General features: G+C 44.0%; 1 protein-coding gene across 1 annotated transcript; it reads right to left on the reverse strand.

The window, feature by feature from the left end:
• Positions 1-4772: 4772 nt before the first annotated feature.
• CUEDC2 (CUE domain containing 2) lies at positions 4773-53752 on the reverse strand. The gene is made up of 9 exons (XM_040436667.1): positions 53646-53752; positions 27337-27428; positions 22307-22450; positions 18593-18654; positions 15644-15753; positions 11946-12113; positions 10430-10482; positions 9385-9445; positions 4773-5538 (listed from the first exon to the last, which is right to left on the reverse strand). The coding sequence occupies exons 2-9, from the start codon at positions 27408-27410 to the stop codon at positions 5392-5394; spliced, it is 819 nt and encodes a 272-aa protein (XP_040292601.1). The 5' UTR covers positions 27411-27428; positions 53646-53752; the 3' UTR covers positions 4773-5391.
• Between the last annotated feature and the right edge of the window lie 18337 nt (positions 53753-72089).

The raw sequence follows: 72089 nt of genomic DNA on the forward strand, positions 1-72089 counted from the left end.
TCTGCTGTTAATGCACCTGCTGCATCCCATTTTTGGGGGCAAGATATTTACAATATTGTCTGCCATACAGCACATTAGTTTGATGTCCTGGGTACCAGTTCTCAGTGTGGTTCATTAGCTCAGCCTCTTGTGCTTAATCCGTGCTGTAAAAATAGGCACATGTTTACAGAACGGTCTATGAGTTTCCAAGTGGAAGCAATCCCTCCCTGGTCTATAGTTGTACTTCGAGGCCTTGTATGATGGAGAAGAGGCAGTAACAACTAGTGACCTAAACTGGATTTATATGGACAAGCAATAGTTACCGCTACTCCCAGCACATTTACACAAATAAAATGCCAATAAAGGCCCAGTGCAGAGAAATATAGAGAATAGATAACTACTATGATGTTATTCAAACAATTATGTAAACTAAACACAAAAATACTCAATAAATACATGAAAGGAAAACACTCCCTGATGCATGGAAAATGGTTTAAAGGGGTTTTATAGATAGTCCATCAATATCTGCTCATCCGGGTCTGTCACCCTGCCGATTAGCTATTTTGCAGCAGAACCCGTGCTAGAACTACAGCTCAACCCACTGTGTGTAGTGGACAAAGCTAGTTACTGCAGCACAACACCCACTGTAATGAATGGAGCACCACAGCAGTCACCCTCCAATATACATGCAGGGTGTCAAACCTCCGCTAATCAGATACTAATGGCCTATCTAGAGGATAGCAGGGGTGCTATAAGGTGAAGAAAAGGGTATTTTTCTTTTAAATATTCAAGGAATTATGCACTCAATCACTTGATGTCCACAAGTACTGTAAAAAAAGGCAATTAGGAATCTGAGGATCTGAATACAAATGACAAAAATGCAAAAACTAGCTACAGTATACAACGGAGGGGAACGCTCAAATGCAATTACAGATCCATGCATTTCCTTCAAACATTTTATTTTTTTAATGAAAAATCCCCTCTTTTCTATAAAATACTGATGGAACTGAGATCAAGCACTCAGGGCAAGGGAGAATACAAGGCAAGTGCCTTGGTAATCATGCAGTGAATGTAACTAAGCATGCACATTCCCACCAGGATGTACAAAGACATTATCAAACTACCAAATACATCTTAGCATTCCTTGAAGGAAACAGTAAATTCCAAGATAAAATATACATGTTACAGTATGGCACTCAAGCATTAGCATATTAGGTAGCGTGCCATTAAAGCAGACACGTCACAAGTCCAGTATCTAGTAAAACAATGCAAGAAGCACAATAAAAATAGTCTTAAAAATAAGTAATAAAAAAAACAATATAACACAAGGGAAATAGGCAGCAATCTATGAACCCATGAAAATCAAATAATAATGGATTTCTATGTAAATAATACTATTTTGCAAAGCTTTACAGTATAAGGCTTCATGCACATGACTGTAGCTTTCATCTGTGTGCCGTCCGTGTTTTTTGTGGCTGGCACATGGACCCATTCTTTTCTATGGGGCCCATGTACACATCTGTAATTTTTTTTATGGCTCCCTGTGGCCATTCCACACATTATAAAACATGTCTTATTCTTGTCTGTATTGCAGAAGAGAATAATCATTTCTATTGATGGGAGTGAGAAAAATATGGAATGCACACGGAAAGTATCTGTATTTTGCGGATTGAAATACGGACACAGTATTGTGCCTGAAGTCTAAGAATAAAAGTGTTATTATAGGCCAAAATATCCAACTTTCATTTCCTAATTGGATTTAGTGCTATTTGAAATCCATTATATTTAATTATAAATGTACCTCATTCAAAGGGGTTTTCTAATTTACGTAAAAAAACAAACAAAAAAACCCCAATTACTATATAAAGAAAAATCATGTTCTATTCCCCCATCAATTTCAAGATCTGTATGCAGTTCTGTTTGCAGTCACTGAATGAAAACAATTTTGTTTACATTCAGGGGCTAAAATGAATACGAAGTCAGCAGGGTCGTAATGATCGCGGTCGCAGAAGGTGCGACCGCAACCGGGCCCGGCGGGGGGGGGGGGGGGGGCTCGCTGCACTCATGTGTAATGGGAGCGCTCTGATGGGGCCAGGCATGAAGTACAGTGAGAATGCTGGGCCCCGTGAGAGTGCTCTTTAAACATGAGGGGGCGCAGAGGCAACACACTCAGCCGGCCCGGCAGTTCTTGTCACTGCTGGGCTGTTTGTTTTCAGAGTGATGGAGGGAGACCTCTCCGCTCCCTGCTTCACTGCTCTTCAGAGCTCAGGCGCTACCCCTGCAGGCCGCACATCGCGCTGCTGGCTGTGGGAGGAGCACTGAAGGCCAGGGAATCGTCCTCCAGCACAGCCAGAAGCGCGATGTGAGTGTGGGAGCGCATCATCAGGGAAGAGGGTAAGTATGTGTGTTTTTTTTCTTCTTCTATAAAGCTGCAAAAAGGGGGCAACAACTAGAGTGAGGGGGCACAAAAGCGCATAACCACTGTGAGGGGCACATATCTGGGTATACCTAATGTGAGGGGGCACATATCTGGCATAACCACTGTGAGGGGCACATATCTGGGCATAACTACTGTAAGAGGCCACATATCTGGCATAACTACTGTGAGGAGTTACATATCGGGCTATAACCAGTGTGAGGGGCACATATCTGCCTATAACTACTGTGAGGGGGCACATATATGTGGGCATAACCACTGTGAGGTGGCACATATCTGGCATAACTTCTGTGAGGGGGCACATATCTGGGCATAACTACAGTGAGAGAAAAAAAGACGTAGTTAGGTCTCAAGGACCAATTTTCAGTGCAACTACAAAAGTAAGCATAACTACTGTGACAGGAACAAAGGTGGGCATAACTGCCGTGAGGGGCCACAAGGAGGATATAACTATTTTGAAGGGACCACAAGGTGGGCTTAATTACTGTGAGGGGCCACAAGGAGGGCATTAGTACTGTGAGGGGCCACAAGGTGGGCATTAGTACTGTGAGGGGCCACAATGTGGGCATTAGTACTGTGTAGTAGCATTTAGGGGAAATGTCGTAGATTACCCTGCTATACATTGGCATGGCTCAGTTTTACAGGCCAGCACAGCGTCCCCTGCTGGTGATTTCACAGGGGCAGTCACTATCCCTTCCTTATGTGATTATTTTTTATTTTTTTCTATCACCACAGGGACCTTGTTCTGGATCCAGTGGACATCACGCCGACGCCAGCGACACCCTGGATGAGGTAGGATCAGATTTTATTTGACTGGGTGAGTGTAGCCATGCATTGGGCTTAGGGCTCTTTAACACGAGCGGATCCTGTGCGGGTAATCCACTGCGTGAAAGCGAGCCAAGCCCCGTTCCGGACAGCAGAGACACGGAGCATTAAATGATTGATAATGCTCCGTGCCTCTCTGTAAACTTTTTACTACAAAATCACGGTGACAACTTTATCTCACTGTGATTTTGTAGTAAAAAGATCCCAGAGAGGCATGGAGCTGTATCAATCATGTTAATGCACCATGTTTCTGCTGCCCGGAACGGGGCTTGGCTCTCTTTCATGCAGCGGATTACCCGCAGTCGTGTGAAAGAGCCCTTGGTGTAAAGAAAATCTTCCACCTCTTAGTAAAAATGGGAAGTGAAGGGGGGGGGGGGGGGACGCCGGACCCCAATCCAAAGTTTGCACTGGGGCTAATAACACATAAGTCAGATACAATTGGATCCAGTCTAGGTAATGCTACACACATCTCTCTGTGCTCTATGAGCAGTTTGGCTCACAGAGCATTGCCTAGACTGATGGATCAAATATATGGTGAACCTGAATTTTCAGAAATTTCATCCACGCACTATAGAAAACTCTGAAGTGTAAATTAATCTGCTGTGTGGTTTTTAAACCTGCGGCATATCAATCTTATGCTCCCTTTTCCACTGCAGATTTTACGCTCTGCAATGCATGGAGTGAAATCGGCAACAAATTCGCACCTAAGGGCCCGTTCACACAGCGGAATTTGCTGTCAGGATTTTGGCTCGGACACAACTTGGGTGGTGCCTAGCGTGGTATCTGCCTTCCATTGTTTTAAACGGGTGGGCTGGCAGTTTAAAGGCGCGACCTTGCCAAAAAGGGACATGTCCCTTCTCGGCGCAGTGTGCGGACAGCAGCTGCTTGGAACAATGTTATACATGGTGGATTTTGAAAGTGTCAAAATCTGCCATGTGAATGTACCCTTACTCATGCAGATTTTACTGTGGTTTTGTTGTGTGGACATACCCTTAAGTGTCAGTGCAGTCTGTAGCAGCCAGCCAATCAGATCCAGTCTTTTAAGGGGTTGTTCCAAGAATTTAATTTATTCCCTATTCACTGGATAGAGTAGTGACTGATCGGCGAGGGCTTGGCTGCTGGGACCCACTTTGATCACAACACCACAGCAGTCCGCCACACCCCCTCTGGAATGGAGCAGTGGTCAAGCATGTACGCTGCTTCATTCATCCTCTATGGAGCTACCAGATATACAGTACAGCGCTTGGCTATCACTGGCAGTCCAATATAGATGAATGGAGTGGCAGTACATATGCTTGACCACCTCTTCATTCATATAGCAAGACAAAGGAGTTGAACTCCCACAAATCATACACTAAGGGATAAGGTTAACTCTTGGGACAAATCCTTTAAAGGGGTTTTCTGAGACTTTAATACTGATGACCTATCCTCTGGATAGGTCGTCAGTATCTGATCAGTGGAAGTTCGGGACCCCCTCCGATCAGCTGTTTGAGAAGGCTTTCGCAGTAGTGTTGCGGCCTTCTCTCAACTTTTCCTAGGCCAGTGATGACACGTTCATTGGTCACGTGGCCTAGAAGTGATTGGGGCTGAGCGAGATACCAAGCACAGCCGCTATACAATGTCCATTGCTGTGCTTGGTAAGCACGGAGAATGCCGCTGTGCTCACAAGAAGGCCGGTGCCTTCTCAAACTGATTAGTGGGGGTCCCAAGGGTCAGACCCCCACCGATTAGATACTAATAACCTATCCTGAGGACAGGTCATAGATATTAAAGTTTTGGAAAACCCTTTTAATTTCAAAAGCCAATCTGGAATCTGATTGCTCTTGGCAACTTTGAGGGCGGAGAGCTTTACAAAGACAATATTTGTTCCTGAGAACCAACATAGCACTATATGTGATGCACCATTAACAGTTTCAGATCTTGTGGCTATGGATGAACTAAATGACCTGAGATGCCATTATGTGAGATTTCCATGTAAAGGTTAGGACTCTCCCACATGACATCATATATTGCTTATTAATGGTGAATAAACCAGTGATAAATCCTGAAAGTTCTCTTCTCTGTTGCAGAGTGTATTGGTATCTACCCATCGTGGTGGACACATGCTCCAGACTAAACAGAAGCTGGGAAGGTCCTACTGCTTTTATGCTTCAGTGAAACTTGTACTTTCTGGCAGGCTTGAGATTTATGTAGGTTTTCTTCATGTCCTCACTCTCAGGTTTCTTCATATCTTTGTATCTCTCCCCCTTTGTGCTGACCACTTGATTGTCAATGTATCTAATCAGTTTCTTAGGGGCCTGAAAATACACAGATAAAATGAAAGCTGTGGGGACTAATTATGCATTTTATATGCTAAAAACCTCCTTGGAAAACTATTTTTACAGGACTTCTGCCCACATTAAATTAGACATTGTATAACCTATATTTATTAAAGAGCATATCCATAATTATGACAATTGAAATAACTAGCTATCAAAAGCCAAGGACACCACATAAAGTGCATATGAAAATAGATGGAACTGGGGTGAACTAATAGTCAGAGCCTGTATGAACTATACTGAAGGCATCGCTTACAACAGTCACTGCTATAAGTAATGGATAGAGACACCTTCCAAAATAATGCAAACTAGACCTAAAGTCGTTGAGACTGCTCCGGCCATACAGACGCACTAAATCTACATGTAACTGGCATGTTGCTGCTTTCTCCAATAGACCTGGTGCTATATCTGTACAATATTCTAAAAAAATATTCTACTTGGGGACCTTTCACCGATTCTTACCCTATGAACTAAGTATACAGACATGTGGAGCGGCGCCCGGGGATCTCACTGCACTTACTATTATCCCCGGGCGCCGCTCCGTTCTCCTGCTATGCCCTCCGGTATCTCCGTTCCCTAAGTTATGGTAGGCGAAGTCTGCCCTAGCGCTGGCCAATCGCATTGCAGAGCTCACAGCCTGGGAGAAAATAACCTCCCAGGCTGTGAGCTTTGCGCTGCGATTGGCCAGCGCTAGGGCAGACTCCGCCTACCATAACTTAGGGACTGGTATCTCCGCCTACTATAACTTAGTGAGCGGAGATACCGGAGGGCATAGCAGGAGAACGGAGCGGCGCCCGGGGATAATAGTAAGTGCAGTGAGATCCCCGGGCGCCGCTCTACATATCTGTATAGTTAGTTCATAGGGTAAGAATCGGTGAAAGGTCCTCTTTAACCCAGCATATTTGACAATACAGCATATTTCAAGCCTTATCTTTGACATCTGCCCATCCACATATCAATATGGATGCTGTCTTAAGATTAGAATACCCCTTTTAAATGGGTTTTCCAATAAACAACAATTATTGCCTATTCACAGGATAGGTGATAAACTTGAAACCGAACTCTGCTTCGGTTCCAACTACTACCTCGGAACAGAAGCAGTTCAGTTTCAAGTTTTCAAGTGGTTTTCCACTTTAAAAATCGACTTCCGAAGTTATTCAACCAAGTCACACGCAACTTCGCAAATAACTAACTTCGGCTCATCGAAGTCCATACATTTTAATACTGTACGAAAATGGATCTCCGTACAGTATTAATCCGAAGTTTTGAACTAAGCGACTTCGGATGTAGCATCCGAAGCTTGCTTCGCTCAACACTAGTGATAAATATATGATCACTGGGGGTTAGACTACTGGGACCGCCACAGTTTACAAGGGGTTACCAATCCCTTATGTGCATGGAGAGGTATTGTGCATGTGTTATGTGCAATGCTCCAATCACTGTCTATGGAAGTGCAGAGTACAGTGCTCAGATGTCAGTCCACTGATCCTGAATGCATCAGTGGTCATGCATGTGCCCTACAGCTCCACTCCCACAGGGGCTAGGGGACCCTGTTCTTGCGATTGGTGGGGGTCCCAGTGGTGAGACCCTAAGCAATCATACATTTGACACCTATCCACAGGATAGGTGAAAAATTATGTTCATGGGTAGACCTCTAAACAAAAATGTTGACAGGACAGGCTGAGGACAGCAGGAAAAACATACCGAATTTTCCGGCGTATAAGACGACTTTCTAACACTAGAAATTCTTTTCAAAAGTCAGGGGTCGTCCTATACGCCGGGTATACTCAGCTCCGATGGTATATTCTAACCCCCAGGAGTTCCCATGGTGACAGGGACGCTTGCCTGCGGGTTAGAATATACAGGGACCCGCGGCTCAGAGGAGTATACATTTATTAACTGTAATCTTTAACTTTAAATCAGCGCTCATCTCTTTACTAGGGTACCTTACTCTCAGCTCCGGTAACAAGCAGTGCGGGCGGCGCTCACTCACTAGGCGGCGCAGGCGTGTGACGTCAGTGAGTGAGCGCCGCCCGCACTGCCTGTTATCGGAGCTGAGAGTAAGGTACCCTAGTAAAGAGATGAGCGCTGATTTAAAGTTAAAGTTACGGATTACAGTTAATAAATGTATACTCCTCTGAGCGGCGGGGAGGGGGATCTGTGGATGGCACATGGGGAGGGGGATCTGTGGATGGCACATGGGGAGGGGGATCTGTGGATGGCACATGGGGAGGGGGATCTGTGGATGGCACATGGGGAGGGGGATCTGTGGATGGCACATGGGGAGGGGGATCTGTGGATGGCACATGGGGAGGGGGATCTGTGGATGGCACAGGGGGGGGGGGATCTGTGGATGGCACATGGGGAGGGGGATCTGTGGATGGCACATGGGGAGGGGGATCTGTGGATGGCACATGGGGAGGGGGATCTGTGGATGGCACATGGGGAGGGGGATCTGTGGATGGCACATGGGGAGGGGGATCTGTGGATGGCACATGGGGAGGGGGATCTGTGGATGGCACATGGGGAGGGGGATCTGTGGATGGCACATGGGGAGGGGGATCTGTGGATGGCACATGGGGAGGGGGATCTGTGGATGGCACATGGGGAGGGGGATCTGTGGATGGCACATGGGGAGGAGGATCTGTGGATGGCACATGGGGAGAGGGATCTGTGGATGGCACATGGGGAGAGGGATCTGTGGATGGCACATGGGGAGAGGGATCTGTGGATGGCACATGGGGAGGGGGATCTGTGGATGGCACATGGGGAGGGGGATCTGTGGATGGCACATGGGGAGGGGGATCTGTGGATGGCACATGGGGAGGGGGATCTGTGGATGGCACATGGGGAGGGGGGGGATCTGTGGATGGCACTGTTATGGGGAGGGGGATCTGTGGATGGCACTGTTAAGGGGGGGATCTGTGGATGGTACTGTTATTAGGAGGGGGATCTGTGGATGGTACTGTTATTGGGAGGGGGATCTGTGGATGGTACTGTTATTGGGAGGGGGATCTGTGGATGGCACTGTTATGGGGAGGGGATCTGTGGATGGCACTGTTTAGGGGGGATCTGTGGATGACACTGTCATGGAGTGGATCTGTGAATGACACATTTAGCATAAGATGCTATATAGTGTCATCCACTGATCTCCCTCCCCATAACAGTGCCATCCACAGATCCCCCTCCTCATAACAGTGTCATCCACCGATCCCCCTCATAACAGTGCCATCCACAGATCCCAGTCAGTTCCCTGGACTGGAGAAGATCGTCTTGAGGACAGGGAGGGCTGGGCATTCAGGGGTAGTCTTATACGGCGAGTATAGCCCAAACCCTATATTTTTAATGGAAAAGTTGGGGGTCGTCTTATACGCCCAGTCGTCTTATACGCCGGAATATACGGTACCTTTTTGGTGGAGAACTTACCAGGAGTAGTGTGAATATGAACATTTATTCTGCCAAGCACTGATCCCACAAGTACACTGGAGCTCTCTGCAATGACCTGCTTCACAGCCCCTGCCCTCTGCTCTGAGTGACAACTGTCATGGTCTCCTGGTTGGATGATAGAGCTGTCACTCAGAGAGGAGGTTCTATGAAACAGCTTGCAGAAGCAGTTTCTGGCAGAATAAGTTCAAATTCACACTATAAAAGCTCCACAAAAGGAATGTTTGTCCTGCTCCCCCCAGCCTACCTACTGCCGTCAACAGTTTTGCAGGGCACAAACTACTGGGATTCCCTGTAATGTTGGATTAAAGAAAACAAAATGATAGTGCTACATTCTGTATTCACATTTTATTTTGAGCTGTAATGTGCTGTTGTTCTTACCTCTTTAGGCATCAAAGGCCTGTGTGTTTTTTTGTCGTCGTCGTTGTCAACCAACATGTATCTGAAGACCATAGAAGAATCAGAAATAACAAATGCACAACATTATGAGTAGGCCTACCACAACATGTATCACTACCTGTGTTCTCCAAAGAGTTTGACTATCATAATAGTCAATCAAAGAACTAATACTGCTAGTTTGAGCTTAATGGGACAGATGAAACGTTCTTTAAACAGCACCAAAAGAAAAAAATATTACGTTCTGTATTAACAGGTTAAAGGGCATCTGTCAGCAGATTTGTACCTAAGAAACTGGCTGACCTGTTACATGTGCACTTGGCAGCTGAAGGCACCTGTGTTAGTCCCATGTTTATATGTGCCGACATTGCTGAGAAAAATGATTTTTTAATATATTCCAATGAGCCTCAAGGAGCAATGGGGGTGTTGCCTCTACTCCTAGAGGCTCAGCTCTCTCTTCTATTGCCGCACCCTCTGCACTTTGATTGACAGGCAGGTATGATCACGTTTATACTACCTGGCCCTGTCAATCAAAGTGAAGAGGGCATGGCAGTTGCAGAGAGAGGTAAGCACTAAGGTATAATGGGCAACGCCGCAGTTGCTCCTTGGGGCTCATTTGCATATATTAAAATATTTTTTTTTCAATAACACAGGCACATATGAACATGGGACCAACACAGATGTCTTCAGCTGCGAAGTGCACATGTAACAGGTCATCAAAGGTACAAATCTGCTGACAGATGCCCTTTAATTTAGATCAGCTAGCTGAGAACTCCCACATGGCTGTAGCTTTCACCATCAATTTTTACAATGATTGATCAAGGAACATGGGAACAGTATTAACTATTGAATATATTGTGGTTATAACAGCGGTTCTATAGCCATCTCCTTGAGGAGAAACTGACAGGCTTCTTCTCATTTCCCTTTGCTTCATAAACCATTATGAGGTGTTGTTACTAGTTATACTATTACTACCTACGGATGATAATGTGGATTAATAAAAGTGAATTATCTGCTGCAAAGTACTTACTTCTGTAAAATGAATTCTTTCATGTCTTCTTTTTGGGGATTCTTTAGAAATATCGGACAAACAGAAATAAAGTTATTAAGAATAACTCTACAGATAACATTTTGTGACGACAAAGTGGTTTTCAAGTGACTTTCGTTATGAGAATATTAAAAGTGCTGCTGTACACATACATATTAGATGATGGTCAGGCTCAGCCGACAATACTCTAATGTGTATGGCAACTTTTTAGAAGTTTGGATGCATTTTCTGCTTTTCATGACCCCTGACCACATTCAATGGTGCTTTGGTATGGGTACTAGGGTAACCAGTGCTTTGTTCTGAAAGCACCAAACGCTCCTTAGGACCAGTTCACATGTCTGGTGCTTTTAGTACAAAAACCACCAGAGGGTTAGGCTTCCACATTATCCAAGAGATGCTCTATACAATTAATACCTTGGGACTGTGGAGGTTATGGAGGCAAGGGAAACTCAATGTCATGTTCCTGGAACCAATTTATTACTATACACAGGGGAAGACTGCCCATAGACCCCAAAGGGAAATTTCCTGGTGTGCCGATGCTGAGCGGGCTGACCGAGTCCTGCTCAAACTACCGACCAGGTACATAGCGATCTGATACTCTCAGCATTAATTAATGCTAGGAATTTCAGGTACTCATGCATCTGGCCAGCAACTGCAGGTGCCCTCCTGTATTCAACTGTATCGCCAGGAGAGGCAAGGGTGTGTTTTGTGCTAGACTATGGTGCTGCTGGTGCAATATAAATCTGGATTCATCTGAACAAGCACTCTCTTGTCCACTGGAGTCTTGTCTTCTGTTTCCCTTAGACCAGGGATGCCCAACCTGCGGCCCGCCAGCTGTTGCCAAACTACAACTTCCATCATTCTCTGCTGTAGGCTGATAGCTGTAGGCTGTCCAGGCATGCTGGGAGTTGTAGTTTGGCAACGGCTGGAGGGCCGCAGGTTGAGCATCACTACCTTAGACAGCAATGCCACTCGAAACGGTCATCTGTGGTTTTATCCCATTCATGCTATGGAACAAGTTGTGCATTCAGACACATTAGTTTGGGCAACAGCAATGTATTCGTCTGAAATTTGCTTGACTATGCGCAGCCTACCTGTCAGACAAGTCTTTCACTGGGTGTTTTTCCTCAAGGACGCCATTCTCTGTATGCTCTTGTCACACAAGAAAACCCCACAAGATTGGGAGATTTTGAAATACTGGCCCCATACATGTCTCGTTCGAAGTCGCTCTCATTGCTGAATTTTCCCTTTCTAATGTGGATTCACACTCAAATTGATCCACGGAAAACATGTTCACTTGATTTAGGCTGAACTCCGAGGTCATGCCTAATTCCCATACAGAAAAGCTGTAATCATGAAAGGGCAGATGACCCTTATAGCATGGCCAGTCGGTGTAGATCATCTGTTTAGACAAATGTTTTAACATCCTAACAAAGGGATGTAAATTGGGAGTAGATTATAATATTGCACCGTGTCCTGAAAAGTCCTCGTCACTCACCTGTGGTTCTGATGTATCCTCAAAAGTCACCTCTTTCTCCACTATTATCTGCACGGCATCTTCTAGGTTTCCTTTAGCCATAGACAACACTTTCTCAGCTTGACGCACTGTACATGCTGGGAACATCTCCAGTAGCAGATCTACATTCATTTTTGCATTGCCTTTTTCCTGAAAAGTAAATGTAAAACTAAGAGTCCATTCACACATCCGTAGTGTATTGCGGATCCGCAATAAACCCGGCCGGCACCCCCATAGAACTGCCTATTCTTGACCGCAATTGCGGACAACAATAGAACATGTTCTATTTTTTCCGGCCCCATAGAGAATGAATCGGTCCGGATTCGTTCCGCAACGTTGCGGAACGGATCCGGACCCATTCTACGGACGTGTGAATGGACCCTAAGAACGAGTTCATGTACTTGCTTATAGAAAATTTGTGACTGAATAACTCACAGTAGTCCATTCCACCGTAAAGAGTAACACCAATGGGACTGTATTGCAAGACTGTTATACACATACACACAGTTTGATCTGCAGGTAGTATGTTATAGCACAGGAGGAGCTGAGCAGATTGATAGGTATACAGTAAATTTCTTGATAGAAATCTCCAGTCATTCTTGGCTAGGAGTCTTATCACCTCTGGCTAATAGACGGGTGTAGGAGAACGGGGTCTTATTGCAGAGTTGGCCATGTTGTCCTAGTCATCTTTTATCTCTACCTCGAAGAACTTAGTGAGAAGTAACTTCTCCATAAGAGTATACATTCTAATGTGCTGTGTTTCTAGTAGAGAAAATAATTCTTTGGTAATCAATTTCAGGACATGTCTTCAACTAGAAGTAGCCAAGTGGTCATGCTGATCTACTCAAAAACAAGAGAGCACTGGATACTTGTAAGGCCTCTTTCACACGGGCGAGTATTCCGCGCGGATGCCATGCGCGAGTTGAACGCATTGCACCCGCACTGAATCCTGACCCCTACACTTCTATGGGGCTGTGCACACGAGCAGTGATTTTCACGCATCACTTGTGCGTTGCGTGAAAATCACAGCATGCTCCTCTTTGTGCGTTTTTCACGTAACGCAGGCCCCATAGAAATGAATGGGGTTGCGTGAAAATCGCAGGCATCCGCAAGCAAGTGCGGATTCGGTGCGATTTTCACGCACAGTTGCTAGGTGACGATCGGGATGGGGACCCGATCATTATTATTTCCCCTTATAACATGGTTATAAAGGGAAAATAATAGCATTCTGAATACAGAATGCATAGTAAAATAGGGCTGGAGGGGTTAAAATTTTTTTTTACTCACCTTAATCCACTTGTTCGCGCAGCCAGCATCTCTTCTGTCTTCATCTGTGAGCAATAGGACCTTTGATGACGTCACTACGCTCATCACATGATCCATCACCATGGTGATGGACCATGTGATGGGCCATGTGATGAACGCAGTGACGTCATCAAAGGTCCTATTGCTCTCTCTGCTATCTGCTCTCTCTGCTACTGCCACACCCTCTGCACTTTGATTGACAGGCCCAGGCAGGTATGATCACGTTTATACTGCCTGGCCCTGTCAATAAAAGTGCAGAGGGCATGGTAGTTGCAGAGAGAGGTAAGCACTAGGGTATAATGGCAACGCCCCAGTTGCTCCTTGGGGCTCATTTGCATATATTAAAATATATTTTTTTTTCAATAACACAGGCACATATGAACATGGGGCCAACACAGATGTCTTCAGCTGCCAAGTGCACATACAACAGGTCAGCCAGTTTCTTAGGTACAAATCTGCTGACAGATGCCCTTTAATTTAGATCAGCTAGCTGAGAACTCCCACATGGCTGTAGCTTTCACCATCAATTTTTACAATGATTGATCAAGGAACCTGGGAACAGTATTAACTATTGAATATATTGTGGTTATAACAGCGGTTCTATAGCCATCTCCTTGAGGAGAAACTGACAGGCTTCTTCTCATTTCCCTTTGCTTCATAAACCATTATGAGGTGTTGTTACTAGTTATACTATTACTACCTACGGATGATAATGTGGATTGATAAAAGTGGATTATCTAATCGGGTCCAAAATTTAGTGCATCTTATAATTTGAAGACTGCCTTCAACGCTCCCCCTACAGTCTCTACCCGGGTATCGCAGCCTGCTGCTATTGTCACAATGCATGCAAGAAGATGCATCTGCCCTGAGCCCCCGCTTGCATGATACCTCAGGCTGAGGGCATCGCTGGTTCCATGGCGCTGCTGCAGGGCTGATCCTGTGTGTGCTGCTGGATCCCGTGCAGGCAGGGCAGCTCTGAAAGGTCGACCATTAGGACTGGTGATGGAGGCTCACATTGTCAAGTGGGTTGTAATCAGCTGCGTCAATATTCAGCAGCAGCAGAGGTATTTGTGCTAGTATTGAAAAACTTCCCCTGAAACAGTATCATCCACAGATCCCCCAAAACAGTGCGTCACCCGCAGATCAACCACAACAGTGCGTCACCCGCAGATCAACCACAACAGTGCGTCACCCGCAGATCGACCGCAACAGTGCGTCACCCGCAGATCAACCACAACAGTGCGTCACCCGCAGATCAACCGCAACAGTGCGTCACCCGCAGATCAACCACAACAGTGCGTCACCCGCAGATCGACCGCAACAGTGCGTCACCCGCAGATCAACCGCAACAGTGCGTCACCCGCAGATCAACCGCAACAGTGCGTCACCCGCAGATCAACCGCAACAGTGCGTCACCCGCAGATCAACCGCAACAGTGCGTCACCCGCAGATCAACCGCAACAGTGCGGCACCCGCAGATCAACCGCAACAGTGCGTCACCCGCAGATCAACCGCAACAGTGCGTCACCCGCAGATCAACCGCAACAGTGCGTCTCCCGCAGATCAACCGCAACAGTGCGTCTCCCGCAGATCAACCGCAACAGTGCGTCACCCGCAGATCAACCGCAACAGTGCGTCACCCGCAGATCAACCGCAACAGTGCGTCACCCGCAGATCAACCGCAACAGTGCGTCACCCGCAGATCAACCACAACAGTGCGTCACCCGCAGATCAACCGCAACAGTGCGTCACCCGCAGATCAACCGCAACAGTGCGTCACCCGCAGATCAACCACAACAGTGCGTCACCCGCAGATCAACCACAACAGTGCGTCACCCGCAGATCAACCACAACAGTGCGTCACCCGCAGATCAACCACAACAGTGCGTCACCCGCAGATCAACCACAACAGTGCGTCACCCGCAGATCAACCAATTTCATTGTGTCATCCACAGATCCCCCATAATAAGTGCGTTATTCTGTTACTTCATTAAATATTTTAGCACACCATTTGGTTCAAAATATTTTTTTTCTTATTTTCCTCCTCTAAAACCTAGGTGCATCTTATAGTCCTGTGCGTCTTATGGTGTAGAAAATATGGTAAGTTCCTTCCCAAGAAGAATTGTCTCAACAGTCTACTTCAGTTGCGGACAGAGTCCAGCAAAGAGGGGCCTGAATGTGCCTCTCCCCTCTTTTTGAATATCAAATATTAAAACCAATTTCTAAAATAGACAACCCTTTTCAATTTGACAGTACTGCAGTATTAAAGGGTCTGTAAAGTCTGAACGAGCTGTGTCCTGCGGCAGTTCCCCCAGCAGCTAGCTACGGTAGTCGCCGACACTGAATAACATTAGTATGAATGCAGCTTAGCTCACCTGGGCCTCTGCTCCTTCAGATGCTACATGTAATCTGCTTTCTCTGGGTTCAATGCCATCAGAATCTCTTGCTAGCAGTGAAGTCTCAGATGTTTCAGGAGAATCGTTTTCTTCAAGAAAAAGCACATTTTGAAACTGGAGAAGTAATTTCAGATCTCAATATAAACCCTGAAGAGCTAAGTGAAGACTAAGGGGGTCATTTATTAAGACGCTGGCCTTAATAACCCCTATATCTAGCGGTGGATCCACATCCAGCACCAGTCTAAATGTAAGACAGCTTCCTTGCTGGTCATCTAGTCTACCTAGATTTTGTCTTATAATACGCCTGTGAATATCCCAGCTATACTTACACCTTCATTTTCTGCACATTGGGGCAGATTTATTAATGTATTTACACTAGGTTTGGTGGCATTGAGAATACATTGAAAATACACTGATAAATATGACACCCAATAGTAGACAGACCGGTGAACCATTCATACAGTCCGTGAATAATAAGAAATCTCTCCAACATCTCTCCCAGTTCTTCCTGTCAATAAAAGACAGCATAAAACGTATCGTTCATCCTCCTGTTTTCCATCCAGATTTTTGTCATTTTGTCTTATTTTTGTGCTATGGAGATGACAATTGGGCGGTCATCAAAATTAGTGCAAAGAAAGAGTGTTGGAGCTGCCTTTTACCAACCAATTCAATTTCAGATCTCATTTTCAAAGGTCCTTTGGAAAACGAAAGGGAAACGGTTTCACTTTCTACAGGGAGTGCAGAATTATTAGGCAAGTTGTATTTTTGAGGATTAATTTTATTATTGAACAACCACCATGTTCTCAATGAACCCAAAAAACTCATTAATATCAAAGCTGAATATTTTTGGAAGAACTTTTTAGTTTGTTTTTAGTTTTAGCTATTTTAGGGGGATATCTGTGTGTGCAGGTGACTATTACTGTGCATAATTATTAGGCAACTTAACAAAAAACAAATATATACCCATTTCAATTATTTATTTTTACCAGTGAAACCAATATAACATCTCAACATTCACAAATATACATTTCTGAAATTAAAAAACAAAACAAAAACAAATCAGTGACCAATATAGCCACCTTTCTTTGCAAGGACACTCAAAAGCCTGCCATCCATGGATTCTGTCAGTGTTTTGATCTGTTCACCATCAACATTGCGTGCAGCAGCAACCACAGCCTCCCAGACACTGTTCAGAGAGGTGTACTGTTTTCCCTCCTTGTAAATCTCACATTTGATGATGGACCACAGGTTCTCAATGGGGTTCAGATCAGGTGAACAAGGAGGCCATGTCATTAGATTTTCTTCTTTTATACCCTTTCTTGCCAGCCACGCTGTGGAGTACTTGGACGCGTGTGATGGAGCATTCTCCTGCATGAAAATCATGTTTTTCTTGAAGGATGCAGACTTATTCCTGTACCACTGCTTGAAGAAGGTGTCTTCCAGAAACTGGCAGTAGGACTGGGAGTTGAGCTTGACTCCATCCTCAACCCGAAAAGGCCCCACAAGCTCATCTTTGATGATACCAGCCCAAACCAGTACTCCACCTCCACCTTGCTGGCGTCTGAGTCGGACTGGAGCTCTCTGCCCTTTACCAATCCAGCAACGGGCCCATCCATCTGGCCCATCAAGACTCACTCTCATTTCATCAGTCCATAAAACCTTCGGAAAATCAGTCTTGAGATATTTCTTGGCCCAGTCTTGACGTTTCAGCTTGTGTGTCTTGTTCAGTGGTGGTCGTCTTTCAGCCTTTCTTACCTTGGCCATGTCTCTGAGTATTGCACACCTTGTGCTTTTGGGCACTCCAGTGATGTTGCAGCTCTGAAATATGGCCAAACTGGTGGCAAGTGGCATCTTGGCAGCTGCACGCTTGACTTTTCTCAGTTCATGGGCAGTTATTTTGCGCCTTGGTTTTTCCACACGCTTCTTGCGACCCTGTTGACTATTTTGAATGAAACGCTTGATTGTTCGATGATCACGCTTCAGAAGCTTTGCAATTTTAAGAGTGCTGCATCCCTCTGCAAGATATCTCACTATTTTTGACTTTTCTGAGCCTGTCAAGTCCTTCTTTTGACCCATTTTGCCAAAGGAAAGGAGGTTGCCTAATAATTATGCACACCTAATATAGGGTGTTGATGTCATTAGACCACACCCCTTCTCATTACAGAGATGCACATCACCTAATATGCTTAATTGGTAGTAGGCTTTCGAGCCTATACAGCTTGGAGTAAGACAACATGCATAAAGAGGATGATGTGGTCAAAATACTCATTTGCCTAATAATTCTGCACTCCCTGTATTCAAATTAGATTTACATCCCTCACCCAAAACTTTTCAGAATGAAGCTGCATTTACACCTACCAAGGAGCGTTCCTTCCCGATAGTCGGCTGTTCGCTCATTGAAGGAGACCGCTGCATTTACATGCAAGGATCGAGTATGAGGACTAGGGATCGCTATTGCGATCATTCGTCCTCATACGGCTGCATTGTTTCTGGGCAGCAGATCCCTGTTTAAACAGCACGACCTGCTGCCCAGAAACGATAATTGATCGACAGGATCACATGATGAACGAGCGTTTCGCTCGTTCATCGGGTGATCGGCTGCGCCTTTACACAAGCAGATTGTTGGGACCAAGCATTCACAAGAATGTTAGTCTCAGATAATCTGCCCGATTATTGCACTGTGTAAATCCAATAATCCACTTTAAGGCTCAGCTTACATGTCAACATGACATTGTGTTTAAATCAGGATTGTGTCATGTCACATCATGTTAGTCTGCAGCTGAATACAATAGAATCAAGATGTCACCTTCAACCAAAAATATCTTATATAGGATAATAAAGAACAATTCAGCAATGGGCAAACTCAACTGTATTTATTTTCTTGCTATGAAAACTGATAAAGAAAAATAAGGAACATATGTAACTTACCCTTTTTATGAGCTTCACTTAGCCGTCCTGATAGTTCAAACATCATTTCGTACACTTTTTCACTACAAAGAAAGACAGGTAATTTTAAAAAGATCCCGTTATTCAAGAATCAAATATCTAAACAATGTGAAAGCAGTTAGATCAAAAATTGGGGTCCAGGCCACAACTGTGTTATTTATGTAACTTAATTGACAGCAGAATAATGTGATCTTTATATAAATATGTTGATTACATAAGCAGATTTTTTCATTCCTTTTCTGAAAAAAGCCAGCCCCCCCCCCCTCAATATGTGACTATTATGCTATAAATTTGGGAGGAGATGACATGAAAGGTTAATGTCTTCCTTTCCCTGGGACAATCTAAAACCATACAGGGACATCCTCCTCTCTGTCCACACAGTCTGCTTGTCCCCTCCAGCTCTTCTCCTCCACACAACGTGAAGCAAGAGCTGCAGGAACGGTACATGCAGCTTTTACTTCAACCTACTCTAATTCAGGCTAGATCATGACTAGCCTGAAAAAGAGCCCTCAGAAGCGAGCCACCTCTGCAGTGACACAGCCCGATCAGTATTGCTCGAATTAACCGAGCTTGGGCTAATCAGTGGGGGGTTAAGGGAAGGACAAAGTCAATGTTGGACATCACGCTCACCCAGGATCTGGCAGCAAAAGTGTGGATATACTGTATCTAGGAAAAACACACAACAGGAACACCATTCATGGGTGGCTTTGGCTTTTTCTGGATCACCTGAGGCTTAAATTTATGGATTTATAGGGGTATTCCGGTTGGTTGAAGTTATCCCCTATCCACAGAAAGTTGTCCTCTATCAGTACTATGGAATACCCCTTTACGCCTTTTTTTTTAACCCACCATGTACAGTGCCATGCAAAACTATTCATCCTTCCCCCTTAGTGTTTTTTCTGTTTTGTTGCATTAAACCCTTAAATTAAGTTGATTTTTGGAGGGTTTATGGTTCGTACCATTTGATTTACACAAAATGACTACCACTTTGAAGGTGCAAAATATTTTTACTGTGACATTTTTATGTGTCTAAGCATTCATCCCCTGAAAGTCATTAAATGTCAGTACTTTGTGGAGTCACCTTTTTCTAAAATTACAAATGCAAGTCTCATGGGGTATGAGCTTTGCATATCTAGACACTAGGATTTCTGCCCATTTTTCCAGGCAAAATTGAGGCAAACCCGCAGATCCGCAAAATACAGATACCGGCTGTGGGGCCCAATTGTTTGCGGGCCTAATAATAATAGAAATGCTTATTCTTGTCTGCAAAATCGGCAAGAATAGGACATGCTATATAATTTGCAAGTCAGACACAGATGCGAACAGCACACGGATGACATCCCTGTACTGTCCGAATTGTTTACAGATCCATAGAAATGAATGGATCGGACGCATACCAAAAAGACAGTCGCGTGTATGAGTCCTTAGCTGAATCTCTGATTAATGCCTTCCTTGCCTGTCTGAGTTTTAGTAGGTGGCCTTCTCCTGTCAGGTTTCTAGGTGTGCCATATTCTTTACATTTTGTTATAATGGATTTAATGGTGCTCTATGCGATGTTCAAAGTTTGGAATTTTTTTTATAACCTAATCCTGATCTATATAAACTTCTCCACAATGTTGTCTCTGGCCTGTGTGGAGAACTCATTGGTCTTCATGTTACTTACTTAGTAGTGTTGACTTGGGCCTTCCAGGACTGCTGTAGCTATACTCACATCATGTCACACTTTGATTGCGCACTGGGCACGATTCAAAAAATTATGTGACTTGGCGCATAGCAAATGTGGTGCCAATATTCAAAAAGGGTCCAAAATTGTGAGTACAATAAAGGAATTCAAGAGGGGCCTGGATGTATTTCTGGAGCGTAATAATATTACAGGCTATAGCTACTAGAGAGGGGTCTTTGATCCAGGGAGTTATTCTGATTGGAGTCGGGAAGGAATTTTTTATTCCCCTAAAGTGAGGAAAACTGGCTTCTACCTCACAGGGTTTTTTTTTGCCTTCCTCTGGATTAACTTGCAGGATGACAGGCCGAACTGGATGGACAAATGTCTTTTTTCGGCCTTATGTACTATGTTACTTCTGATGTGAAAGGTTTGTCCAGACCGTATATAGGGGTTTCATAGGGGATGAATACATATGCACCTCAACTTTTCAGTTTTTATTTATTTTTTAAACTAGTTATTTTTTATCCTACTGTAACAATTTGAATTATCTTCTCAGGTCCACTACAAAAAATCTACATTAAAGTCCATTTTCATTCAAAGGCTACAGACACTCATTTAAGCTATATTCTTACCAGTTTGATAAGAGTTTAGTTATAATGAGTGTTTATGAGGTCAGGAGATCAGAGATAAGGCTTCACATGCGCCATCAGCTGACAGGACTCACAAGTGATACTCTGCAAACAGACTGACTTTTAAACCGTGTATCTCAAAAGCGGCTCAAATTTTTTAATAAGGAGCAACTGAAAAAAAGTATTTTTAGCCAGAAATGAGTAAGGATACTCTCACACTTGCGGCAGAGGGTTCCGGCAGGCAGTTCCGGATGCAAACGGACGTCATTTGTCAGACGGATCCGTCTGAAAAAAGCATTGAAATACCGGATCCGTCTCTCTGGTGTCATCCGGAAAAACGGATCCGATATAAAAAATTTTTGCATTTTTATAGGTCTGCGCATGCGCAAACCAGAAAGCCGGATCCGGCACTAATACACTTCAATGTAAATTAATGCCGGCAAGTGTTTTTGGCCGGAGAGAAAACTGCAGCATGCTGCAGTATTTTCTCCGTCCAAAAAACATAAGAGGGACTGAACTGAAGACATCCTGATGCATCCTGAACAGATTGCTCTCCATTCAGAATGCATTAGGATAAAACTGATCAGTTTTTCCGGTATAGAGCTCCGGTGACGGATCTTAACACCGCAAAAGAAAAACGCTAGTGTGAAAGTACCCTAAACTGCAGTAATAACAAATTGTCTCAAATTAGTCCTTAGCCTTTATGGTTGTAATGCAACAAAACAGGAAAAAAATATCAAGGCAGGGGGCTAAATACTTTTGCAAAGCACTGTATCTATGCAATTCGCTTCACATAAGTAGCTATAGATTTCACACTATATAAAGTCAGGGATCGCTTCTTAGAAGAAAAAGCACACATAAATTTGTGTGGCCTAGCAGAACTGCCCCTCCTGTTAACACTGCAAAAATGTAAAAGCACATTTCATTAAAGGCCAATGGTAAGTGGAGTTCTTGTCTACAAAGATATGGCTACCACATTGAAAACAATTACTTTCTTTATTAACATTACCACTGTAATGAAGAACACCTTGGTGAGATTTATTAAGATTGTCGTTATGTACATCTGTCTTAATTAGTGCCAACATTTTTAAGAGAGACACACCTGTGCCCCAGAAATACAATCTACTCCAGCCAAGAGTTGTGGCAGATTTCAAGCGTAATGTGTGCCCGGCCCACCTCCTCCCTTCCACCTTTTAAAGGGTGTCAGAAAAAGCTAAAAAGTTTTGGCGCAGTTCGGCATTTGGGACAAAATTGCGCGACTTTTCTGGCATACAGGTAAAATAAATGTCTTCCCTTGTTCCTCCAAGGATCAAAGTAAACAGAAGTAGTCTGAATTACGTGAAGCAACCAATACAAAATGGACGCCAGATAATAAGAGAGAAAAATAGGTGTTAAATATTTTACCTGCCAATTTCTGCAAATCCTGGGATGTAACCCTTCAACATTTCCATAAAAGTTTCCATATCAAAGTCTTCCTCTGAGGAATCTTGAGATCCCAGTTCTTCTAAAACCCCAGTGAAGTATGAAAAGAACACTTCATCCATAGCACTGAGAAAGGGAGAAACCAAAGAAGTGTATGCACAGTTTAGTGGACGTTATTTCAAGTAACAATTACTCTTACTACAGTATTTATTATGTCCCCAATTTCAATGTACTATGAAAATGGCCTAGTAAGTAATGCCATCAGCTGCAGTCCCCTATATTGGAGTGTTTTAACCTACATAGAGGTTTTGGAATGAACAAAGGGGTAGCACTAGTAATTGCAATCAATGAGATGTAAAAGGGACGAATACAAGAACCATAGGAGTCGCTGTAGTAGAAAACAAGCAAAATGTTAGGGTCAAATAGTACATTTCTAAGCGCTTTGAGGGAGATTTATAAAGACTAGCGATTAATAAGACGCTGGTCTTATTTTGCCCTGCACTAGAAGATGCAACAAATGACTCTGAATAAATTTGTTGCATCTTCTGCTGTCCATGTGCCAGAAATGAAATCTACTCCAGGCAGGAGCTGGAGTCGATTTCTGGTGTAGTGTGCATCATGTTGTCAAATGAGACAGGCAGCACGGCTCCCACCCACGCCCTCCACCTGCAGCCGTCATTTCGGAAAAGTGGCGAAGTTGTCGGAAAAGGCTAAAAAGTCACACATTTTATCGCAAAACGGCACTTGCAACAGATTTTGACTTTTCTACGCCAGTGTCATAGAGTCTAAATAAACCTCCCCCTTTGACTACTTGGCTCCTGAGATTATTCCAGCCCTGTTCTGAATACGTACATCCAAGTAAGGCCTCATGCACACAACAGTATTTTTTCACGATCCGCAAAACGGGATTCCGTGATCCGTTTCTGTTTTTTTTCTCCGTGTGTCTTCCTTGATTTTTGGAGGATCACCAGACATGAAAAGTGAAAAAAAAAAATCTAAGTCAAGTTTGCCTTGAAAATGATAGGAAAAAAACGGACGCGGATGACAATCTTGTGTGCCTCCGTGTTTTTTCACGGACCCATTGACTTGAATGGGTCCGCGAACCGTTGTCAGTGAAAAAAATAGGACAGGTCATATTTTTTTCACGGACTGGAAACACGGATCACGGACGCGGATGACAAACGGTGCATTTTCCGAGTTTTCAACGGACCCATTGAAAGTTAATAGGTCCACAGAAAATCACGGAAAACGGAACAACGGACACGGAACCCAACAACGGTCGTGTGCATGAGGCCTAAGGGAAGACATTAGTGGAACTGTCATTTTTTTCCAATCTGTGGAGATTTAAAAATAAATAAATAAAGTGAAAGAAGTTAAAATAGCAAAGAATCGTTACTCACCTCCACAGATCCCCCACCACTGCTCCATTCTCTGCTGGAGAATAGAGCAGCAGTGGGAAATCGGTGTAGGTAATGATTTTTTTGTTATTTTTAAAATCTGACCGCGGTGGTGACTGGCTCCCCACATCATGACAAATGGTCACATGACGCAAGAGGATCCCATGACTGCCGCAAGAATGATTGGCCCCAAACCGGATGTTTTCAGTGAGGGAGCCTAAAAGAGCATTACAGGTGGAACAGAAGCGGTGGAGAGCCAGCGCTGGGAAGAAGGTAAATAAGCTTCCCTTTACAGGTCTGGCCAAGTGAGGGGGTTTGCCAATTCCCTACGCCCATTCTTGCACAACCCCTTTAAGGTATGTAACTTACGCTTATTAACACTTCAATGTATATCTAGAAAGTGTGCTTCAACAGGGGATGCAACTGTGCTTAAAGGGATAATTAAAGGGGTTGTGCATAAGTTCTAACATTATCCCCTATACTCGAGATATGGCTTAACCATCTAATTGGTGGGAGTCCAACTAATGGGATGCCCAACAACCATGTCAATGATCGTCCTGTTTTCAAAATGGAGTACCAGGTCGCGCATAATCACAGCAGATCAATTCATCTTCATGGAAGTGCTTAAGATAGAGTGCTGTATGGAGCGGTAGCAGTCATGCACGAACTGCCACTCCATTAATTAGGAGAAACAGGACTCCTGTTCTGGTCCCAGCAGTCTGGTCCCAGCAGTCTGATCCCCGTGATCACATGGTTGTCCCCTATCTTGTGGTTAGATAATAACCTTAGAATTTGGCACAACCACTTTAAGATGGAAAGTACACAAAAAATCCTAGCTTTTCTTTCCTTAATCTTTTCATCTGTTCCTTTCCTGTCCATATTTTGTCTCCAATTGTAATAAGTCTTCTATATGTTTGCTAGGAAATCAGCCATGTTCCTCCTCATTCTATTCACCTTCCTCTGCGTGGCTGTAAGACAACTGGCTGCAGAAGGAACCTCCCTCCTCTTCAATAGGACACAAAGATAATAAGTCCCACCCCTCTCAGCAGATACCACCTGAGAATGGAAGACCTCAGAAGGAAATTAACCCATACTCTCTGCCAGATTTCTATAGGACTTTGTTTCAGAAACATACTGAAAGAGAACCAGTTGGGGCAAGTTAATTTCTTGTTTGCTTTTATCTTTCATTTCCAAGTATGGGGACCAGGTTAGATTTCTGCACTGTAGAGATCAAAGCCATCAACATCATCTACAACTTATTGATTCACAGCCTAGTAGAACGTTAAAAAGAAAACAAAAATATTTTATTAAGAACCAGTATTTAAAACGGGCTTATACACCCTTTTTGGTATGTAACAGGCAAACAGGGAACCAGGTGTGTAGAGAGGGACTTAATCTATGTGCCATCTACACACATGGATACCTGAAAAACCTGTGGTGTGTACAGTCGTGGCCAAAACTTTTGAGAATTACATAAATATTGGAAATGGGAAAGAGGTTCAATTCTTGTTAAGAAGGCTTCAGGGCGTCCAAGAAAGTCCAGCAAGCACCAGGATCGTCTCCTAAAGAGGATTCAGCTGCGGGATCGGAGTGCCACCAGTGCAGAGCTTGCTCAGGAATGGCAGCAGGCAGGTGTGAGCGCATCTGCACGCACAGTGAGGCGAAGACTTTTGGAAGATGGCCTGGTGTCAAAAAGGGCAGCAAAGAAGCCACTTCTCTCCAAAAAAAAACATCAGGGACAGATTGAATGGACTGCTGAGGACTGGGGCAAAGTCATTCTCCGATGAAGCCTCTTTCCGATTGTTTGGGGCATCTGGAAAAAGGCTTGTCCGGAGAAGAAAAGGTGAGCGCTACCATCAGTCCTGTGTCATGCCAACAGTAAAGCATCCTGAGACCATTCATGTGTGGGGTTCCTTCTCATCCAAGGGAGTGGATTTTGCCCACAATTTTGCCCAAAAACACATCCATGAATAAAGAATGGTACCAAAACACCCTCCAACAGCAACTTCTTCCAACAATCTAACAACAGTTTGGTGAAGAACAATGTATTTTCCAGCACAATGGAGCACCGTGCCATAAGGCAAAAGTGATAACTAAGTGGCTCGGGGACCAAAACGTTGACATTTTGGGTCCATGGCCTGGAAACTCCCCAGATCTTAATCCCATTGAGAACTTGTGGTCAATCCTCAAGAGGCGGGTGGACAAACAAAAACCCACTAATTCTGACAAACTCCAAGAAGTGATTAGGAAAGAATGGGTTGCTATCAGTCAGGAATTGGCCCAGAAGTTGATTGAGAGCATGCCCAGTCGAATTGCAGAGGTCCTGAAAAAGAAGGGCCAACACTGCAAATACTGACTCTTTGCATAAATGTCATGTAATTGTCGATAAAAGCCTTTGAAACGTATGAAGTGCGTGTAATTATATTTCACTACATCACAGAAACAACTGAAACAAAGATCTAAAAGCAGTTTAGCAGCAAACTTTGTGAAAACTAATATTTATGTCATTCTCAAAACTTTTGGCCACGACTGTAGGTTTTATGATTGGCATACTATTATTTCACCCAGCAAGTCCATATCACACCCAGGCATTATGTTATAACCACCAAGGCAGAAGTGTTGTACTGGACCATACTCTCCCCAATACTCAAACCCCAGTATATAAATACTAAGCACCTGTGCAGTGCACCTGGGAGGGAGGGAGCCTTGTATGGCACAAATCACCCAGTATATTGCAGCTAAACATTCAAGCTGCCTTCTGCCCTGCCTACTGTATGACCACTAATAATAGACAGCAATCGCTCGACTCGTTTCTGCGTGGGAGTCTATCACCACGCTTCCTCAGGAGAGATATGGGTAAGTAAGTGGCACAGGTTGCCGCAGTGAGAACGCTATGATGGCCGTACGTTGCCGCCAGAACGCTGAGTTGATATTGTATAAGCCCCTCCCCCAGGGGTGTGTGTGCCTGTACACACAACCAATCAGGAAAGTAGGTGTGTCAGACTGACACTACCCCTCCCCAACAAGGCAGAATGACAGAGCGAGGCATTACAGCCCGGGTAGAGAGCGCGAGAGCGCAAGCGCGCTATAAAGGTATAAGGGGAACTGATGCTGCGGCGATCTCTTATCCAGTATATTATACATCACTGCTGGTCATAGGGATAACATAGAGAGGAATCTGGTATGCAGGCAGTATACAAGCCTCCCTCCCAGGTGCACAGGTGCTTAGTATTTATATACTAGGGTGTAAGTATTGTGGAGAGTATGGTCCAGTACAACACATCTGCCTTTGTGGTTATAACATAATGCCTGGGTGTGATATGGACTTACTGGGTGAAATAATAGTAAGCCAATCATAAAACCTACACACCACAGGTGTTTCATTTCAGGTATCCATGTGAGTAGATGGCACATAGATTAAGTCTCTCTCTACACACCTGGTTCCCTGTTGAATACCAAAAAGGGTGTATAAGCCCGTTTTAAATACTGGTTCTTAATAAAATATTTTTGTTTTCTTTTTAACGTTCTACTAGGCTGTGAATCAATAATTATAAATAAGAACGTATACGATTTAAAATCATTTTCTTTTTGTGTTTTGATCATCTAACAACTTACCTTAAATCAGCATCAGGTATATGAGACTGGATGAAACCCGTCAGCGCATCTCGGATAATCTTTTCCATAGACATCCCTTTTATTATTTAGACCTAGAAATCAATAAGACTGGGTTTTAGGACACACCTCGGTTTCAGAGCACAGCTGCTGAAGAAATAAATATAGCTTTTTACGTTGTATCCTTCTGCTTGGAGATGAGACTAAAAAAAGCAGCAATTTGCTGTGGGGAAAGCAACGGAAATAGATGAGTGGAAAATAGAAATAGCTGTTGAGGCGCTGACTACCGTTCCTGAATCAGATCACTGTCTGTATTACTAACAATCTCCAGCCGAATGCAATAAACACTGTTCTGAGCAATCGTCTCGCCACAAAACCCCTTCTGGCAGCTCATACAAAGTGTATTACCTAGCACCTCTGATGAAAAACGCACAGCATAAGGCCTCATGCACACGACCGGATCAGTTTTGCAGTCTGCAAAATACACATGTGGTTTGTGTTCTGTTGGCTGACTTCAATGGGTCCTTGGTCCACATTTTGTGGACTTGTTCTTTTTGTGGAACCGACATACTGATTCAGAAAGCATACAGATGATCCGTGTGCTTTCCGCATCCGTAAGTCCATTCCGCAAATAGATAGAACATGTCCTATATTTGGCTGCAAAATGTGGACAACGGACCTACTGAAGTCAATGCGGATGCAACATGGACAGTATCTGTATTTTGTGGCCCACAAATACTACGGTCGTGTGTATGAGGCCTAAGGCCATATTCACACCAGTCTGTTCTGCAAGGTGTATGTTGCCTTTTTGTATAACCAGAATACAGTAGTTTCCTGTGCTATTCTTTCCTGTAAAAAAAAAAAATTAAAAGATATATAGATCCAACATTAATCAATGTGATGTCACAGGATCCATTACGTGACAGATCGGTCATAACTGTCCTAGCTATATAAAAAAATAAGCCATGGCACAAGTTTGAACTGAGCCAAACAGTACATGTATACTCAACACCGTTTCAGACCATGTTATAGGGGGGTTCAGGGATTAAAACATCAATGGGGGTCTTACTCCAGGCTACGTCACCACTGAGCTGTTTAAGAAGCCATGGCGCTCCAGTGAGAGCAGTGGCCTCTTCCTTTGGCCGGTGACGTCACGTTCATCGGTCACATGGCCTACGCGCAATTCAGTCCTATTCAAGTGCATCTGCACAGTCAGGCAGCCCCCGAGGCAGCCTGACCGCACAGGCGTAACTCGCGTACATTGTAGCTTGAAACCAGGCTAGGATCATGTTCCCAATGTACGGCATGTGATACCCATAATCTAATTACACCAGGCAGCGCAGAGCTTGCTCAGTAGGGTAATGTTAGTCATTAGGGATGAGCGAATCAACTTCGGATGAAACATCCAAAGTCGATTCACATAAAACTTTGCTCCAATACTGTACGGAGCAGGAGCTCAGTACAGTATTAGAATGTATTGGCTCCGATGAGTTGAAGTTATTGCTTCGCAAAGTCTCGCGAGACTTCGCGTAATAACTTCATAAATTTATTTGTACTGTAAAAAAACATTTATCTCAATGTAGCCGCAAAAGATGGATCCGTAAGTCCATTCCAGCAAAAAAATAATAGAACATTTCCTACTGCTGTCCGTTTTGCTGAAAACAGGCAAAAGCAGAGTAAAAAAATGACTCCAGTCAGGGACTGGAATTATTTTTTCTCCAGGCATGCCAGAAGTGCGCCTAATTTATGGTGCCTGAAAAAAAGCGTGTAGACCTACAGCACGCTGCATTTTTTAATCCCTCCAGGACAATTTTCTTTTTTTTTTACTCCCTGCCTTCCTGAAGCCAAAACTTTTTACATTTTTCATTCACATAACCATATTAAAGGGGATGTCTGGATTCAGAGCTGAACCCGGACATACCCTTATTTTTACCCAGGAAGCACCCATGAGGCTAGCATCGGAGCATCTCATGCTCCTATGCGCTCCCTTGCCCTGCGCTAGATCGCGCAGGGCACGGGGTCTTTTGTTAGCGCAGGGCAAAGGAGAGCATTGGAGCATGAACTGCTCTGATGCTCAAGTCAGGGGGGCTGCCTGGGTGAAAATGGGGATATGTCCGGGGAAGAGAAGTGACAAACATGGCTAATTGGTGACTATGATTACCGTTGTGCTGTTCTCTGTACACAATAAATATTTTTATAATTTTGAGATGTGGTAATTCTAATGATCTTTATTTTTTTATAGTTTATTTTTAAAAGGGGGGTGATTCGAATATGAATTTCTTTTTTTTACTTTTTACAACTTTTTTTTTTTTTTACATTTCTTTTAAAGGGGTTTTCCGCTTTTTTATATTGATGACTTATCCTCGAATAGGAAGAAGCCATCCCATTGAAGTAAAAGGGATGGTGTAGTTGTAATGAAACCTGCTCACCACTGCAGCTGCGACGGCAATCTGGTAAACAGTGACCAAAAAAATGCACCAAAAAAATTGTAAAGTGCAGAAAAAACAGCAGCATAAACCTCTGTATGAAAGCAGCCAATAAAAAGTAGTAGTTGCTAGGGTATCCCCTTTAAGATAAACTATGAAAAAATGTCTACTAAATGGCTTGCGGAGGCAATCTGGCATCTTCACAAAGCCGATAGAGGTGAAACGCGCGTCGAGGTGTCCGCGTTAGGGGCAGGATTTTTTCGCTTGTGGTGCATCATGTCACAGGGTATGTTCCTTATATGTATATGAATACATGTTTGACTCCGGCCTCCTGGCATGATTGTGGTGGCTAGTGTTGAACCATTTTGTGTTTACATATGTGCCGTTATTTGTTCATTGGACATTTTACTTTATGATATTATACACATGCTCAGGGTATACGTTGCGTGCATGTGGGGGCATATGTTTACATGAAGTGGTTTATTACTTTACATAACAACACGCATACGAGGACAGACATCTGTATTTGTAATCTACTGTTCAAGATATAGATCACCCCTGTGTACCTGCCCTTTGCCATGTTTCCTGCATCCTTTTCCATCTAGTCACTTTCTGCCAACTGATCAGATATTTATATTTTGTATAATAAAGATTGTCATATAATTTTTTATATCTATGTGTCCCATTGGCTTTTTCTCTTTTCGGTGTTTGAGCTGAGATGTATGGTGTCCATGGGCGTGATTTATTTAACATAGGATAGGGAGGTGTTTTGTAGGTTTTGTTATCTTTACAAAGAGAAGCGTGAAAACAGGGTTCTCGGCAGAGCGTCGAGGTAACATTTTGGTAGATCTCCAGCGGAACTGTCCTTTTATGTACAACAATATGGACACTTCTACGAGTGAGAAAACATTATCATCATGTCTAGAAGTAAAACAAGTAACCTGATCAAATGCTGGATATCTTCTATGCATTTGACACTGAAGGACAGATTAGAAAACGAAACAGAAGAAAACGATTCCTATAGTTGTCACAAGTCGGATGTAACATCAATCAGATCTCTGAAGCAGCCAAGGGATCAAAGTTACACTTGACAGAACCATTGAATTCCCAGTCTGATCAGTCATGGACTTGTGCAACTTCACAATTCTGTCTGGAGCAGCTATTAGACTGACTGGTATTCAATGCAGTAATTAATACCGATCCAGTCCTGTAAACTGAGGAGGAAAGCCGTTCAATTCACGGGCGTTTTAAACAGCGCTAGCCCCAAACAGCTGCTGCTTCAATACAACTGAGAAGCTAGAACCAAGGCAGAGTTCACATCACGGTTCTTCTGATCTGTCAGAAGAAGAGAAAAATAAATATAAAAAAAAAAAAAAAAAAAAACAGATCCATTATTTTGAGCATCAGTTATGAAAAGTTTGCATCAGTTTGTGTCAGTTATTTTTTCATGCAGGACTTTTCTCCCGTAAAAAATAACTGATGTCTGACGGAAGTGACAGAAACTGAACATAACTGATGCTCAAAAAAAGCGGATCAGTTATTTTCAGTGATAACTAAGGGTACTTTCACACTTGCATTAGAGGATTCCGGCAGGCAGCTCCGTTGCCGGAACTGCCTGCCGGATCCGGAAATCCGTGTGCAAACGGATAGCATTTGTTTCCGGATCCGTCTGACAAATGCATTGAAATACCGGATCAGTCTCTCCGGTGTCATCCGAAAAAACGGATCCGGTATTTATTTATTTTCCGCATTTTTTAAGGTCTGCACAACCGGATCAGTTTTTAAGGAACACTTGGTACCGGATCCGGCATTAATACATTTCAATGGAAATTCCGGCAAATGCTGCGGTATTTTCTCTGGCCAAATACCGTAAGAGGGACTGAACTGATGCATCCTGTAAGGAATGCTTTCCATTCAGAATGCATTAGGATAAAACTGAAGCGTTTTTTTCCAATATTGAGCCCCTGTGACGGAACTCAATACCGGAAAACTTTAACGCTAGTGTGAAAGTACCCTAATGCTCAAAATAACCGATGCTAAAAATCACTGATCCGTTTTATTCTTTATTTTTCTGTTTAGAATCACAAAGAGCTAAATGATGATGTGGCGTCCGTGTGCATTCTGTATTTAATGGAACAGCTGGCCCCTAATAGAATAGTCCTATCCTTGTCCGTAATGCAGACAGTAATAGGACATGTTCTATTATTATAAATCCTTTGTATGTAGTATAAATAAACATGCAGTGGTCACAGTAACTTTCGCCGCCCCCTCCCATTTCCTAGGCAGTGGTCACAGTAACTTTCGCCGCCCCCTCCCATTTCCCAGGCAGTGGTCACAGTAACTTTCGCCGCCCCCTCCCATTTCCCATGCAGTGGTCACAGTAACTTTCGCCGCCCCCTGCCATTTCCCATGCAGTGGTCACAGCATATAACAGGGATGGAAATCAGCCTTGCCTCTTACAGAGAAAGCCCTATACTTTACAGTAACTGTTGTCATTGGCTAGTGGGTGACCCTATTGTGGTGGCAATATCACCTAGATGAGCGGTAATGTGACTGTTGCCGGCATTGCTATTGTATTTTTGCATGCTATTCTAACTCCTAGCTGATCCCAAATGATATACCATAGTGTGATTACGGATGAGCGAAACGACTTCGGAACCGAACCAGAGTTCGGTACCAAGGTTTTTTTACAGTAATAAATAATTCCCGGAAGTCTCACATGACTTCGCAAAGCAATAACTTCGGCTCATTGGAGCCAATACATTCTAATACTGTACGGAGCGGGAACTCCATACAGTATTACAACAAAAAATTTTGCAAATCGACTTTGAATGTACCATCCAAAGTGGATTCACTCATCCCTAATTGTGATGATATGAGATTTACCTAAGCTGTTGTGAGACACCGTCGAGGGATTGGTAAATGCTTGTGCACTACTGCGGGAGAGGCACCATGTAAGTAGTGACAGCGTACCGACACTCTGGGAGAGTCACATGCCCTGATGGACATTGCAGAGATGCCACTGGAAAGGGGGGGACAATGACAAAAATGTAACAATTAATCGAACATGTAACCTGATTATAGGTTGATTATTTGGGTGCGGCTTGGGCATGGCTTAGCACGGGTTGTTATACGACACTAATGATTTGATCATATTTTGAGTTCTTTATTCTTTAGGTGATTTTTTTTCTCTATTGGGGATACTCCTGTGTACTTGTTGTACATACAGTATCTCACAAGAGTGAGTACACCCCTCACATTTTTGTAAATATTTTATTATATTTTTTCATGGGACAACACTGAAGATGACACTTTGATACAATGTAAAGTAGTCAGTGTACAGCTTGTATAACAGGGTAAAGTTGGTGTGCCCTCAAAGTAGCTCAACACAGCCAGTGAAAATGGTCAAATTGTGCCCAAATAGCCATTTTCGGCGGCGGTGTGTGATGTGACTCGTTAGTGTTACAAGGTGTTTGGCGTTCTCGCTCTCACACTGGTCACTGGAAGTTCAACATGGCAAAGAACTCTATAGTGAACGCAATAGCGCTCCCTCATCCTCATACAGTGAAGGAGATCGATGCAGGTAAATACAGCGGTCTTCCTTCCTGACAAACGGCTGCAGAATCGTCCCGTCTAAATCCACTTTAACAGAGGTATTTAGTACTACTGATAAGGGTAGATTTTAGGCATCTGAAGCGGAATACCGCAGTGGCGTTGAGGCCAGAGCTGAGGGGTAGAAGAAGCTGACTAGACCATGCATCCTGGAAGGTGCCAAGGCCTGAATAAGGCTAATTTCAGATGAGCGTGTTCATTCCGGGAAACGCTCTCTGTGCGTGACCGTATGTTCACATCTGCACTGTGAAACATGGCAGGCTGTTTCGGCAGAGGAACAACCTGCTGCAGTTCACCGTATCCAGTATAGCCAGATAATGTCTCAAACCACCGGGTCCCTATTGACCACAATGGTATCCAACAGGGATCCACCCGCTTTCCTCCATAGCTCCCACATGCCTGACTGGCTTCTCAGTATTTTTTGGATGGACTCTATGGGGAATAGAACCACCTCCAATCTAGTAGTTATTCCCTAGCCTGTGCTACATACAGCAGGCTAATCCTATATGAAGTATTTGCAGGGGCATAGAGCATTGTTCTGCAGGAGGGGGATCTGATAACGTCTGAAGGTACAGATGGAGCTGGATGCTGTCTCTACAGAAACAGCCCCACGCCTGCTCATGGGCAGTATCTGGTACTGCAGCTGAGATGCAATACCAAATACAACCTGTGGACAAGTGTGGCACTATTTATGAATTAAAACTGCCATGTTTCTCTAAGGCCTCATGCACATGGCCATTGCTTGGCCATTCTGTGCATTGGGGACCGCAATTTGCAGTCCCCAATGCATGGGCACTATCCGTGTGGCTGCCACGAGGGATCCAGACCCACTCAACTGGATGGGTCTGTGATCCATCTGCACAGCAAAAAAAATATAGAAAAGGTTCAATGTGAATGGGTCCGCATTCGTGATGCTGCGGTGCTGTTTGTGGCCCGCAATATGGGCCACGGCCGTGTGCGTGAGGCATACCGGTATATATCTATATAACTTTTATATCTCTGCTCATTCTGGGCTTTGCAGTCAAGAAGGCGGTCCTGTCAGTGATTTACAGCTACCTCTGTATACACAGTCATAAAGGGAAGGCTGTCAATCACTGATAGGACCACCTCCTTGACTTCAAAGCCCAGAAGGAGCAGGAATATAAATAACAGTCCAAGAGCCATAACTTTTTTTTTTTTTTCTGATGACATTGTTTGGCTTCTGGCTGCCATGATATATATCACACAACCAGATGAACAATGGTTAATACCTTGATAAGTAATGGGTGACCCTAGAGAATCAATACAATAATAAACAAAAAGTGGGTGACCTTGTTAAAACTTAGCTTTTAATAAATAATTGATATAAAAATATTTTATATATATTTATATCAATTATTTATTAAAAGCTAAGTTTTAACAAGGTCACCCACTTTTTTGTTTATTATCGTCCTGGCTGCCATAGCAACGCATCAGCACCCTGCAAGTGCATTCTAGCTGGGCCGATGGGGACAGCCCCAGCCCTCCTCCATATAACTAAAGGTTACAATAGGAGCCTGGAGCTGAGCTCCATCAGTGATCCTATGGCTTGTTAGGGAAGGGCTAATATTGATTTAATGAAAATGAGAATTGTGCTTCGTTGAAATGGCAAATTAATCAAATGTATTAAAATTTTTTTTTTTAAAAGGTAGAGAAAATATTAACATAAGAAAAAAAGTGTTACACTTAAAATGCATCCATTCTGATCCTCCCCGCCACTGTAGCCATGACCATGTTTCTGGCTGCAGTGATGAAGTACCCATTTACCGTATGTGACTGTTTCAGCCAATCACAGGCCCAGTGGTAAAGAGTATGAGACCACTTAGGCCCCTTTCACACGAGCGAGTTTTCCGCACGGGTGCGATGCGTGACATGAACGCATAGCACCCGCACTGAATCCTGACCCATTCATTTCAATGGGTCTGTGTACATGAGCAATGTTTTTCACCCATCACTTCTGCGCTGCGTGAAAATCGCAGCATGTTCTATATTCTGCATTTTCACGCAGCCCTGGCCCCATAGAAGTGAATGGGGCTGCATCAAAAACGCATTGCATTCGCAAGCAAGTGCGGATGCGATGCGTTTTCACTGATAGTTGCTAAGAGATGTTGTTTTTAAACCTTCAGTTTTTTATCACGCGCGTGAAAAAAGCATCAAAGCGCATTGCACCCGCGCGGAAAAAACTGAACAACTGCACGCAATCGCAGACAAAACTGACTGAACTTGCTTGCAAAATAGTGCGAGTTTCACTGAATGCACCCTGAACGCATCCGGACCTAATCCGTCACACTCATGTAAAAGGGGCCTTAAACCACTGAATGGCTGCAGTGGTGACATGTAATGTATGGCACTTCACAGATGCAATCATGAAAACATAGCATGGGGGGGGGGGGGGGGGGGGGCAGTATCGGAGTGGAGATCAGGGCAGTACTGGTGATAATGCAGTCGGAGGCCGGGAGCAGCTGGGAGGCTCAGGCCCAGTCACTTCAGTCTCGGACATACGCAGCCTCATTAATATTCACTTCAGTGCAATGAATAGTAATGAAGTTGTGGAGCCATTGGGATCCATGTGGGTTAGGGCAGGGGTCCTCTCCCATCACAGACTTTTACTAAGGCCTCCTGCACACGACCGTATGGCTTTTTCAATGTTTTGCAGTCCGTTTTTCACGGATACGTTGTTCCGTTTTTTGTTTCAGTTTTGTTTTTCCGTATGGCATATACAGTAATTAAATAGAAAAAATTGGGCTGGGCATAACATTTTCAATAGATGGTTCCGCAAAAACGGAACAGATACGGAAGACATACGGAGTACATTCCGTATGTATTCAGTTTTTTTTGCGGACCCATTGACTTGGATGGAGCCACGGAACATGATTTGCGGGCAATACTAGGACATGTTCTATCTTTCAACGGAACAGAAAAAAAGGAATACGGAAACGGAATGCATACGGAGTACATTCAGTATTTTTTTGCGGAACCATTGAAATGAATGGTTCCGTATAGGGAACGCAAAAAACGGCCCGTAAACGGCAAAAAAAAAGGAGGCCTAAAGAAATTTAACTTAGGGCCCTTTCACATGAGCGAGAATTCCGTGCAGGTGCAATGCATGATGCGAATGCATTGCCCCCGCACGGAATCCGGACCCATTCATTTCAATGGGTCTGTGTACATGAGCCGTGGTTTTCACACATCACTTTTGCGTTGCGTGAAAATCGCAGCATGTTTTATATTCTGCGATTTTCACACAACGCTGGCCCCATAGAAAGGAATGGGGCTGCGTGAAAATCGCATCCGCAAGCAAATGCAGATGCGATGCGATTTTCACGGGTAATTGCTAAGAGATGTTGTTTGTAAACATTCCGTTTTTTTCATGCACATGCAAAACGCAGTAAATCGCATTGCAACCGCGTGATAAAAACTAAACGCGATCGCAAACAAAACTAAATGGCTTTGTTTGCGAAATGGCACAGTTTTCACTGAACGCATCCGCAAACGCACACAGACACGCTCGTCTGCAAGGTGCCTTACAGTCCTTTGAGGGGATTAGAAACCTAGACCTTCTATATGGCAGGCAGCAACTCTACTTCTAGGCTATAGCCCTGCCATGTTGAGTAATAGACATTTTTTGTGCTTAGAAAGCTAACACATATCACTGTTCTCTTCATAGGTATAATATTAAATAAATAGTACATTACTAAAATGAAGGAAAAAAATATTGCTCCAATTTTATTTCCGCTATTTACCGATCACCATAAATAATGTGTTCACTGTATTGTACAGGTTATTAACCCCTTCGTGGGGTTCTGGGGAACGATCGGGGGGGGGAGTCGCGGCACCATGCCTGCTCTTACTGGTCCCTAAACCACCCTCCATCCCTGTCCCTTTTCGCCCCCCTCCCTCCCAGTCCTATTTTTACGGACGCCATTTGGTCCATGCACTTTATTTTTACCATTTTCCAGCTCTGCACCACTTTTTCTGCGTGAGAACAGTGACTGCCAAGTGCTGTTCAGTGCGTACCTGCCTGATCAGCACCTGCGGATTATTTGTGCTGTTTTTTTGGCAAATTCTTATATATATTGAGAAAAGCCTCATTGAGGCGGAGGGGTAGTTGTACTTGATACACGCAACTATGTTAGGGAAATTGAACGCCAATTGAGTGATACAAATGTGTACGGTATGTTATATAGTGATCCAAAATTTCATATCATGAATACTATTAAAGAGAGCCTATCCGATGCGGTGGTCGGGGGTATTATAGATGAGGGGTTAAGGGAGTACTTGATGGTACCATCCCCCATTACTCCAGTTATATACATATTGCCTAAAGTCCACAAAAGTCTTGTGGACCCCCCCCGGCCGCCCCATCGTATTTGGTACAGACTCTGTTTTTAGCAGAATAGCTATTTTCCTTGACAAGATACTAAGAGATTTTTCGACAGCTGGAAAATCATATATTAGAGACACAGGGGACTTTCTGCAACAATTGAGAGCAGTTGATGTCAGTGATGTGCAGTCCTTAACTCTTGTGTCCTTCGATGTTGTATCTTTATACACATCAATAGGACACGAGAAGGGTATCGCTGCAGTCAATAAATATTTGGATGATTCGCCTATAACACAGAATACAAAGTATTTCATCAATACTCTGTTGAGATTGATTCTTAAGAAAAACTATTTCTTGTTCCAAGACACTTTCTTTAATCAGAAACATGGCGTTGCGATGGGGTCAAATGTGGCCCCAACGTACGCAAATATATATATGTGCCACATGGAGGAGGACTTTATCTATGTATCCCACAACTTTCAACATGTGCTTAGGTGGTGGCGATACATAGATGACGTCTTCCTCCTGTGGACTGGTACGGAAATGCAATTAAGTGAATTTCATATATACCTTAATGGTATCGATCCGGATCTTCAATATACAGTATCTTATTCCAAAACACAACTGTCATTCTTGGATACCAATGTCAAACTGGTTAATGGTTCAATTTGCACGGGTCTGTTTGTCAAGTCGACCGACAGGAATACGATTTTACGGTTTGAAAGCAACCACTCTCGCAGCTCGGTTAAACATCTCCCTCATTCACAATTTTTGCGTACAAAGCGCATTGTATCAGATCAGGCTGAGTTAGTAACTACACTAGAAATGATGGCAGGAAAATTCAAGGAACGGGGGTATCCTCGTAGATTGTTAGATGAACAAAAAAGTAAAATATTACATGCAAACATAGAAAAAGTACAAACTGCTTCTCAAAAGACCCAAAGGATACCGTTCATGTCCACATACTCTGATTGTAGTATGGCGATAGGACGGATCTTGAAAGACAACTTCAGTATTTTAAGCAGATCCATTAAAGATATTCCTGAGTTTAGACTTCCCCCTCTTCTATTATATCGCAAAAATAGAAACATCAAAGACCATTTAGTCAAACCAGATGTAGGTCCTAAAAAAAGCAGTATACAGCGAACATTGACGCATTCGGGGCTGGGATGTTTCCCATGCCTCAACTGCGTCAATTGTCGCCACATTTGTAAATCCAGGTCTTTTATACATCCACAGGAAAAGAATATCCCATTAAATTTCATTTAACCTGCTCTTCATCATATGTGATTTATGTGTTGGCATGTCCCTGCAATTTAATATATGTTGGAGAAACGTCAACAGAATTGAAACGTCAATAATCATAGAAATTCATTCATTGATCAGATTACACTTCCCAGAAGAGGTGGTGACCGTTTAGCAATGTTAAAGAAAAGAGAATTGCGATGGATATATGTTCTGGATAGCTTGCACCCTAGAGGTCTTAATGTTGAGTTCAGGTGATAGTCCCTAGATTTGGGGTTGACTGATTTTCTTTTGCACATGTGGTTTTTACCCTTCTCATACATGTATGATAGTGCAGGAGAATTGTGAAAGTACTACTTGTAACTCATATACACTGCTCAAAAAAATAAAGGGAACACAAAAATAACATCCTAGATCTGAATTAATTAAATATTCTTCTGAAATACTTTGTTCTTTACATAGTTGAATGTGCTGACAACAAATTCACACAAAAATAAAAAAATGGAAATCAACTTTTTCAACCCATGGAGGTCTGGATTTGGAGTCACACTCAAAATTAAAGTGGAAAAACACACTACAGGCTGATCCAACTTTGATGTAATGTCAAAATGAGGCTCAGTAGTGTGTGTGGCCTCCACGTGCCTGTATGACCTCCCTACAACGCCTGTGCATGCTCCTGATGAGGTGGCGGACGGTCTCCTGAGGGATCTCCTCCCAGACCTGAACTAAAGCATCTGCCAACTCCTGGACAGTCTGTGGTGCAACGTGACGTTGGTGGATAGAGCGAGACATGATGTCCCAGATGTGCTCAATTGGATTCAGGTCTGGGAAACGGGCGGGCCAGTCCATAGCATCAATGCCTTCGTCTTGCAGGAACTGCTGACACACTCCAGCCACATGAGGTCTAGCATTGTCTTGCATTAGGAGGAACCCAGGGCCAACCGCACCAGCATATGGTCTCACAAAGGGTCTGAGGATCTCATCTCGGTACCAAATGGCAGTCAGGCTACCTCTGGCGAGCACATGAAGGGCTGTGCGGCCCTCCAAAGAAATGCCACCCCACACCATTACTGACCCAATGCCAAACCGGTCATGCTGGAGGATGTTGCAGGCAGCAGAACGTTCTCCACGGCGTCTCAAGACTCTGTCACATGTGCTCAGTGTGAACCTGCTTTCATCTGTGAAGAGCACAGGGCGCCAGTGGCGAATTTGCCAATCTTGGTGTTCTCTGGCAAATGCCAAACGTCCTGCACGGTGTTGGGCTGTAAGCCCAACCCCCACCTGTGGACGTCGGGCCCTCATATCACCCTCATGGAGTCTGTTTCTGACCGTTTGAGCAGACACATGCACATTTGTGGCCTGCTGGAGGTCATTTTGCAGGGCTCTGGCAGTGCTCCTCCTGTTCCTCCTTGCACAAAGGCGGATGTAGTGGTCCTGCTGCTGGGTTGTTGCCCTCCTACGGCCTCCTGATGTACTGGCCTGTCTCCTGGTAGCGCCTCCATGCTCTGGACACTACGCTGACAGACACAGCAAACCTTCTTGCCACAGCTCGCATTGATGTGCCATCCTGGATAAGCTGCACTACCTGAGCCACTTGTGTGGGTTGTAGACTCCGTCTCATGCTACCACTAGAGTGAAAGCACCGCCAGCATTCAAAAGTGACCAAAACATCAGCCAGGAAGCATAGGAACTGAGAAGTGGTCTGTGGTTACCACCTGCAGAACCACTCCTTTATTGGGGGTGTCTTGCTAATTGCCTATAATTTCCACCTGTTGTCTATCCCATTTGCACAACAGCATGTGAAATTGATTGTCACTCAGTGTTGCTTCCTAAGTGGACAGTTGGATTTCACAGAAGTGTGATTGACTTGGAGTTACATTGTGTTGTTTAGGGTGTTCCCTTTATTTTTTTGAGCAGTGTACAATATAATATTTATTTAGTAACTAATGTATGAATTTCTCTTTGCCTTTTAGAGATTTTAACCTGCACAATATTGGATGCGGACCCCTGAACTTTGCCTTTTTTGGAAGCGATGCGGCCCGGCGGTGACATCAGCGTTCTCTCTTTTATGTGCAATTCCAGACATGTAATTATTCTTAGGTGTGATGCTGTCTTTGTAATTTTGAGGGAGTTCCCCTCTACGGCTGCGTTATTGCCAGCAATTGGGCTGTTAGTGTCAGCGGGGTTCATTGAGGTGTCCCCCTCTGACACATAAGACCCTATGGTTTGGTGTCCATCTCGGCAGGGCGGGATCCCGATCCATATGCTGGTTCACGTAGGAGATCCCTACCGCAGCTATATGCCTTCAGAACTGCCTTAATTCTACGTGGCATTGATTCAACAAGGTGCTGATAGCTGATAGCATTCTTTAGAGATGTTGGCCCATATTGATAGGATAGCATCTTGCAGTTGATGGAGATTTGAGGGATGCACATCCAGGGCACGAAGCTCCCGTTCCACCACATCCCAAAGATGCTCTATTGGGTTGAGATCTGGTGACTGTGGGGGCCAATTTAGTACAGTGAACTCATTGTCATGTTCAAGAAACCAATTTGAAATGATTCGAGCTTTGTGACATGGTGCATTATCCTGCTGAAAGTAGCCATCAGAGGATGGATACATGTTCTCATTCTGTTTACGCCAAATTCGAACTCTACCATTTGAATGTCTCAACAGAAATCGAGACTCAGCAGACCAGGCAACATTTTTCCAGTCTTCAACAGTCCAACTTCAACAGTCCAATTTTGGTGAGCTCGTGCAAATTGTAGCCTCTTTTTCCTATTTGTAGTGGAGATGAGTGGTACCCGGTGGGGTCTTCTGCTGTTGTAGCCCATCCGCCTCAAGGTTGTGCGTGTTGTGGCTTCACAAATGCTTTGCTGCATACCTCGGTTGTAACGAGTGGTTATTTCAGTCAACGTTGCTCTTCTATCAGCTTGAATCAGTCGGCCCATTCTCCTCTGACCTCTAGCATCCACAAGGCATTTTTGCCCACAGGACTGCCGCATACTGGAGGTTTTTCCCTTTTCACACCATTCTTTGTAAACCCTAGAAATGGTTGTGCGTGAAAATCCCAGTAACTGAGCTGATTGTGAAATACTCAGACAGGCCCGTCTGGCACCAACAACCATGCCACGCTCAAAACTGCTTAAATCACCTTTCTTTCCCATTCTGACATTCAGTTTGGAGTTCAGGAGGTTGTCTTGACCAGGACCACCCCCCTAAATGCATTGAAGCAACTGCCATGTGATTGGTTGCCTAGATAATTGCATTAATGAGAAATAGAACAGGTGTTCCTAATAATTCTTTGAGTATAATATATATATATATATATATATATATATATATATATATATATCACACACACAGTACAGACCAAAAGTTTGGACACACCTTCTCATTCAAAGAGTTTTCTTTATTTTCATGACTATGAAAATTGTAGATTCACACTGAAGGCATCAAAACTATGAATTAACACATGTGGAATTATATACATAACAAACAAGTGTGAAACAACTGAAATGTCATATTCTAGGTTCTTCAAAGAAGCTACCTTTTGCTTTGATTACTGCTTTGCACACTCTTGGCATTCTCTTGATGAGCTTCAAGAGGTAGTCCCCTGAAATGGTTTTCACTTCACAGGTGTGCCCTGTCAGGTTTAATAAGTGGGATTTCTTGCCTTATAAATGGGGTTGGGACCATCAGTTGCGTTGAGGAGAAGTCAGGTGGATACACAGCTGATAGTCCTACTGAATAGACTGTTAGAATTTGTATTATGGCAAGAAAAAAGCAGCTAAGTAAAGAAAAACGAGTGGCCATCATTACTTTAAGAAATGAAGGTCAGTCAGTCAGCCGAAAAATTGGGAAAACTTTGAAAGTAAGGGCTATTTGACCATGAAGGAGAGTGATGGGGTGCTGCGCCAGATGACCTGGCCTCCAGTCACCGGACCTGAACCCAATCGAGATGGTTTGGGGTGAGCTGGACCGCAGAGTGACGGCAAAAGGGCCAACAAGTGCTAAGCATCTCTGGGAACTCCTTCAAGACTGTTGGAAGACCATTTCAGGGGACTACCTCTTGAAGCTCATCAAGAGAATGCCAAGAGTGTGCAAAGCAGTAATCAAAGCAAAAGGTGGCTACTTTGAAGAACCTAGAATATGACATATTTTCAGTTGTTTCACACTTGTTTGTTATGTATATAATTCCACATGTGTTAATTCATAGTTTTGATGCCTTCATAGTCATGAAAATAAAGAAAACTCTTTGAATGAGAAGGTGTGTCCAAACTTTTGGTCTGTACTGTGTATATATATATATATATATATATATATATATATATATATATATATATGTGAAATTTTTAGCCAGTGTTCACTATAGTGAATTTTTATACTACAGTTTTTGCACGCACGATCTGTGTGCGTGTGTGTTGCAGAGTACCGATCAGTAGTGTACTCCGTAGCATCTGCACATTTTTGAGGTTATAGTTTTTTTTGGGTGTGAAAAAAACCCTGCAGTTAGTGGTAGTTATATATATATATATATATATACACATACACACATACCATATTTTTCACCCCATAAGAAGCCCTTTTGGGGGAGAAAATGCCCTGGGTGAATGCTGACATTTTTACTCTGCTTGATACATCGCTGGCTGCGATGTATCAGAGGGGAAGGAGGAGGGGCTGGAGGCCAGCAACTCGCGGCGGGGCCCGGTGCAGTCACTGTACTCTATAATACACCGGGCCCCGCACACACCAGTATACATATGTAAACTGTAGGCAATCTACACTGCTCAAAAAAATAAAGGGAACACTTAAACAACACAATGTAACTCCAAGTCAATAACACTTCTGTGAAATCAAACTGTCCACTTAGGAAGCAACACTGAGTGACAATCAATTTCACATGCTGTTGTGCAAATGGGATAGACAACAGGAGGAAATTATAGGCAATTAGCAAGACACCCCCAATAAAGGAGTGGTTCTGCAGGTGGTGAACACAGACCACTTCTCAGTTCCTATGCTTCCTGGCTGATGTTTTGGTCACTTTTGAATGCTGGCGATGCTTTCACTCTAGTGGTAGCATGAGACGGAGTCTACAACTCACACAAGTGGCTCAGGTAGTGCAGCTTATCCAGGATGGCACATCAATGCGAGCTGTGGCAAGAAGGTTTGCTGTGTCTGTCAGCATAGTGTCCAGAGCATGGAGGCGCTACCAGGAGACAGGCCAGTACATCAGGAGACGTGGAGGAGGCCGTAGGAGGGCAACAACCCAGGAGCAGGACCGCTACCTCCGCCTTTGTGCAAGGAGGAACAGGAGGAGCACTGCCAGAGCCCTGCAAAATGACCTCCAGCAGGCCACAAATGTGCATGTGTCTGCTCAAACGGTCAGAAACAGACTCCATGAGGGTGATATGAGGGCCCGACATCCACAGGAGGGGGTTGTGCTTACAGCCCAACACCGTGCAGGACGTTTGGCATTTGCCAGAGAACACCAAGATTGGCAAATTCGCCACTGGCGCCCTGTGCTCTTCACAGATGAAAGCAGGTTCACACTGAGCACATGTGACAGACGTGACAGAGTCTGGAGACGCCGTGGAGAACGTTCTGCTGCCTGCAACATCCTCCAGCATGACCGGTTTGGCATTGGGTCAGTGTGGGGTGGCATTTCTTTGGAGGGCCGCACAGCCCTCCATGTGCTCACCAGAGGTAGCCTGACTGCCATTAGGCACCAAGATGAGATCCTCAGACCCTTTGTGAGACCATATGCTGGTGCGGTTGGCCCTGGGTTCCTCCTAATGCAAGACAATGCTAGACCTCATGTGGCTGGAGTGTGTCAGCAGTTCCTGCAAGACGAAGGCATTGATGCTATGGACTGGCCCGCCCGTTCCCCAGACCTGAATCCAATTGAGCACATCTGGGACATCATGTCTCGCTCTATCCACCAACATCACGTTGCACCACAGACTGTCCAGGAGTTGGCAGATGCTTTAGTCCAGGTCTGGGAGGAGATCCCTCAGGAGACCGTCCGCCACCTCATCAGGAGCATGCACAGGCGTTGTAGGGAGGTCATACAGGCACAGGGAGGCCACACCCTCTACTGAGCCTCATTTTGACTTGTTTTAAGGACATTACATCAAAGTTGGATCAGCCTGTAGTGTATTTTTCCACTTTAATTTTGAGTGTGACTCCAAATCCAGACCTCCATGGGTTGAAAAATTTGATTTCCATTTTTTTATTTTTGTGTGATTTTGTTGTCAGCACATTCAACTATGTAAAGAACAAAGTATTTCAGAAGAATATTTAATTAACTCAGATCTAGGATGTGTTATTTTTGTGTTCCCTTTATTTTTTTGAGCAGTGTATATGTAAGGTAGCGCAATCCACTTAGTACTCACTATGAAACGCCTGTACTAGCAGGCAGTCACTCACTTCCTCACGTGCATGCTCCTCCCACTTTATTAATAAAGCAAGCACGTGAGGAAGTGAGTTACTGGCCAGCCAGCAGTGCCTGCTAGTACGGGCGTTTCATAGTGAGTACTATGTCGATTGCGCTACCTTGCAGTTTACATATGGATTGCCTACAATTTGCATATCGATTGCCTAAAGTTTACATGTGAATACTGGTGTGTGCGGGCCCGGTGTAATAGAGTACAGTGACTGCAGCATAAGATGCTATATACGGTATGTGCCATCCACAGATGCCCCCTTAATAGTGCCACCCACAGATGCCTCCATAACAGTGCCTTTCACAGATCCCCGCATATTAGTGTCATCTACAGACCACCATTAGTTCAAAACCCACCAAAAGCACGCTTTTTTCCTCCTTAAAAACCTAGGTGCGTCTTATGGGCAGGTGCATCTCATAGGGCCAAAAATACGGTATATATAAATTTCAGTTAGGGGGAGTTTAGGTTTTTGCACGAACGTACCATCTGCGTACGTGCATTTTGCAACCACTGAGCACCAATCAGTAGTGTCCATTACTGATTGTGTCTGCTCAGTTTTTTTTTTTTGCAGAAAAGACTCTTTGAGCAGAAGACTTTTTTTGTGCAGAAAATACTTTTCTTTTTTTACAACTTTTCTTCTAAATTTAATTTCACATTTATTACAAGCCCCTTCACAAGTGAAAAAGACTACATACACACCCCACACTAAATAAAGGTTTACACGTTTCACACATCACACCCCAATAAAATAAAAATGGCCCGTCCATCCAAACATGTATAAGCTGAAGAGGCATACACCATTCTTGCCTCCGATACGGAGTCTGCCAGTGAGGGAGAAGAGGATGCCACTTTTCTCTATCCCTCTACCCCCTCATCATCATCCGCTGATGAGGGACCCTCTAGAAGGTGCCCCAAGGTAGCAGAGAAGGCAGCCCCCCAGAGTGAACCCTTATGGACCCCACCTCCTGACGATTATTAGCCCCAAATTCCAGAGTTTGTGGGAAACTCTGTAATCCAAATTGACTGCACGGGCTTCACAGAAATTTATTTTTTCAAAATCTTTTTCTCAGGAGATTTTATAAATTTGATGGTGACCCAAACAAATTTATATGCCCAGCAATTTATTTCCCAGAACCCTACTTCGCCATTTGCTAGACTCCTAGGTTGGAGCCCAGTAAGTGCAGCAGAGGCGATGACGTTTTGGGGACTCGTGCTGCATATGCGCGTTGTAAAAAAATCAACCATTAGGCAATATTGGAGTTTGGACATTTTCTACCAGACTCCAATTTATAGTCCGACCATGACCCGGAATCGATTTGAGTCAATTCGGAAATTCCTACACTACGACAATTCACAGTGCCCACCCCAAAACGACCCAACATTTGACAGTCTGTTGAAAGTTAGGCCTGTCATTGACCACTTCAGCAACAAGTTTGCTGAGGTGTAGAACCCAGAGAAAAATGGCAGTGTAGAGGAGTCCCTATTACTGTTCAGAGGATTAGATTCCGCCAGTACCTACCAAGCAAACGGGCAAGGCATGGCATAAAAAATACAAACTTTGTGAGATTAGCTCCGGGTACACCTACAAATTGCACGTTTATGAAGGGAGAGATTCCTGGATAGAACCCCCAGAATGCCCCCCCCCCCCACTGCTGGATAAGGGTTACCACCATCTATGGATAACTATTATACCAGCATACCCCTATTCAGGTCCCTAACTGCCAGAGGTACTGTGGCTTGCGGCACAGTGCGTAAAAATCAGAGAGGCCTCCCTAGATCCCTGAGAATGGGTGAAAGTAGGGCTCTCCTCCATGATAACATGACATGAGGGATGTCCTTGTACTGACCACCATTCACACTAATGCCAGCTCCCCTGCATGTGGTACCACAACCACTACCCCCAAACCAGTTTCAGTTTGCATCCTGGACTACAACAGGCACATGGGAGGGGTGGATCTTGCAGATCAACTTATGAAACCCTACAATGCCATACGAAAAACAAAAGTGTAGTACAAAAAGCTGGCAGTACACATTGTACAGATGGCAATGTGCAATGCATACATGCTATTTCATTCTGCAGGCCACAGAGGAACTTTCCTTCAGTTCCAAGAGGCGGTAATCAACGCCCTAATTTTTTAAACCCAGGCAGGGTCCCAGTACTTCAGGAAGTTACGGTGCCCGTGTTGTACCAGGGCAACATTTTCCAGGTCAAGTCCCCCAGACAGCAAGGAAGGGACGGACCCAAAAAAGATGCAGGGTGTGTTACAAAGGGGGGATAAGGAAAGACACCCTTTACCAATGTGAAACCTGCCCCGAAAAACCTGGCCTGTGCATGCACGAGTGTTTCAGAATCTACCACACATCTATGGAGTATTAATTTAATTCCATCCTTTATTTCCCTGTAATATTTCCACTTTAGATCTCTGATTTAGTCCACCTCGTTTGCATATCCCCTTTCCAACAACCACTACATATTTTTTTCTGTGAGACAACCGTGCCCTTTCCACCCCTTAAAATGTTCGTACAGGGGTGCACTTTCCAAAAAGGGGTCACTTCTTGTTTTTTTTTTCCAATTTCTGGGGACCTCAGGAATTTTTTTTAATGGGACATGGCACCTAAAATCCATGTTTGTTTATTCAGGCCTGCAAAACCATTTTTTGCACTTTGCCTCTAGAGCCCTGCTGTGCGCCAATACAGCAGGCTACAAGCACATATGGAGTGTTTGCAAATAGGGGAGAAAGTGGGGAACATATACTGGGGTGCATTTTCTCCTTTAAACCCTTGTGAAAGTGAAAAATTGGGGTCTGCTAGTAAATTTTAATTTTTACAAATGTGTGCTTTAAAAACCTTTCTCTAGTACTTCTGCCTTCTGTGAGACACCTGTTTGCTGAAAAGTACCCTTTCCAACACTTAGAATGTTTGTACAGGGGTGCTCTTTCCTAAATGGGGTCACTTCTTGGGGTTTTTCAATTCTGGGGACCTCAGGAATTTATTTAATGTGACATGGCACATAAAATCCATGTCTGCCAATTCAGGTCAGCAAAATCCATATTTAGCCGTTTGAGTCTAGAGCCCTTCCATGCGCCCATACATCATTTTTGGAGCACATATGGGGTGTTGGCGTATTCGGGGGGAAATGGGAAACAAAATGTGGGGTGCATTTTGTCCTGTTACCTCATGTGAAAGTGAAAAATGTGGGTATAAAGCAACTTTTTCTGGAAAATTTTTACATTTTCACAGCCAAGCGTTTCCTAATTCTGTGAAACGCCCGATGGGTCTAAGTGCTCAGTACACACCTTGAAATATTCCTTGAGGGGTGTAGTTTCCTGGAATGGGGTGACTTTTTGGGGGTTTCCACTGTAGGGCCACCTCAGGGTGTCTTCAAATGCGACATAGCTCCCAATTACCATTCCAGCTAAATCCTCTCTCCTAACGCCATATGGTGCTCCTTCCACTCTGAAGTCTGCTGTGCGCCCATACATCAGTTTTTGAGCACAAATGGGGTGTTTCTATAAACTCCAGATTCAGGATAATAGATTGAGTTTTTGTTGGCTGTTAACCCTTGATGTGTTGCAGAAAAAAAAAAATTTAATCTGCAAAAAAAAAGTGACATTTTGAAATTTCATTCCCATTTTCATTTAATTCTCGTGGGGCACCTAAATCTGTTTTGAATAGCTTGAGGGGTGTAGTTTCTAAAATGGGGTGATTTATGGGTGGTTTCTAATATAGAAGCCCCAGAAAGTGACTTCATAACTGAATTGGTCCTGAAAAAATTGGGGTTTGGAAATGTTCTTAAAAATTTTAAGATTTGCTTCTAAACTTTTAAGCCTTCTAATGTCCCCCAAAAATAAAATTTCATTTTCAAAAATGATCTAAACATGAAGTAGACATATGGGGAATGTAAATTAATAACTATTTTTGGAGGTATTACTATTTATTATAAAAGTGGAGAAATTGAAATTTGCTATTTATTTTTTTATAAATAAAAATGCTATTTTTTTTAACTTAATTTTACCACTGTCATGAAGTACAACATGTGTCTCAGAATGGCCTGGATAAGTAAAAGCGTTTTAAAGTTATTACCACATAAAGTGACTCATGTCAGATTTGCTAAAAATGGCCTGGTCCTTAAAGAGGACCTTTCACCGATTCTTACCCTATGAACTAACTATACAGACATGGAGAGCGGCGCCCGGGGATCTCACTGCACTTACTATTATCCCCAGGCGCCGCTCCGTTTCCCGCTATCCCCTCCGGTATCTTCGGTCACTAAGTTATAGTAGGCGGAGATTCCAGTCCCTAAGTTATGGTAGGCGGAGTCTGCCCTTGTTCTGCTCTAGTGCTGGCCAATCGCAGCGCAGAGCTCACAGCCTGGGAGGTTCTTTTCTCCCAGGCTGTGAGCTCTGCAATATGATTGGCCAGCGCTACAGAAGAACAAGGGCAGACTCCGCCTACCATAACTTAGTGAGCGGAGATACCGGAGGACATAGCAGGAGAACGGAGCGGCGCCCGGGGATAATAGTAAGTGCAGTGAGATCCCCGGGCGCCGCTCTCCATGTCTGTACAGTTAGTTCATAGGCTAAGAATCGGTGAAAGGTCCTCTTTAAGGTGAAAATTGGTCCGGTTCTGAAATTGAATACCATGTATGCTACGAAAAAAAAAATTATTCTAATAGTTTTATTTAAGATTATGAGTCAGTAGAGTTTGGAATAGCACTCCAAATACAGTTGCAAGAAAAAGTATGTGAACCCTTTGGAATGATATGGATTTCTGCACAAATTGGTCATAAAATGTGATCTGATCTTCATCTAAGTCACAACAATAGGCAATCACAGACTGCTTAAACTAATAACACACAAAGAATTAAATGTTACCATGTTTTTATTGAACACACCATTTAAACATTCACAGTGCAGGTGGAAAAAGTATGTGAACCCTTGGATTTAATAACTGGTTGAACCTCCTTTGGCAGCAATTACTTCAACCAAACGTTTCCTGTAGTTGCAGATCAGACGTGCACAACGGTCAGGAGTAATTCTTGACCATTCCTCTTTACAGAACTGTTTCAGTTCAGCAATATTCTTAGGATGTCTGGTGTGAATAGCTTTCTTGAGGTCATGCCACAGCATCTCAATCGGGTTGAGGTCAGTACTCTGACTGGGCCACTCCAGAAGGTGTATTTTCTTCTGTTTAAGCCACTTTTATGCTATGGGTCTTTGTCCTGTTGCAACACCCATCTTCTGTTGAGCTTCAGCTGGTGGACAGATGGCCTTAAGTTCTCCTGCAAAATGTCTTGATAAACTTGGGAATTCGTTTTTCCTTCGATGATAGCAATCCGTCCAGGCCCTGACGCAGCAAAGCAGCCCCAAACCATGATGCCCCCACCACCATACTTCACAGTTGGGATGAGGTTTTGATGTTGGTGTGCTGTGCCTCTTTTTCTTCACACATTCTTCCAAACAACTCAACTTTGGTTTCATCTGTCCACAGAATATTTTGCCAGTACTGCTGTGGAACATCCAGGTGCTCCTGTGCAAACTGTAAACATGCAGCAATGTTTTTTTTGGACAGCAGTGGATTTCTCTGTGGTATCCTCCCATGAAATCCATTCTTGTTCAGGGTTTTAGGTATTGTAGATTCGCTAACAGGGATGTTAGCATATGCCAGAGACTTTTGTAAGTCTTTAGCTGACACTCTAGGATTCTTCTTCACCTCATTGAGCAGTCTGCGCTGTGCTCTTGCAGTCATCTTTACAGGACGGCCACTCCTAGGGAGAGTAGCAGCAGTGCTGAACTTTCACCATTTATAGACAATTTGTCTTACCATGGACTGGTGAACAGCAAGGCTTTTGGAGATACTTTTATAACCCTGTCCAGCTTTATGCAAGTCAACAATTCTTAATCGTAGGTCTTCTGAGAGCACTTTTGTGCAAGGCATCATTCACATCGGGCAATGATTCTTGTGAAAAGCAAACCCAGAACTGGTGTGTGTTTTTTATAGGGCAGGACAGCTGTAACCATTACCTCCAATCTCACCTCATTGATTGGACTCCAGTTGGCTGACACCTCACTCCAATTAGCACTTGGAGATCTAGTGGTGGAGTATAGGGGTTCACATACTTTTTCCACCTGCACTGTGAATGTTTACATGGTGTGTTCAATAAAAACATGGTAACATTTAATTCTTTGTGCGTTATTAGTTAAGCAGACTGTCATTGTCTATTGTTGTGACTTAGAGGAAGAGCAGATCACATTTTATGACCAATTTGTGCAGAAATCCATATCATTCCAAAGGGTTCACATACTTTTTCTTGCAACTGTATATGATTATGATGTACTACAGAATGGGTTCTTCAACCACATCAGTCAATTTAGTGCACACTCAAATGTATTGAAAATTAATAATAATTATTTTGCTTTTACAGTTTGTCAAATGAATTAATAACCGGTGTTTTTTTTCCTATTTTTCACTCCGGCTATTGTGACATAAATCAATCCAGATATAATAAGTGACAACGGTTCTGTTACTGTGACCTTTGTCAAGTCCCATCTGTATGGAAAGATAAATATACAAAAGAGGCAAATGGAACCATAAGACAAAGGCCTCTCGCACACGACCTTATGGCTTTTTCAGTGTTTTGCGGTCCTCAAAAAACGGATCCGCAAAAAATAAATAAAAATAAAAAACTGGTGGGCCATTATAGGGGCATTATTTAAACCATGGGAGCATTATTAAATCTGGGGCGGTAAAAAAAAAAATCCTACACTATGGGGGACATTATTTTAGCTGGGGGCCTAGCGTCCTGTGAGTGTCCTCAAAAGGGTGGGTCTAAAAATAACAGCCAATCAAATTCATTAATTTTTCATGTCAGTTTATTAATGGACATGAAAAACTGATGCAAAACGGACATTAAAAACGGACACACGGACAGAAAATGGATGCACACACTGATGCAAGATGGCCATGAAAAACTGACAGTGTGCATGAGGCCTAATAGGACACGTTCTATCTTTGAACGGAACGGAAATATGGAAACAGAAGGCATACGGAGTACCTTCTGTTTTTTTTTGCGGATCCATTGAAATGAATGGTTCCGTATACGGTCCGTATATGGAACGCAAAAAAAACGGAACGTAAGCGCGGGGGGGGGGGGGAACTGTGTGTGCTAGAGGCCAAACTGAGAGATGTGGAGAAAACATATTTAATATTATGCCTGTGAAAAACCCGGTAATTACCTATTATAGAAAACTCTCTACATGGCAGGTCTACAGCCTAGAGGTAAGTCTTCTGTCTGCCTTTGGTTCAAATCCCAATAAGAATTGGTAAATTTGTGTTTACACTTAAATTTGTTTTCCGCATAATAAAAAGTTGATCGAAATTAACCTCTGATGCTTATTGCAAAATGGCCTGACGCTAAATAATAATAAATATATAGATATATGGTTCTGAATGTGAAAAGTGCTGGGTGGGGGGGCACATTGTTTACCTGTATGGGACCCTGAAAGTCCTGACGGCAGCCCTGATAGAGGTGTTAGAGTACAGGGGTTTTGGAATGGTATCACTCCTTTCTATTAGGGCTCCTTCAGTTGACTGTATTCATTACCGAACAGATGCAGCCCCATTCATTTCAATGGGGGTGCAAAAGAGGCAGACAGCGCCCCTGTGTGCTGTCCGTATCCGTATGTCCATTCTACAGCCACGCAAAAAAAGACAGAACATGTCCAATTTTTGGCATTTCTGCTATAGGCTTGGCCGTGTGCGTTCCGTAAGATGCGGAACACACGCGTGCCGGCCCGGTAGCCATGTTTTGCGGACCACAAAACACACGCGGCCATCTGAATGAGCCTTTAGTCTAATACCTTTCTTGCCGTTTACAAATAAAATTATTGACTCCGACAACCCCTTTAAGCAGCCCATACACATCAGATCGGACACGCTTAGTATTTTTGGCTTTCAGCCTGCAGATTCTGGGGGTGCACCTGCTGGTGTCGGACATCACAGACATATGTTGTTTGGGGTGCCAGCAGGACCACCACCACAGCTGCAGACAGCTTACATAATAGAACCAGTACACGACCCGACTACAAAGGGGGCAGCTCGTGGATTTACACACAGCACCTCCATAAAGATGACCACACACAGACATGGCGGCCAGCACAGCTCCTCAGAAGGGGGGGGGGATATACCGCAGTCATAGCCTCTCAGGTCCGCATACAACAACCTGGCCGTGTTCAAACATACCGCTCGAATCCAGGACACAGGCAAAGGTGCAGCGCCGCGCCTCTCACTGACGTCACTTCCGCAAACAACAAACTCTTCCGCCGCGGGCTCGTTCCGCCATATTGGTTTTGGGCACCGGTGGAGCTGTGGTTTATCCCATCTGTTCTACTAAGAGAGAAGGGCAGCGACGCTGTGAGTGCAGTGTGGTGTGAACGGAACACGAGCGTTACGCTTCATAGGAATCAGGGAATGCATTGTTCCTGGAGTATAAGCTGGCATCACGGTCTTCAAACTCCAGGTCACCGGGCAGCCAATCGGCGCAGAGGGCGGGGTTTGTTATGTTTACAAATAGGGGCTTTTCTCACGCGATAGGCAGAAGGCCTTCTAGGACAAAGAAATAATGTCACCTAGAAAGATTGCAGCCTGTAGTATGACTATAAAGGTGTCTTTTCTGTGCAATGCGGCAAAAGTCTGTAAAAAGACTTTTATTCAACGGGCCACACTATGCTACATTCACACGAACATATTTTTTTTTCCCGTGTCCGTTCCGTTTTTTTTTGCGGATAGGGTGCGGACCCATTCATTTCAATGGGTCCGCAAAAAATGCGGACAGGACACTGTGTGCTATCCGCATCCGTATGTCCGTTCCGTTGCCCCACAAAAAAGATAGAACGTGTCCTATTCTTGTCCGTTTTGCGGACAAGGATAGGCATTGTTACAATGGATCCTCAAAAAAAAAAAACGGATGCCATACGGGCATCATCCGTTTTTTTTTGCGGATCCACAATTTGCAGACTGCAAAACACATACGTTCATGTGAATGTAACCTAAACGATAGTCTTGAAGTCAAGGGGGCAGCGGCTTTCTCGCCTGAAGTCAAGCGTGCCCCGCCCCTTTTACCTCCACTGATAGGATGCCTGATTCCTTCACTGTAGTCTCGCGCATGCGCGGGCTCTCGTGTGCGAGTGCCTGAGCATTGAGCTTTTGAACAATACTTCATAGCGGAATGGAACAGTGCGCAGGCGCCGGTATTGCAGGGACATAGCGCACGCGCAAGACTACATTTAAGCGTCCAGTAGTGAAGGAAATCCTATCAATCAAATGCTATGGGGAGGTAAAGGGGGCGGGGCACGCTTGACTTCAGGCGAGAAAGCCGCTGCCCCCCCTGACTTCAAGACTATCATTTACATAGCATGGCCAGTTGAATAAAAGTATTTTTTTAGACTTTTGGCGCATTGTACAGACACCTTTATAGTCATACTACAGGCTGCAATAAGGTACTGCTGGCTGTTTAATATGCATTTTCTAGGTGACAGGTTCCCTTTAAGGCCTCGTTCACACATCAGTGAATCACAGACAGCACACGTACCCATTGACTTTTGATATGTTTGGTCACACATGAGTCAGTAGAAAAGCAAGGGAGACATGCACTACTTTGCGGACCAAATGCCCATTGAAGTTCATGTGAAAAACCACTGACACACATATGCATTCTTCCCAACTTTTGAAAATCTCAAAGAGGGACAATATGTGTAGCAGCCTGCTAGCATCTTTCCCTCACCGCGCCTGCGCCGAATACTGACCTGTCTGCCTGGACCTGTCAATCAGGACTTGGAGGGAGGCGACAAAGGTGGGAGAGCGGAGCCTCTAGGAACAGGAACAACGCCCCCCCCCCCCCCGCTCCTAGAGGCTAATTAGCATATTATAAAAGTTAGATTTCTGGCGTAACGGGGCATAGATAAAAGTAGAAACCAAGTGGATGAGATTTTAAAAAAATCTCTTCCAGACGCTGTGCAGTTCCCACAGCAGAAACCGCAAATAACTTGCAAGTTGGTGAGGATTTTAAATCCGCTGCATGTCATTTTATATTGCTGATATCTGCCGCCGATTTCATCCTTCGTAATGCAGACAAATCCGCAGCATTTTTGTTTAGATTGGCTGCAGCATAAAGTCTCACCACAAGGGAATATACCCTGATAGTGCCCTCTTCTGTGTAACATTAATGGTGCCCCCACATTCTAATAATGCCCCTTTGTACCCCACATACTTTCATAGTGTCCTCTGGTGGTACACACTAATGGTGTCCCAACACAGTGATGAGGCATCACTGTGCCCCTTCAGTGTAATGATACGCTCTTAGTGCCCCCTTACAGTAATTGTGCCCCCCTCCCCATAGTAAGGATACCCCTCACAGTAATAATGTCCCCTTAGTGCCCCCTGACTGTAAGGCCTCTTTCCCACAGGCGTGTGCGCCCCGTGGTTGTGCTGCGGCCCGCAATGCACGAGCACAGTCCGTGGAGCAGCCGCAGCGGATCGCGGACCCATTCACTTGAATGGGTCCACGATCTGGCCGTTCCGCAAAAAGATAGGACATGTTCTATCTTTTTGCTGAACGGAAGTACGGGACGAAACCCCACGGAAGCACTCCGTAGTGCTTCCGTAGTGTTCCGGTCCGTGATTCCGTTCTGCACCATTCCGCGTCTCCGGATTTGCGGACACATTGAAGTGAATGGGTCAGCATCCGTGATGCGGAATGCCCACGGAATGGCGCCCGTGTATTGCGGATCCGCAAATGCGGTCCGCAATGGGGCGCACATGCCCGTGTAAAAGAGGCCTAAGGCCCCGTTCACACAACGTTTTTTGCCGGTGGAATTTTGTCCCAGACACTGACAACAAAATTTCGCTGGCGACCACATCATTTCTACCTCCCATTCATTTCAGTAGGAGTCAGAGCTGAAAATTGCGGAGTGGCGGTTAAAAGTCGCAGGCATGCCAAAAACAGACATGTCTCTTCTCATCGCGGCCGCAGCTTTGCAATCTTCAGCACCGCCTTCTATTGAAATGAACTGGACGCAGAAACCACGCGGCCACTGGCAATTCCATGCCAAATTTCTACCAGCAAAAACACCATGCGAATGGTCCCTAAGAATGCCCATATCCACATAGTAGTGATGCCCACATACTGCCCCTGCACATTAGTGATGCCAACTTAATGCCCACACAGTAAAGTTATTTTATGTCCAATTATTATGTTAAGCGAATAGCTGTAGTAATTTGCTCAGTAGAACTGCTTCCTGTCGAATTAATGAAGTGTCAAGTGTACATTACATCCACAAACAGTCAACCCTTAGGCCTCTTTCAGACGGGCGTTGCGGGAAAAGGTGCGGATGCGTTACGGGAACACCCACGATTTTTCCGCGCGAGTGCAAAAGATTGTAATGCGTTTTGCACTCGCGTGAGAAAAATCGCGCATGTTTGGTACCCAAACCCGAACTCTTCACAGAAGTTCAGGTTTGGGTTAGTTGTAGTGTAGATTGTATTATTTCCCCTTATAACATGGTTATAAGGGAAAATAATAGCATTCTGAGTACAGAATGCATAGTAAAATAGCGCTGGAGGGGTTAAAAAAAAATATAAATAATTTAACTCACCTTAGTCCACTTGCTCGCACAGCCCGGCATCTCCTTCTGTCTCCTTTGCTGAACAGGACCTGTGGTGACGTCACTCCGGTCATCACATGGTCCATCACATGATCCATCACCATAGTGATGGATCATGTGATGACCGGAGTGACGTCACCACAGGTCCTGTTCAGCAAAGGAGACAGAAGGAGATGCCGGCTGCGCGAGCAAGTGGACTAAGGTGAGTTAAATAATAATTATTTTTTTTTAACCCCTCCAGCGCTATTTTACTATGCATTCTGTATTCAGAATGCTATTATTTTCCCTTATAACCATGTTATAAGGGGAAATAATAATGATCGGGTCCCCATCCCGATCGTTTCCTAGCAACCGTGCGTGAAAATCGCACCGCATCCGCACTTGCTTGCGGATGCTTGCGATTTTCACGCAACCCCATTCACTTCTATGGGGCCTGCGTTGCGTTGCGTGAAAAACAGAATATAGAGCATACTGCGATTTTAACGCAACGCACAAGTGATACGTGAAAATCACCGCTCGTGTGCACAGCCCCATAGAAATGAATGGGTCGGTATTCAGTGCGGGCGCAATGCGTTCAACTCACGCATCGCATATGCACGGAATACTCGCCCGTGTGAAAGGGGCCTTAGACATAAAACATTCCTTATAAATTGCCCCTTGATGTGACGTTTTATATAGTGTTGAGCAAACTTGTGGTTTCAAGTTTGGCGTACAAGGTTCGGGTTATCTAAGAATTCTGTTATGGATTCCGCTACCATGGACCATAACTTATAGTCCGTGGTAGTGGAATCCATAACAGAATTCTTAGATAACCCGAACCTGAACCTCTTATGCTGGACTGAAACCACAAGTTCGCTCAACATTAGTTTCATACTGTATGTAAATGTAATATGCAGCATGGCCACTAGGTGTCAACCTCTCCCCATTGTAATGAGCCTTGCATCTGAAGTGTAGCTAGAATTCTTCAGCCTTTTTTTATTGACATAAGTAAATCATTGTTCACATCATGCTTTTGAATACAGTTGATGTATACTGTACATCTGTTCTTTTCTTCTGTTTCCTGGTAAAGGTGTCGCCTACTATATACCACAGAGTTAGACTCATCTGCCCATTGACATTTGCTGTAAGTAATATGTTTTAGCTGTATTGAATATTGAAGCATTATAACAAAACATTAACCTAGGCCAATATGTTCCAAAAGATGGTATTTGAGATATATTTGCCCCATAAAAAAATGAGGGGTACAAGACATGTTTTTGTAAATATCTAAGGGTACTTTCACACTAGCGTTTTTCTTTTCCGTCGCTGAGTTCCGTCCTAGGATCTCAAATCCGGAAAAGAACTGATCAGTTTTATCCCCATGCATTCTGAATTGAGAGCAATCCGTTCAAGATGTCTTCAGTTCAGTCTTTTTTTACTCATCAGGCTTTTCAGAAAACCGTAGCATGTTTTATTTTTACCTCCGGCCAAAAATCCGGAACACTTAGGATACTTTCACACTTGCAGCAGGACGGATCCGTCAGGCTGTTCACCATGTCGGATCCGTCCTTCCGCTATTTTGCCGTGCCGCCGGACCGCCGCTCCGTCCCCATTGACTATAATGGGGACGGGGGCGGAGCTCCGGCGCAGCACAGCGGTGGACGGCGAAAGCCGCCGGACTAAAAAGTCGGACATGCAGGACTTTTTAGTACGGCGGCTTTCACCGTGCACCGCCGTGCTGCGCCGGAGCTCCGCCCCCGTCCCCATTATAGTCAATGAGGACGGAGCGGCGGTCCGGCGGCACGGCAAAATAGCGGAAGGACGGATCCAACATGGTGAACAGCCTGTCGGATCCGTCCTGCCGCAAGTGTGAAAGTAGCCTTAGACTGAACGCCGGATCCAGCATTTTTCCCATTGACTTGCATTAATGCTGGATCCGGCGCCGCATGTTCCGTCAAACTGGATCCGGCTTTTGCATGTTAAACCTGAAAAATGTGCAAAAAAAGTTAAAGTCCATAAATGGTGGATCCGTTTTTTCCAATGCATTTTTTAATTGTGATCAGAATCCTGATCAGGATTTAAATGTAATCCGTTTTCACACGTTTTTCCGGCTTCAAACAACGCTAGTGTGAAAGTACCCTTACATTGGACAAATTTGGATGTAAGGGTACTGTCACACTTGCGTTGTTTGATTCTGGCAGGCAGTTCCGTTGCCTGAACTGCCTGCCTGATCAGGAAAACTGTATACAAACGCATGTAATTTTTTCTGACTGATCAGGCTTTTTTCAGACTGATCAGGATCCTGATCAGTCTGAAAAATGCCTGATCAGTCTGAAAAATGCATTGCAATACCGGATCCGTTTTTCCGGTGTCATCCGGCAAAACGGATCCGGTATTTATTTTATTCACATTTTTAAAGGTCTGTGCATGCGCAGACCGGAATACCGGATCCGTCAATGCGGCAATTTTAACGCTGGATCCGGCACTAATACATTCCTATGGAAAAAATTCAGGCAAGTGTTCAGTTTTTTTGGCCGGAGATAAAACCGCAGCATGCTGCGGTTTTATCTCCGTCCTGAAAAGTCAAAAAGACTGAACTGAAGACATCCTGATGCATCCTGAACGGATTGCTCTCCATTCAGAATGCATTAGGATAAAACTGATCAGTTCTTTTCCGGTATAGAGCACCTAGGACGGAACAAAATGCCGGAAAAGAAAAATGCTAGTGTGAAAGTACCCTAAATTATGAACTTGTGGGGCAGGGGCGTAGCTAAAGGCTCATGGGCCCTGGTGAAAGAGTTCAGCTTGGGTCCCCAGGGGCTGGGAAGCACATAGCCTTCGTGCTGCCTAAGGCAAAAATTTAAACGTGCTCCCCATGCCAAGTTCTTGACCTAACCCCAGAGGTGTAACTTGACCAGCATGCACTTTCTATAATACCGGTGTCTTTGTATAATACCGGTGTCTTCTTGCAAAAATGTAAAAAAAAACACAAGAATATTTAAAATCACACTCCGTTTTCCCAATTTTACATATAAAAAATAAACAATGAAAAATAAACATAATAGGTATCGCCGCATCCAAAAATGCGGTTAAAATATAAACGATTAAACGATTAAAATATAAAAAATATTTATCATCCGCAGTGAATGCTCTAACAGGAATGCAGTTTTTTCTTACACCTGCCCCCCCCCCCAAAAAATAAAAAATAAAAAAAGCGATCAAAAAGTCTTATGTACCACAAAAAGGAACCAATAAAACTACAGCTTGCCCTGCCGAAAACAAGCCCATACACAGCTCTGTAAATAGAAATATAAAATGTAATGGGTGTCAGAATATGGCCATGCAGAAATTTATATATTTTTTCAAAGGTAGTAGTACTGACAAGCGGAATACGTTTGTCATGTCATTTTAGCTCACAGTGAACATTGTAAAAACAAAACCCAAGTAATCTTGGCGGAATTTCCATTTTTTTCCAATATTATTATTTTTTTTACCGTTTTCTAAGGCTACTTTCACACTAGCGTTCGGGTGTCCGCTCGTGCGCTCCGTTTGAAGGGGCTCACGAGCGGCCCCGAACGCATCCGTCTGGCCCTAATGCATTCTCAGTGGAGGCGGATCCACTGAGAATGCATCCGCCTGCCAGCGCTCAGCCTCCGCTCCGCTCAGTGAGCGGACACCTGAACGCTGCTTGCAGCGTTCGGGTGTCCGCCTGGCCGTGCGGAGGCGAGCGGATCCGTCCAGACTTATAATGGAAGTCAATGGGGACGGATCCGCTTGAAGATGACACTATATGGCTCAGTCTTCAAGCGGATCCGTTCCCCATTGACTTTCAATGTAAAGTCTGAACGGATCCGCTCAGGCTACTTTCTGACTTAGAAAATTTTCTAAGTAATAACGCAGACGGATCCGTTCTGAACGGATGCAAACGTCTGCATTATCGGAGCGGATCCGTCTGATGAAACATCAGACGGATCCGCTCCGAACGCTAGTGTGAAAGTAGCCTAATACAAACTGTACCACAAAAAACATCCCTAATATGGCTATGTGAACAGAAAATTTTGACCATATCAGAGAGATCAAAATATTACCACAGACAGCACAAGATACCTCCTCAGCAGTGACAAACAGATACCAGTGTGCAGCACAACATACCTCCTGAACAGTGGCAAGTACCACAATGCAGCACAAAGAATGTCTTCCCAACAATGCCAAACAAACGCTGCTATACAGTGCATAATACCTCCCCAGCAGAACCAAATTCCACCGCACAGCACAAAATACTTCCCTAGCAGCACCTAACAGAATGAAAAATCCTCCCCAAAAGCTGCCCCCCTGTGGTGGCCACAGTCTGTTCTCCTACTCCTCCCTCAATTGTCTCAAATTAAGATATGGAGAAGGGGGCTTAGGAAGTGAGATATGGGCCACAGCACAGATCCAGCCCTACCTCCAGCATGCTGCATAGCATGTCACTCCACTTATTCTATAGGTTAGTACAATTACCGTGATACCAATATATGTACAGTTTTATTTATTCTTTTACTCCTTTTACAAAATGATAGCACATCTCATGCAAAAATAATATACATTTCTTTTCAATGTATTTGGCTTGATTTTTGAGGGTCATGAATAGGGCTGCAGCTATCGACTATTTTTGTAATCGAGTATTCTATCGATTAATCGTTGGACATAAAACTAATTAAAAGAACGTTTTTCTTTATAAAAACTCATCAGTGCCATCAGCTGCCCCCCCAGTGCCACCATCTCCCCCTCCTAGCCATGTTCCCAGCACCAGTACTTACCGTTCCTGTGGGGGTGCTGCTCCACAGCTCCTCATCTTCTTCTCCGCGTGCTCCACTTTCGTCCTGACGTACAGTACAGACCAAAAGTTTGGACACACCTTCTCATTCAAAGAGTTTTCTTTATTTTCATGACTATGAAAATTGTAGATTCACACTGAAGGCATCAAAACTATGAATTAACACATGTGGAATTATATACATAACAAACAAGTGTAAAACAACTGAAAATATGTCATATTCTAGGTTCTTCAAAGTAGCCACCTTTTGCTTTGATTACTGCTTTGCACACTCTTGGCATTCTCTTGATGAGCTTCAGGAGGTAGTCCCCTGAAATGGTTTTCACTTCACAGGTGTGCCCTGTCAGGTTTAATAAGTGGGATTTCTTGCCTTATAAATGGGGTTGGGACCATCAGTGGCGTTGAGGAGAAGTCAGGTGGATACACAGCTGATAGTCCTACTGAATAGACTGTTAGAATTTGTATTATGGCAAGAAAAAAGCAGCTAAGTAAAGAAAAACGAGTGGCCATCATTACTTTAAGAAATGAAGGTCAGTCAGTCAGCCGAAAAATTGGGAAAACTTTGAAAGTAAGGGCTATTTGACCATGAAGGAGAGTGATGGGGTGCTGCGCCAGATGACCTGGCCTCCACAGTCACCGAACCTGAACCCAATCGAGATGGTTTGGGGTGAGCTGGACCACAGAGTGAAGGCAAAAGGGCCAACAAGTGCTAAACATCTCTGGGAACTCCTTCAAGACTGTTGGAAGACCATTTCAGGGGACTACCTCTTGAAGCTCATCAAGAGAATGCCAAGAGTGTGCAAAGCAGTAATCAAAGCAAAAGGTGGCTACTTTGAAGAACCTAGAATATGACATATTTTCAGTTGTTTCACACTTGTTTGTTATGTATATAATTCCACATGTGTTAATTCATACTTTTGATGCCTTCATAGTCATGAAAATAAAGAAAACTCTTTGAATGAGAAGGTGTGTCCAAACTTTTGGTCTGTACTGTATATTGCCCAATATAGTGCCTTCAGTAGCAATATTATTGTTTGTATAGTGCCTCCAGTGGTAAAAATATTGCTGCAATAGTGTCTCCAGTAGTAAAATTATTGCCGCTGTAAAGCCTCTAGTAGTAATAATATTGCTCATATAGTGCTCCAGTAGTAATAATATTGCCCCCATAGTGCCTCCAGTAGTAATAAAATTGTCCCTATAGTGCCTCAAGTATTAAAAATATTGCCGCTGTAGTGTCTCCAGTAATATTAATTAATATTAATATTAATAATATTGCCCAATATAATGCCTTCTGTAGTAATAATATTGTCCCTATAGTGCCTCCGGTAGTAAAGAATATTGCTTCTATAGTGTCTCCAGTAATAATAATATTGCCCATATAGTGCCTCCAGTAGTAATAATATTGCCCAATATAATGCCTTCTGTAGTAATAATATTATACCTATAGTGCCTCCGGTAGTAAAGAATATTGCTTCTATAGTGTCTCCAGTAATAATAATATTGCCCCCATAGTGCCTCCAGTAATAATAATATTGCCCATATAGTGCCTCCAGTAGAAAAAATATTGCTGCTATAGTGCCTTCAGTAGTAATAATATTGCGTCATTTGGTGTCCCCAGTAATAATAATATTGCCCATATAGTGCCTCCAGTAGTAATAATATTGCCCAATATAGTGCCTTCAGTAGTAATAATATTGCGTCATTTGGTGTCCCCAGTAATAATAATATTGCCCATATAGTGCCTCCAGTAGTAATAATATTGCCACCGTATTGTCCCTCCAGTAGTAATAATATTGCCCCCCCCCCCATAGTCCCTCCAGTAGTAATATTGTCCCTATAGTGCCTCCAGTAGTATGGTCCCCCAGAATGGCCCATTAGAGACAAGGGATGTGTTTATACTAACTAAAATAATGCTAAAACAACAAACATTATGCAATTTACACAAAATTATTTATAAATTCTTTAGCATAGAAAATGTGTTTCCTTAACCCCTTCCCTTAAAAAGGACGTAACTGTGTGTCCAGCTTGCAAGTGATTTACCACCATCCGACATACAGTTATGTCAAGTAGATGTCACAGGCTCAGGAGTGATGGCAACAGCCAAGTGACCTTGGCCACCTGTTTCCAATAAAAAACTAGCCATACTATAATATGTATCGGTTTATTTCACTGGATTCAGCTGACCCAATGGCTGAAGTTGGGGAGAAAAGAATTGGTCATGCTGGGATTAAATTCCTCGATCCTTTTGTTTTCAGTGGATAAGCCGGTGCCATTCTCTAAATATGCATACTTGGCTGGCAGCAGTGACATGCATGTTATCGGCATGTCACACTTCCCAACTAGTGAGGACCAAAGTTTTTTTTTTTTACTTTGGCACCATGCCCAGCCCCGATGGGTTCCTGGTTTCACAGAACTCAAGTGGATGGCGCAGCTCAGGTGTTTTACACCAGGGCCCCCACCAATCATGAGAACAGGGGCCTTATAGCACGCAGGGCCTCCTAAAATGAACAGAGCAGCAGGATGAGCATGTGCACTACAACTCTATTAATTTCTATGGGACTGCTGGAGATGGAGCAGCAGTGCTCATGCTTGACCTGCCGCTCCATTAATTTTGGGGACCCTACGGGATACGGGCCCCCTGTTCTCATGATAGATGGTAGAGAATCCTGGTCTCAGATCCACCACTGCATAGACCACGGTCCAGTTCAGTTACAAAATACATCCATGTAACTGGTAATCGGGAAATCAAAATTTTCTGTTCACCTCTGGCAGTGATGGATATAGATGCATGGACCAGAGTAGTAGGTTGAGTCCTTTACTGGTTACTTTATTGGTTCCGTCACAACATGTACAGTACCCCAGAATAGGGTACTTGCAAATTGTTTTGGATTTGATGTTATTTAATATGTTCATGCTTTTGTATTATGCTTTGTATTTATTCCACAAAGCTGTCTGTAGGTGGCACTGTTTAATTAATTATGCATTGATTCAGCAGAGGGAACTAGCTTTCCCCTCTGAGGAAGATGCTTTCTAGTCAAGATTGAATTAGGCACTTCAGTTTTAGCTCTGCCTGCCGTTCAGGGCAGATGCTAGTTTAGCTCCAGGAGAAACATCATTCCTGTTGAGAGAACAATCCCTGAGGGAAAGCTGGAGAGGACATTTAAAGACTGTCCAGGATCCCAAGGCTGTACGTGTTAGCAAGGTATTCGCTGTTTATGGTTGATATAGTGGAGGCATTAACAGTTAACTGCATCCTTCAGACTAATAGATCAGTTTTGCCAATCGTTTGTAGGATTTGCACACCACTGTGGGACTGCAATACTTATTTTTGAGAGTTTTGCATGCCTGCGGTCACTTTGGAGAGGTTGCAACGTATTTAGAAGGAGATCAAGGTCTACTACTCCTACTTTCACCTTTATTGCCATTTGCCTATATACAGCTATTGGGAAGAGACTTGATATTATTGGATATATATACAACTCCCACTCTGCACTTTAGTAAAGAGAGCCTTATTTACTACAATAGGCCTGGTTAATGACTCCAGCACCAAACATTTGGCCACTGCACCTACACTTCCTGCCTTGCACACTTACAACACTCATAACACCAAGGGCACCCCAACTTCCATCAGACAGAAGCCCCAACATCAGGATTTGCCCCAAAGGGAAGAAAGGGTGTGCCCTCTTATCACTGCCCTGGCCCTAGGGATCTTCGGAGTGAGGACTGCCACTTTAAATAGTTGTTGCAGCCAAAGCCACTACCACTCCCATCCTCTGCTCTGCTCCTCCTGGGCACATGTAGTAACCAAGAAGGGATTCAACCTACTGGTTTGATGACCTTGAGCGCTAGAGGTGACCTGATTATTGATAATACACTTGTGATATACATTCATTCCATAGAAACCATTTGAAACTTTAAAACTTAAAGTTTCATACTATTTTGGATTTTCAAAAAATGAAAAAAATGTATGGAAAAAAATGTGGTCAGAACAGATCCTAAGTCAAGCCAGAATGTGTTTGCTGGATTTTTCTTTCAGTTGTTGAGGGTCAAGCAGCATCACTTAGCTTCCAATTCATATGCATTGTAACTTGCTTCTCACGTGTATGATTGAGTGGGGGAAGCTGTCAAAGGGTAGCTGATTTACCCTAGTAAAATATTTCATACATGACATCTCATTCCACTTACACTAAACTCCCAGTGGTGAAATGTTTTTATCTTCTAAAGGAATCCAGGCTGCATGCTCGGCTTATGTCGTTCGCATCCATCTTCCCAGACCCTCCTTGTATTAGCATTGATCTACAGGGGAAATAAGAAGCATGGGGGGTTGTTTTTTTTATACCCTGTTGCAATTTCTGTTCCAGTGATTGAGTGTGTAGGCAGTTTTTTTGAAACATGGCCGTTTTAACTTATTTTGTCTTCCTGTCAATACCGTGGCACTTGTCCAAATTATGGATCAATACCAGCTGATCTTTTTATGTTAAACTGTAATGAAGCTGGCCGTTTCTTATTGGAGATGTGATTTTGCCCTGGGCGACATTTGAAGCTGAGAACTTTGAAATGGAAATGAGATATAAGGAATGGAGAGTAGGTGAATTTTACTCTGTGTATTATAGAATAAATGGCAGAAAGATCTAGAGCTCCCTGTTGTAACTTAATTATAGGAACCTCACACACAGGAGGGTCAGTTATCCAGTCCATGATGAATTGTTTTGTGCGGTAAGATAAAGATACCATGTAGAGGTTTGTCTTACAGCTCAAGAGACGAGGATAAATTTTGGTTGGTATTGTAACCTACAAATCATATTATACAGATGATATGACATGTTATGATCAGAGCTTGTACACTATGGTGAAGTGGGTAATTACTAAGAGGTATTCTTGTGGAAATAAGTTCAAGGCTAAGCCTAATTGTACTTTTCGAGAAGACTTCAGCAGTAAATTGAAGAACTGACTTATGAGAAGTTTGCTGTTGCCGTTATTATACAGTAAATAGGATGATTCTTGGTATAAGAAGCTTCACTTACATGTGCTCATTGGTACTGAATATGCAAAAATACCCTCAGTACACTCAGTGTAGGAGGTTTATTCATAGTGTAGTAAGAAGCATGCATTTCTGAGTCAAAAAGATGACCCATCTCATAAATACACTACTCACAAAAAGTTAGGGCTATTTGGCTTTCGGGTGAAATTTATGGAAAATATAAAAAGTTCCCACTACAGTGATATCATGAAGGTAGGGCATTTAAGAAGAAGCATGCAATGGTGATTTCCTCATCTCAATTAATTTTTATTTAAACAAAAGCCAACAACAGTGGTCGGTATACCCCCACAAAAAATGCCAATGTCTCAAAAACTTGTTATGTGGCCTTGAGCATCAATTACAGCTTGACAATGACGTTTAATGCTGTTTACAAGTCGACTTATTGTCTGCTGAGGCATGACATCCCTCTCTTCTTGAAGGGCAGCCCTCGGGTCATTGAGGTTCTGGGGTACAGAGTTACGAGCCTCTATACGGTGACTCAGCTGTTCTTATAGGTTTTCAATGGGATTCAGGTCTGGAGAAAGTGCAGGCCATTCCATTTTAGGTACCCCAGTCTCCAGCAGCCTCTCCCTAATGATGCGACCTCGATGAGCTGGCACATTGTCGTCCATAAAGATAAAATTAGGCCTGTGTTGTTCATGCAGAGGCACAATGATTCATTATGTTATTCAAGTAGTATGGGCCTGTCACTGTACCATTCATAAAGTGTAGGGCAGTCCTGTATTGACTAGATACACCTGCCCACACTGTAACACCACTACCACCAAAAGTTCGTCTGGCAACAACAGTGGCTAATGTATAGCACTCTCATTGATATCTCCAACATTGTTGGCAGCCATGATTTCTGTCCAGCGTGAATCGACTCATCAGTGAACAGCAGTGAGGCCCACTGGTCCCTCGTCCAGCGTAGATGCTCCCTGGTCCATGAAAGACGAAGACACATGTGGTTAGGTAGCCTTGCAGGTTGTCTAGCACGCAGACCACGCTGATGTAAATGGTTTGGAATGGTCTGCCATGACACTTTGGTGCCTTTCACCCCCCTTAAATGTGCCTGGAGTTATTTGACATCCATCATCCTGTTGCACAGGGCATTGTTCACAATAAAGCGGTCATCAGTGCGGAATGTGGCCAAAGGATGCCCCACTTCTATGCCTTTCTGTGACTCTTCCAGTCTCTCTGTATCTCTGTTGCAACCTGCTGATGGTGTCACTCTGTGACACTCTAAGCTCAGTGGCCACTTCCGTCTGAGAACATCCTGCTTGAAGCCTTGCAATGGCTGTACTGTTGATCAATTGTTAGGTGTCATCTTGGTCTCATGATGTAAAAATGTGAACAGCATGATGAGGAGGACTGTTTAAATACCAATTCTAATTGAATCAGGAAATTTATTGGGCGATTCATGAATTTTGCTGTTAAGCTCCTTGTTGCAAGTTGTGCAAAAAGTACTGAAACATTGAACAGTTGGACATGTCACATTAAGTTTACCTGTAAAGGTTAGAGCGTATTTTAGGTTCATCCTGAAATTTCACCTACAAGCCAAATAACCCTAACTTTTTGTGAATAGTGTATGACCCATCTTACTAAACTTGTGAGACATAATTCTCATCCTTAAATGGGTTGTCTGGAACATATCCTTACCGCCTCCTAGCCTATGGGACCAGTGAAGAGATGCATACTTGCCTGCTCCCTGCCGCTCGATTCCAGGTCCCTGGCTCACTGTCTTCACTTCACTTTCAGTGCCATCTGTCTATATTTGCGTGTTCAAGTCATGTGTTTGGCTGCAGCAAATGAATGGTCTCGCAGTTTTGTGTCCCCAAGGAGCAAGTCACTGCTAAAGCATGTGCCACTTGAAGACACGTCACTGCTAAGGCCAGTTATTGGCTGTAGCAAAGCCTGTGACCACACACAATTGGATTTTGACAAATAGGGTTAGGGACCGGAAAGTGCAGTGCAGATAAACTGGAATCTGGAGCTGAGCGTCAGGGAGGAGGTAAATATGTACTACATTTCTTCACAGGTCCTGCTGGCTGGGGGAGGGATTTAAGGAAAAATCCCAGACAAGCTCTTTAAAGCTAGTCATGGCTAGTCATATAGATCAATACGTTGCAGCACAAACTGGTGTGTGTCTTTTTTTTCTTTAACCATTTTACTAGAGATAAAAGGATTTTACCAGCAAATACATTTATCACTTATCAATAGAATAATTTATAAATGCATGATCACTAGTACCTCATTGATCACTAGTGCCAGTTAAATCTTGGGCCAGATTTACGCCAATATTCTGTCCAAGCAAAAAATGTGTCCGTTCACCAAAAAAAAAAAAACTGTCCATGCGCCAGTATTTTGTCCAAGTTTGAGAACTGTAGTATTTTGCCACTAACAGAGGAGACTGCAGAGAAACAGATTGCTCATACTGTCCAACAGTAAGGCTGTGTAAACTTAGATAGACAGTAGTAAACTGTGCCATACTTATCACCGTGGCTGATGCTGGTTGATAAGGCTCATTTAAGCCACGCCCCTTTCCTGAAAAGTCACACCCCTTTCCATGAAGCCACGCCCCTTGTGTAAAGTAGAACTGTCTTAGTTGCCCATAGCAACCAATCAGATTCCACCTTTCATTTTTCACAGCTCCTTTTGAAAATGAAAGATAGAATCTGATTGGTTGCTATGGGCAACTAAGCCAGTTCTACTATACACCAGTTTGATAAATCTCCCCAATAATGTGTGCATGATACAGTATATACTCCATTTATTTACCACAATTTTGGATACAATTCTGGAGCATTTTGTACAGTAAAGCATTTTGTAGACTATGCACCATGCCCCTCTCTGTTACACAGACTGCTCTCTATGTCCCACTCTGCTAGATTACATGCCATTCTCCTCTCTGTTACACAGACTGCTCCCTATGTCCCACTCTGCTAGAATATGTGCCTTGCCCCTCTCTGTTACACAGACTGCTCCCTATGTCCCACTCTGCTAGATTACGTGCCTTGCCCCCCTCCCTCATCTCTCACACAGACTGTTCCCATGTTCCACTCTGCTAGATTATGTGCCATGCCCCTCTTCTTTGTTACATAGAATGCTCCCTATGTCCCACTCTGCTAGATTATGTGCCATGCCCCTCTCTATTACACTGACTGCTCCTTATGTCCCACTCTGCGAGACTATGTGCCATGCTCCTCTCTGTTATACAGACTGCTCCCTATGTCCCACTCTGCTAGACTGTGTGCCTTGCCCCTGTATGTTACACAGATTGCTCCCTATGTCCCACTCTGCTAGAATATGTGCCATGCCCCTCTCTGTTACCCAGAAAGCTCCCTATGTCCCACTCTGCTAGATTATGTGCCATGCCCCTCTCTATTACACAGACTGCTCCCTATGTCCCACTCTGCGAGACTACATGCCATGCCCCTCTCTGTTACACAGACTGCTCCCTATGTCCCACTCTGCTCTATTATGCGCCATGCCCTTCTCTGTCACACAGACTGCTCCCTATGTCCCACTCTGCTAGATTATGTGCCATGCCCCTCTCTGTTACACAGAATGCTCCCTATGTCCCACTCTGCGAGACTACTTGCCATGCCCCTCTCTATTACACAGACTGCTCCCTATGTCCCACTCTGCTAGACTATGTGCCATGCCCCTCTCTGTTACACAGACTGCTCCCTATGTCCCACTCTGCTAGACTATGTGCCATGCCCCTCTCTGTTACACAGACTGCTCCCTATGTCCCACTCTGCTAGATTATGCGCCATGCCTTTCTCTGTCACACAGACTGCTCCCTATGTCCCACTCTGCTAGACTATGCACCATGCCCCTCTCTGTTACATAGAATGCTCCCTATGTCCCACTCTGCTAGACTATGCACCATGCCCCTCTCTGTTACATAGAATGCTCCCTATGTCCCACTCTGCTAGACTATGCACCATGCCCCTCTCTGTTACATAGAATGCTCCCTATGTCCCACTCTCCTAGACTATGCACCATGCCCCTCTCTGTTACACAGACTGCTCCCTATGTCCCACTCTGCTAGACTATGTGGCATGCCCCTCTCTGTTACACAGACTGCTCCCTATGTCCCACTCTGCTAGACTATGTGCCATGCCCCTCTCTGTTACACAGACTGCTCCCTATGTCCCACTCTGCTAGATTATGCGCCATGCCCTTCTCTGTCACACAGACTGCTCCCTATGTCCCACTCTGCTAGACTATGCACCATGCCCCTCTTCTTTGTTACATAGAATGCTCCCTATGTCCCACTCTGCTAGAATATGTGCCATGCCCCTCTCTATTACACTGACTGCTCCTTATGTCCCACTCTGCGAGACTATGTGCCATGCTCCTCTCTGTTATACAGACTGCTCCCTATGTCCCACTCTGCTAGACTGTGTGCCTTGCCCCTGTATGTTACACAGATTGCTCCCTATGTCCCACTCTGCTAGAATATGTGCCATGCCCCTCTCTGTTACGCAGACTGCTCCCTATGTCCCACTCTGCTAGATTATGTGCCATGCCCTTCTCTGTTACCCAGAATGCTCCCTATGTCCCACTCTGCTAGATTATGTGCCATGCCCCTCTCTATTACACAGACTGCTCCCTATGTCCCACTCTGCGAGACTACATGCCATGCCCCTCTCTGTTACACAGACTGCTCCCTATGTCCCACTCTGCTAGATTATGTGCCATGCCCTTCTCTGTCACACAGACTGCTCCCTATGTCCCACTCTGCTAGAATTTGTGCCATGCCCCTCTCTGTTACGCAGACTGCTCCCTATGTCCCACTCTGCTAGATTATGTGCCATGCCCCTCTCTGTTACACAGAATGCTCCCTATGTCCCACTCTGCTAGAATATGTGCCATGCCCCTCTCTGTTACCCAGAAAGCTCCCTATGTCCCACTCTGCTAGATTATGTGCCATGCCCCTCTCTATTACACAGACTGCTCCCTATGTCCCACTCTGCGAGACTACATGCCATGCCCCTCTCTGTTACACAGACTGCTCCCTATGTCCCACTCTGCTAGATTATGCGCCATGCCCTTCTCTGTCACACAGACTGCTCCCTATGTCCCACTCTGCTAGATTATGTGCCATGCCCCTCTCTGTTACACAGAATGCTCCCTATGTCCCACTCTGCGAGACTACTTGCCATGCCACTCTCTATTACACAGACTGCTCCCTATGTCCC

Source organism: Bufo bufo, chromosome 6 (assembly GCF_905171765.1).
Source record: "Bufo bufo chromosome 6, aBufBuf1.1, whole genome shotgun sequence".
Lineage (NCBI taxonomy): Eukaryota > Metazoa > Chordata > Amphibia > Anura > Bufonidae > Bufo > Bufo bufo.

Bases quoted from the DNA above. Each gene is read 5' to 3' on its own strand.
- CUEDC2 (XM_040436667.1), bottom strand. From the start codon at position 27,410: ATGTCTATGGAAAAGATTATCCGAGATGCGCTGACGGGTTTCATCCAG. The intron at 15,754-18,592 runs GTAAGTTACATA...TTTTTCTTGAAG, and splicing joins AAGTGAAGCTCATAAAAAGG to AAAACGATTCTCCTGAAACA. The intron at 12,114-15,643 runs GTGAGCTAAGCT...TTTACTTTTCAG, and splicing joins CTGAAGGAGCAGAGGCCCAG to GAAAAAGGCAATGCAAAAAT.